General features: G+C 43.8%; 1 protein-coding gene, 1 long non-coding RNA gene and 3 gene segments (V, D, J or C); all 5 read right to left on the bottom strand.

Moving 5' to 3' along the window:
* Positions 1-2,945: 2,945 nt before the first annotated feature.
* On the bottom strand, positions 2,946-4,308 carry LOC132882204 (immunoglobulin kappa variable 3-15-like). The segment is given in 2 exon segments: positions 2,946-4,019; positions 4,147-4,308. Coding segments are annotated over 2 exon segments (429 nt in total).
* Positions 4,309-8,168: 3,860 nt separating this feature from the next.
* LOC132882219 (immunoglobulin kappa variable 3-15-like) lies at positions 8,169-8,952 on the bottom strand. The segment is given in 2 exon segments: positions 8,169-8,666; positions 8,773-8,952. Coding segments are annotated over 2 exon segments (408 nt in total).
* Positions 8,953-16,943: 7,991 nt separating this feature from the next.
* On the bottom strand, positions 16,944-25,382 carry LOC132875263 (uncharacterized). The gene is made up of 6 exons (XM_060911991.1): positions 25,129-25,382; positions 24,576-24,820; positions 20,234-20,424; positions 19,957-20,050; positions 19,176-19,375; positions 16,944-17,587 (listed from the first exon to the last, which is right to left on the bottom strand). The coding sequence occupies exons 1-6, from the start codon at positions 25,282-25,284 to the stop codon at positions 17,394-17,396; spliced, it is 1,080 nt and encodes a 359-aa protein (XP_060767974.1). The 5' UTR covers positions 25,285-25,382; the 3' UTR covers positions 16,944-17,393.
* Positions 25,383-25,616: 234 nt separating this feature from the next.
* LOC132875259 (uncharacterized) lies at positions 25,617-35,204 on the bottom strand. Its single transcript, XR_009651778.1, has 4 exons — positions 34,160-35,204; positions 33,361-33,494; positions 27,646-27,778; positions 25,617-26,787 (listed from the first exon to the last, which is right to left on the bottom strand). It is a non-coding gene; the product is annotated as an uncharacterized LOC132875259 (long non-coding RNA).
* Positions 35,205-39,444: 4,240 nt separating this feature from the next.
* LOC132882200 (Ig kappa chain V-III region CBPC 101-like) lies at positions 39,445-40,858 on the bottom strand. The segment is given in 2 exon segments: positions 39,445-40,580; positions 40,708-40,858. Coding segments are annotated over 2 exon segments (429 nt in total).
* Between the last annotated feature and the right edge of the window lie 19,683 nt (positions 40,859-60,541).

The following is a 60,541-nucleotide window of genomic DNA, read 5'->3' as shown; positions in this document are numbered from 1 at the left end:
TGTGGCCAAAAAGTTCCATTTTGATTTCATCAGTTCACAGGACTTGTTTCCAAAAATCATCAGGCTTATTTAGATGTTCATTTGCAAACTTCAGACACTGAATTTTGTGGCTAGGATGCAGGAACTGTTTTCTTCTGATGACTCTCCCATGAAGGTCATATTTGTTCAGATGTCGCTGCATAGTAGAACAGTGCACCACCACTCCAGGGTCTGCTAAATCTTTCTGAAGGTCTTTTGCAGTCATACAGGGGTTTGACTAACCAGGACTAACCAGGAGTTGGAGAAGGCACTTCGGTGCATGGCGTCACGCAACCCTAGGGCCTGGTGCGAGCACCTGCTGTGGGTGGAATACTCTCACAACTCCCTCACCAGCTCAGCCACCGGGCTGTCCCCATTCCACTGCGTGTATGGCTACCAACCACCCCTGTTCCCCAGCCAGGAGGGAGAGGTCATCTGCCTGGCTGCCGTCACCTATGCACGCCGATGCCGCCACACCTGGTCTCAAGCCCACGCTGCACTCCTCAAGTCAGTCACCAGCTACTCTACTGGCGCCAACCGGCGGAGGACGCCTGCACCCACCTACCGGGTGGGCCAGAAGGTGTGGCTATCTGCCAAGGACCTGCCCCTCCAGGTGGAGTCTCATAAGCTAGCACCTCGGTTCATCGGACCATTCCCTATCCAGAGGATCATCAGCCAGTCTGCTGTCTGGCTCCGACTGCCCAAATCTATGAGAGTGCATCCCACCTTCCATGTCTCTAAGATCAAGCCAGTGCATGAGAGCCCGCTGGTCCCAGCTGCACCTTCTCCTCCTCCTCCTCCTTGTCTCATCGATGGTGGCCCGGTCTACTCCGTCCAGCGACTGCTGAAGTCACAACGCAGGGGCAGGGGCCTCCAATACCTGGTGGATTGGGAGGGCTATGGTCCTGAGGAGAGGATGTGGGTCCCTGCTAGGAGAATCTTAGACCATACCCTCATCAGCACCTTTCATCGCCTGCATCCGGACCAGCCAGCCAACCGGAGGGGTCGACAAAAGGGGCCTTGTCGGACTGACGATGCGCCCACTGCTACTGTCCCTGAGTCCGATCCTGAACCAGATCCTGAGGCCTTGGACTCTGACCGGTCAGAGGAGTTCTAACCCTCCACCGGTATTCCCCCTCCTCCCGCCCGTCTTGGTGGATTTGTGGCTAGGGACTTCTGGAGCCGGCCCTTGAGGGGGGGGGTTGTCATGGTCCTACCTGTGGGCTTCTCTCTTCAGGTAGCATCTCCACTCAGCATTACTGGCCATGCCCGCACTCACTTCCTCTTATTATCTTTCAGTGACTGTCATTGGCTGTTGCCGATCACCTGCTTTCCCCCGTGTGTATTTAAGCTGCAGTCCTCCCAAGCTTCTGTGTCAGATCATCTGCAACTCTCAGCCTGATAACCTGCTCTGTGTTCCTACTGCTCTGACTCCTGAAAATATCCTGTTCCGTCTGACTCTGTCTGCTCTCCAGCCCCGGTAACCTGATCTGCCTTCCGTTCTGTCGACTCTGCCTCTTGCCTGCCTCTCCTGTACCTTCGCCTGATCTCCAGCTTGCTCAGCCCTGCTGCTCGCCTGCCTCTCCATCTGCCTGGTGTGAGCAGCCGTGCCTGGAGCCCTACTCTTCAGCCCTAGTAACCTGACCCTGCATTTCTGTCCCCTATCTTGCTACCTGATTTGTGACTCTGTGTTCCAGCCTGCTCTCTAACTCCTGCCTGCTGAGGGTCTGCTTGCTGGGAGACTGCCTGAAACCCAAGTACTATCAGCCTACAGCCACACCTCTCTGACAATGCCTGATCCTGTCAGATCTCAGCTGCTAAGCAGGATCAGGCCCAGTCAGTACTTGGATGGGAGACCTCAGCCATCCCTGCCTCTCAGTTCTCCTGCCACTATACTTCATCCACACACATTCTCCCAACTCCCTTTTCACCTGTTATTAATAAACTGTGGTTTGAGCACATTTGATTTCCTCTCCAGTTTGGTCCCTGACAAAAACATCAATTTTGCCCATACTCTTGCCTCTGATCTGGCTGATTGTTGGCAGCGTCACAAACTGTGAAATAACAGGTTCTTTTGGCCCATTAGCCTACTGTCCAATATACATGATGGTGGTGTTGGGGGGGGGTATATTTTAACATTTTATATTTTAAAATTGTGGCATGTTGTTTAAAAATTGATCATTATTGAAAGCAGCTCTTTGTCAGGAACCTCAGCAGTAGAGCTGGGTGCCACACATTTCATTCAGTGACACTTTCCCTATATTTTACTTATTTTGACTGAGAAATGTTTTATTGACAATTTTGATAACCCTTCACTTTTAATCCAGGTCTGTAGTGTGAAATGTTCTCGGCTGTGTTTTTGTTTAAAAATGTTTTCCAAATTGTAGCTGTGTTTAATTCATATCCAGAAAAATATATATTCTAATATAATATACTCAGCATAAACATTTTAAATAGATTCTATATTTTTGGTCCATCCATGACATATTACTAAAGTAGCCTATTTACTGTTGTTGATGTGGGTCACTCGCTGTTAGCCAATTCACTTTCTCGTACCAGGAGAGCTGAAAGGAATGAGTATTATTCCCTACCTTTTTCACCAAGTCAATTTGAGGCGTTGGTCTACCCTGCTCTTTAATTTTAATTTTTTCCTTGAAAGGAAGACTGGCAAATGGCTTCACCAAAATTAAATCAGCAATGCTTGGCATCCGTGCGCAGCTTTCTTGCTAGCTGACTAGCCCCCTCAAGTTCAAGTTCAGTCACTCAAATAAACGAAATTTCTGGAACTAAGATAGCAAACTTGACAACACTATATTTACACTTTATTTACAATGAAAATATATACAAACTAAAAAAGCTGGTAGAAACCGTATGCAGTTAATGAAATCGAAATGTAAGCTGATCTCTTACAATACACCACAGCACTTGCGAATCTGCATGGGACTGAACTGAGATTCACCGCTGCCTGTCTCTATTAGAAACGAGCTGTCAATCAAAGAAAATATCTGGCCGCTTTCACCAATCACCAGTCTCCTCGCGGAAACTGCCATGTCCCTCCCACTGTGAGGCTGGGAGTCCATGGGCGGGCATTTTCACAGTATTTGTCCAATAACCATATTGCATTTTGAGATTGAAAAGCGCATAGCTCCCAAATGCCATTGAAGTGCACTGAGGCTGGGCTGCATCGTGCTGTCAAGGGGGAAAAACTCACGCACACATTAGGCGAACTGGGGAAAGTTATAACGGAATGATTTCGCACTGTAGTTGGGTTGAGCACATATATTTCTATGATTCTGGATCTGAAATAGCAATGTTATAAGGTCGGCCATAACATAAGCCTAGAGCAATTCATCCTACACGATGTTCATCATTTTTAGAGGAGGCTGAGACTCCCTCGTTGTCTTAGAGCAATCGCCCGTGATTAAATGTCTCAGTCAGTATTTCGGCCTCATCACAGGACTGAGACAGCTCTGTTCTACACACACTGCTTTCTTCCCTGTACATGTGACCACTGGGGAAAATGATTCATGAACATGCTGTTAGCTTCCACTGCTACACTGTGTGTGTGTGTGTGTGTGTGTGCTGGATCACATCGTCCCCCTCAGCACCTGCAGTAGGTCCCAGCTGCAGCACTCACACACACACAGGTTTTTGTACGACGCTCTAACACTGTGTGAACACCGCGCTACTACTGATCTCATGGTAACTCTGACAGTAATAATCTCCAGCATCTTCAGTCTGGACTCCACTGATGGTCAGAGTGAAATCAGATCCAGATCCACTGCCACTGAAACGAGCTGGAATACCTGATTCTCTTTCATCAGCAGCATAGATCAGGAGTTTAGGAGCTTCTCCAGCTTTCTGCTGATACCAGGACAAATAATAATAAGCACCATCATTGTAAACAGCAGGACTGGTTTTACAGCTGATGGTGAGTGTGTCTCCTGGAGAAACAGATTTCACTGCAGGACTCTGAGTCACAGTCACCTGACCTCTGGATCCTGAAAAAAATAAGAAGAATAAATCCATTCCCTTCATTAATAATGATGTTGAGGTTGAAGTTCATCTCGTCGGCCGACTTCCCATGGATTTGTCAGCTGAACAGTAGAAGATAAAGCATTGTGTTACCTCGAGCGCAGAGGGCCAGTGTGCAGATGAAGACGCTGATCAAACTCATGGTTGCTGTGGGTGAAGTCGCTGAGCAGCAGCTCTCAGTCATGAAGTGTTAAAGTCACAGGACTATAAACACTCGCAGAGCGCTGAAGCATGAGCTGATAATGCAAAGTGGATCCTCTCTCGATGGAAACATCTGGTGAAAATTCTGCTCTATTCTGGGAGAAAGAGAACCACTCAGCCATCTTCATGTACAGCGGTGCTTGAAAGTTTGTGAACCCTTTAGAATTTTCTATATTTCTGCATAAATATGACCTAAAACATCATCAGATTTTCACACAAGTCCTAAAAGTAGATAAAAAGAATCCAGTGAAACAAATGAGACAAAAATATTATACTTGGTCATTTATTTATTGTGGAAAATGATCCAATATGACATCTTTGTGAGTGGCAAAAGTATGTGAACCTCTAGGATTAGCAGTTAATTTGAAGGTGAAATTAGAGTCAGGGTTTGGATTTGGACTCCACCAATCCACAGTCAGACAGATTGTGTACAAATGGAGAAAATTCAAGCCCATTGTTACCCTCCCCAGGAGTCGTCGACCAACAAAGATCACTCCAAGAGCAAGGTGTGTAATCATTGGCGAGGTCACAAAGGACCCCAGGGTAACTTCTAAGCAACTGAAGGCCTCTCTCACATTGGCTAATGTTAATGTTCATGAGTCCACCATCAGGAGAACACTGAACAACAATGGTGTGCATGGCAGGGTTGCAAGGAGAAAGTCACTGCTCTCCAAACAGAACATTGCTGCATGTTTGCAGTTTGCTAAAGATCACATGGACAAGCCAGAAGGCTATTGGAAAATGTTTTGTGGATGGATGAGACCAAAATAGAATTTTTGGTTTAAATGAGAAGCGTTATGTTTGGAGAAAGGAAAACACTGCATTCCAGCATAAGAACCTTATCCCATCTGTGAAACATGGTGGTGGTAGTATCATGGTTTGGGCCTGTTTTGCTGCATCTGGGCCAGGACGGCTTGCCGTCATTGATGGAACAATGAATTCTGAATTATACCAGCGTATTCTAAAGGAAAATGTCAGGACATCTGTCCATGAACCGCGTCTCAAGATAAGCCGGGTCATGCAGCAAGACAACGATCCTAAGCACACAGGTCGTTCTACCAAAGAATGGTTAAAAAAGAATAAAGTTAATGTTTTGGAATGGCCAAGTCAAAGTCCTGACCTTAATCCAATGGAAATGTTGTGGAAGGACCTGAAGCGAGCAGTTCATGTGAGAAAACCCACCAACATCCCAGAGTTGAAGCTGTTCTGTATGGAGGAATGGGCTAAAATTCCTCCAAGCCGGTGTGCAGGACTGATCAACAGTTACTGGAAACGTTTAGTTGCAGTTATTGCTGCACAAGGGGGTCACACCAGATACTGAAAGCAAAGGTTCACATACTTTTGCCACTCACAGATATGTAATATTGGATCATTTTCCTCAATAAATAAATGACCAAGTATAATATTTTTGTCTCATTTGTTTAACTGGGTTCTCTTTATCTACTTTTAGGACTTGTGTGAAAATCTGATGACATTTTAGGTCATATTAATGCAGAAATATAGAAAATTCTAAAGGGTTCACAAACTTTCAAGCACCACTGTAAATCTCTCTCTCACTTCAATGATGTCTCTCTCTCTCTGCTTTAGTGTGCTTTTATTCAGGATGGTCTGTTGAGGGACATTTTACTGCTCGACATAGAAACCTGTTCAACAAAGATATTTTCGCTCTGATCAGAACATCCCTGTTTCCTGCTCTGTAGAAGCAAAGCCTGCTGTGCCCAAAGCTCCAAGACTGAAGGGACAAAATCAGTCCATTATTCGCTGTAACAGATTCCGTCTCTGCTTTGAACTGAACTCCACTGAATTCTGAGCTGAGTGGGTCAGTGGAATGAAAGTACTTCACCAAGTTCATGAATTGTTTTGATTTGATCATGGGGTCATCCTGGTTCTCCACTCTTCACCTTCACAGCAGATACTGGCAGGTATCTATTGGCCTGTTCACATATAACATGGCCGACTGTACATGTGCAATCTTCTCAGAGCCACTTGCTTCAGGAAGGAAGCTGAGCGAGCAGACTCTTCTCTTCTGAGTCCTGAAAATAAAGTCCAGATCTCATTATCTCTAGCCGCTTTATCCTGTTCTCCAGGGTATAAAGTCCAGAGTTCAGTCAGAAAATCAGAACAACACAATGTTTAAGAAACTGACATTCACAATAACAGCACCAGATTCCTTCCCTCCTCACTGAGGTCATCATATAATTGCCATAGATTACTGCACTTTTATATACGTCGTATACCTCGTACAACATCCAAACACTTCTCAAATCAGTCACTTTCCTACAATCTGATCCTCCTGAACCTACAGACTGAGATCTCCAGCCTTCAGGTTCGAACTAAATTCTTTCACAGGTGCTAAAGATTATGGAGCACATCGCCGACGTTGCAGACTCTGCAGTATACAGTCGGATTTACGGATTTGCAATGACGTACGCTTGTTTTAAAGGTATGAAATGTTTCTGTTGTTTCTACAAATGAGTAAATTAGTGCTGATTTCACTTGATGAAGCTCAGCATGTTTTATTTTCTTCCTCAGTGTATTTATCTTTTATCACCCCGGTGCTCTGACAGGAGCTGATCGTCTGATCTTTTAGCTCAGAATATAATCAGAGTAAAGGAAGCAAGAGCTTCACAGGCACAGATGTTTTAAATTCCTCATGTTTAATATTACACACCTCACCATATTTATCTCCAGGGATGGAGTCCGTATCTGCTGGGGTGGAGTGGGTTAGCCACCAGTCTGCCTCTGCTTTGTGAAATGTGCAGAGAGAATGTACTGGCGAATATTATAATGACTGTGACACCATAAATACAGTCATTACACCATCACGTTGACCTGCATCAAACTGGCTCCACATTTAGCTTCAGTCTGATGAAGATTTGTGTTCAACTGTGGTGATTTTTTCCTTCACCAGGATCTCAGGTCATGAATGTTTAAGGGATTCAATTCCATTCTGTTTTATTTATCTGGGGGAGAAAAGGAGTCTGTTTGGTGGTGAAACTTTACAGATGATGAGAAAATGAATATTGAAATGTAGAATAATATAGAAATGAATGTTGACTCTTATTGAAAGATCCTGCAGTACAGTGTGTGTTACAGTAGTGTGTAGGAGACACTGCTCCTCTTAGCACAAGGAGGAAATCATCAGATACCATCAGACACATCAGCTGCTTTTTCATCACAGGAGGAACAGCTGATTAAGAGCGTTCTGATTTTCAGGAATGATTATTTTTTAAACATGTAGACTTTATGGAAGGCATTGATGGATGTTCTAAGAATTTTCTTGGCTTCTACAGAGGACCAAACTCCACTGAGCGCACTTTAACATTCACATCATTCTACGATTAAACAGAATTCGAGTTAATGTGATTCAATGTGATGAAATTCTCAATTTATTTTAATGTTTCTATGAATTCCTACATGATGCAGCAAATCTGAAATTATTTTTCTGCACAAATTGACTCTGTCCATAATAATCTCAAATAATTTTTTCACAAAACAACATTTTGAAAACATTTGTTGTCTGTGAGTGGATTAGTATTCTCATGAACTCGAGCTGATGAAATGTAAATGTTTGTAATTTTTATGAAAACTTCATCTCCATGTTCATTGTGAATTTTATAAAATGAAACTGCTTCCTGGATTTTTATATTTTGAAAATCATTAGTGAATCTACAGACATAATAAATAATAAATAAAGGCTAGATGTTCGCTTTAGGTGGCATTTTCTGGAGGAGACTAAATAATAATAATAATAATAATAATAATAATAATAATAATAATAAATGAGCAGCAAGTCAATCTTTTTCCATAATAATTAATGCCATTAACCGAGATGATAATAACGGGAATGATGTCTTAATTCATGAATATAACATTTACCTTCTGATGAAGAAACTATCAGATCATGTTTAATAAATTAACTATTGATTGTAAATTATTAAAGCGCTAATAATGATGAAAGTGCTCAGTGCTGTAGTGGGTTTGAGTTGATGATGTTCAGTGGAGTGCAGCTTTAGCAGCTCTGCAGCTGTTCTCAGATCAGTGTGTGTTTCTGAGTCAGAGCACTTCCTCTACAGCTGAGGGAGGTTTTTGTACGGCGCTATAACACTGTGTGTACGGATAGGCCTCATACTGCTGACAGTAATAATCTCCTGCATCTTCAGACTGAACTCCAGAGATTTTTAGATTAAATTCTCGATTATATCCACTGCCACTGAAACGATCTGGAATCCCAGACTGACGCTTAGTTGCATCATAGATCAGGAGTTTCGGAGCTTCTCCAGGTTTCTGCAGGTACCAGGCGAGGTCATCATCAATATCCTGACTGGCTGTACAGGTGAGAGTAACAGATTGTCCTGGAGAAACAGACTGAGATCCTGGAGACTGAGTCAGGACGATTTCCCCAAAGGACTCTAAAGAAAAGGATGCAGAGTTAAAAGAATGGAAACAAATGTAGTAGTGAGTGTGAGAGTGATGTGATGATTTGTCTGAATAATAAAAGTAAAGAGAGTGTCTCACGGTGAGCGAGGAGTCCCAGTGTCCCCAGCAGTAGAATCAGTACCATCATCATTGTGCTGCGTGTCAGTGGCTCTGAAAGGACTGAACACACTCTGATCAGCACTACAGCTCTTAAAGTGTGTGCAGCAGTGACACAGCACACACATGCAAACACCACAACTCTGTGTCTCTGTGTGTGTGTGTGTGTGTGTGGTCACTGGAGTGTAACAGAGGTTTTTGTACGACGGCTTCATTAGAATGTATCACTGTGGTTGACTTTCGGTGGAGGAACCAAACTCATCATCAGTAAGTTTCTCTTCTTTATTTAAAATTCTGTAATAATTTTAATTTTCATTATTCATCAGAATATTGAATAAAGTTTAGACAAATAGAAATTCACTGATTTTTTTGTGATGCTGAACTCATTTATTGAGACAGTAAATAACTTAGGAATCATTATTTCTTTATTTGTTTGTTTGTATTTCTACTTTAGAGATAATGAATGTCGTGTATTTTCTGATACTGAGACCCAGTTGCAGTGAAATAAAAAGAATCTAAAAGAAAGCAGAAGTCAGGAGTTGAGTGTGAGCTGAATAAGTGCGCAGTGTGTTCCTCAGTAAACAGAGCACTTTTACATTCACAGCTTCTTCAGTTCATATTGTGTGCTGTGAAGGACATGGGATAAAACTTCGTCCTGTGCCTGTTAGCCTTCCATCATTGTACTGATGTCCTGATTCTGAATCTCCACCCAAAGATAAACAGTGTGTAGAAAGGTGGATGTGGTGTGATGGGGTTATTTCCATCACTGAACTGATTTCTCAGCCTTTTTGCCAGATGTGTGATTTGTAATCGAGTAAATCTTGTTCTCAGGAAACTCAAAGGGAAGGTGTGATGTTGCATTTTCCAGCCCTGATTCTGTGGAATATCAGTGGCTTTACATCAGCAGTGTATTTATTTTTCTGTAGGACTCCATGTAAAAGTAACACAACAGCTTAGGGGGACTGGAACCCACTCCCAGAATAAAGCTGATCAAAGCCCGAGTCGCTCCACAATATAAGGAGTAACGAGTAAATGTTCTCCTGCTGAGTCGTTCTACTGAACTGCAGTAATGTGAAGAAGCAGTAATGAGTAAATGTTGTGTAAGCGTGTGTAAATGTGTGTGTTTATTGTGTGTTTGTGGTCTCCAGCCGGTCCCACGGTGAAGCCCTCCGTGTCTCTGCTCCCTCCCTCCTCTCTGCAGCTGTCTGAGGGATCGGCCTCGCTGCTCTGCCTGCTGTCTGCCTACTCTCCACAGGGGGCGCTGGTGAGCTGGACAGTGGACGGTTCAGAGGTGAAGAACGGGGTTCTGACCAGCGCAGAAGAACACAAGAAGGACGGTTACACACGCAGCAGCACCCTGACCCTCAGCAAAGCACTCTGGGAAAAGGGGGAGGAGTTTGTCTGTACGGTCTCCCATGACGGCGTCAATCATCCGGTCACGTTCAGAAAGAGCCAGTGTGAAGGCTAACAGCTCCAAGATAGAATTTAACACTCAGCTGCTTACACATCCATCTACAATAGAGTTTCAATTCTACACAATGCTGACATTTCTGTCTTTACTCTCTTCACTGTCCTGTTGCTCTTCCTGTAGTTTTGCTCTGCTGAAATAAAGCTTCATTTTGGACATTGTGTGTTCTTTTATTGGAGTTAATAGTCATTATCAGTGTGAGGAGAGAGTGTGTTTAGCTGGAGATTCAGTGCTGTGTGTTGTGCTTCAGTGAGTTTGGCTGAAGGAAGTTGAACATCTGGTGAAAGTGCTGCTCTATTCTGGGAGAAAGAGGATCACTCAGCCGTCTCCATGTAAATATCTCTCTCTCTCTCTCTCTCTCTCTCTCTCTCAGTTTTTCTGGTTCAGACTGCTTTTATAAAGCTGGGTGGGTTTGTAGTAGGAGGTTAAAATCATACTTTCCTGCGATGAGCGATATTCTTGGCAGGATCTTGGAATGATTCCTGATCATCTATCAGCTGAACCACAGATTTAATATATAACTAAAGTCTCCTCCTTTATCTCTGTAATATTGCTAGGATTAAGATGCCACTTGTGTTGCTACTCGGTGCGGAATATCTGAAACATTCTTTTATCACAGAAAGTGGTGAAGATTAGTTTAGATTTCTCTTCCTTCCCTGATAAACCTCTAAATAAACAGAACAGTACAGTGCAGCACATCACTCAGATAAGGTCTGTGTCCTGGACCCTTTTTGGAGCAAGATGCCTCAGGTGTTTGAGGTTCTGGGAATTCAGGGTCATGATCAGAACACTTCTCAATTTCCTACTTCATGTTATAAATTAAAAAAATAATGAACTGCTGGATTTGGTGGTCGTGAATGTCTTCTTCATGGGTACAGTTTTCTGACCAAAGCCAGCTTCTTCCAGTCAGTGTTCGAGGTGCTGCTGAGGGAACTGGGATGAGGGTCAGTGTTTTAAAAGTGGTCAAGTACACGAGATCAGGCAGAGGAGACAGTCGTGGGATTGAGCTCTGATTTACTGTGTGGACACATCAGACAGCACAAATCTGGCAGTGGTGTCTGCAGAGGAGTGGAGGAGCCAGCAGGATTGACCCTGACCTTAAACAATAAAAAGAATATGGTTGAAATGATGGACTATGTACAGTGGGGCAAAAAAGTATTTTGTCAGTCACCAATTGTGCAAGTTCTCCCACTTAAAAAGATGAGAGAGGCCTGTAATTTTCATCATAGGTATACCTCAACTATGAGAGACAAAATGAGAAAAAAAAAATCCAGAAAATCACATTGTCTGATTTTTAAAGAATTTATTTGCAAATTATGGTGGAAAATAAGTATTTGGTCAATAACAAAAGTTCATCTCAATACTTTGTTATATATCCTTTGTTGGCAATGACAGAGGTCAAACATTTTCTGTAAGTCTTCACAAGGTTTTCACACACTGTTGCTGGTATTTTGGCCCATTCCTCCATGCAGATCTCCTCTAGAGCAGTGATGTTTTGGGGCTGTCGCTGGGCAACATGGACTTTCAACTCCCTCCAAAGATTTTCTATGGGGTTGAGATCTGGAGACTGGCTAGGCCACTCCAGGACCTTGAAATGCTTCTTACGAAGCCACTCCTTCATTGCCCGGGCGGTGTGTTTGGGATCATTGTCATGCTGAAAGACCCAGCCATGTTTCATCTTCAATGCCCTTGCTGATGGAAGGAGGTTTTCACTCAAAATCTCACGATACATGGCCCCATTCATTCTTTCCTTTACACGGATCAGTCGTCCTGGTCCCTTTGCAGAAAAACAGCCCCAAAGCATGATGTTTCCGCCCCCATGCTTCACAGTAGGTATGGTGTTCTTTAGATGCAACTCAGCATTCTTTCTCCTCCAAACACGACAAGTTGAGTTTTTACCAAAAAGTTCTATTTTGGTTTCATCTGACCATATGACATTCTCCCAATCCTCTTCTGGATCATCCAAATGCTCTCTAGCAAACTTCAGACGGGCCTGGACATGTACTGGCTTAAGCAGGGGGACACATCTGGCACTGCAGGATTTGAGTCCCCGGCGGCGTAGTGTGTTACTGATGGTAGCCTTTGTTACTTTGGTCCCAGCTCTCTGCAGGTCATTCACTAGGTCCCCCTGTGTGGTTCTGGGATTTTTGCTCACCGTTCTTGTAATCATTTTGACCCCACGGGGTGAGATCTTGCGTGGAGCCCCAGATCGAGGGAGATTATCAGTGGTCTTGCATGTCTTCCATTTTCTAATAATTGCTCCCACAGTTGATTTCTTCACACCAAGCTGCTTACCTATTGCAGATTCAGTCTTCCCAGCCTGGTGCAGGTCTACAATTTTGTTTCTGGTGTCCTTTGACAGCTCTTTGGTCTTGGCCATAGTGGAGTTTGGATTGTGACTGTTTGAGGTTGTGGACAGGTGTCTTTAATACTGATAATGAGTTCAAACAGGTGCCATTAATACAGGTAATGAGTGGAGGACAGAGGAGCCTCTTAAAGAAGAAGTTACAGGTCTGTGAGAGCCAGAAATCTTGCTTGTTTGTAGGTGACCAAATACTTATTTTACTGAGGAATTTACCAATTAATTCATTAAAAATCCTACAATGTGATTTCCTGGATTCTCCCCCCCCCCCCCCCCCCCCCCCCCAGTCTGTCTCTCATAGTTGAAGTGTACCTATGATGAAAATTACAGGCCTCTCTCATCTTTTTAAGTGGGAGAACTTGCACAGTTGGTGGCTGACTAAATACTTTTTTGCCCCACTGTATCTTCTGCAGGTGGTGCACCATCAGCAACAGGTGAGGAGAAGCAACAGACATGGCTTTCAGATCATGCATGAGAATTTACAGGGTTTTTTTTAACAGTTTCTCCTGATTGCCAAATAAAAAAAGTATTTTTCATTTCTCAAAACTCTAAATACAAATGCACACCTGCACACTCTCATCTCATCTCATCTCATTATCTCTAGCCGCTTTATCCTGTTCTACAGGGTCGCAGGCAAGCTGGAGCCTATCCCAGCTGACTACAGGCGAAAGGCGGGGTTCACCCTGGACAAGTCGCCAGGTCACCACCGTGCCGCCCTCAGTAAAACTTATAAATCAAAATGTCCACTTTTCATTTCAATTTTATAGCTTAAGTTCACTCAAACATTCTTCTTTAGTTCCAGTTTAGTTCCTTTTTTAAAATAAAATAAAAGTATTTGTTTTTGAATTTTCTATTTTAGACAGCCAATTTAATCTTTAAGCTTAAACTACTAAAGTAATTGGTTCTCTAATAAAGTAATATTATTAGTTCAAACACTTCAGATTAGGGTCCGTGTACTTTTTCGTTCATTCGTTATTCTATTTTGGAAGTCACATGAGAAATGAAAAAGGACTTGTTTATAAATTTTTCCACTTGTGTATGACTTGTGAAATGGAATCCAGAGCCATGTTTTGATGTATTTTTAGTTATTGAAAATGAGTCATTGAACAGCAGAAAAAGGGAAAAAACAATTTTGAAAAATGCCATTCTGAATTGCATTTTAGTTTATTTAGAACTTAGGTTTTGGGTGACCTGGAAGCCTAAGCTTGTGGGCGGGTGGGGAGCATTATGGTTTGTTTATTCTCATCCGCATGACATGGCATTTTTGGAGGCATATTCCGACTTAATTTGCGAAATGTTGTGAAGGCATGCTACGCATGCAGATATTTCACAGCACCTCAAAGACATTGGCGCAGGACATGGCTGTTCTGTTATGAGTGTACGGAGGTTTTGTGATGCTCACAACCTTACGAGAGTGGTATCTGATGCACAATTGGAAGTCGCCATTTCGTCAGCTGTTGATGAGGTAGGATTTCTTTCGTGTTTTGACATTGCCCCTGTTATAAATTTACTATTACCAGAATGACAATAAGTCAGTCGTGATGCATCACTAAATCTCTGTGTAAGTCCTAGGCTAGTGCACTAGTGAAACGGTGTGCATTATTCTAAATCAAACTGGGGTGCTGTTCTCTTTGAACCTATATGAACTTTAGGCTATTTCAACCTTTCCTAATCTGCTTCCACTTTTGTAGACTGGCCCAACCTTTGGCCGAAAGTTTATGACTGGTTACTTGGCGACCAAAGGGATTATTGCTGCAGAAAATCGCGTTGGTAGAATCCTGCGCGGGGTGGCGAGACCCTACCATGAAATGAGATGCAAGGTACAGTAGACCTATTGCCTGAAATTAGCTAAGATAGGAAATACAAAGCCCCCCCATGCACTTTTTGAAAGCCCACCTGGGACACTCCCATTGTCATTGTGACACAGCACTCCACAGCACACAGTGCACACTGCACACAACAAAATTGCATTTATGCCTCACCGGTGCAAGGGGGCAGCCTCAAATGGCGCCCCAAGGGTACCATGCTCAGGGTATCTCAGTCATGGAGGATGATGGGGGAGAGCACTGGTTACTCCCCCCACCAACCTGGCGCGCCGGGAATCGAACTGGCAACCCTTGGGCTACAAGCCTGACACCCTAACCCATAACTGCTCATGGCACTTTCTGCACTGTGAACTTCACCTTGCCCCTACAACCCTTTATGCAAATTAGGCTGAGACACTGACACACTGACATAATTGTATGGCATTCTTCACAGCCAGCAATCATTTCTGCATGTGACATAAACTTCCTTGTATCTGTATAATAACAAAAAAAAAAAGTACTATAGCTAAAATGATTGCAGCAGATATATGTGAGCACACCAAGACAAATTAACATTAACTGGAATTGAAACAGTTATAATAACTGATATAGACTGTATTCTAGGTGAATCCATTCCACAGTAATAGAGCTCAGGCCTTGCTGTATTTGAACAGAGATTATATATCAGACATAAACTGACCAAAATCACTTGTCATGTATTACAGGGCCTGCGGAACTTCAACCCAGTCCCATACAATGCTGCCTATATGGGGCATAAGCTCCACTTAGATCAAAATGAAAAACTTGCAATGTTTGGAGTGACACATGTGATTGCCATAGATGGCTATTCTCGCAAGGTAGTGGCACATGCAACAATGCCAGTCAAGAACAATCTCGTCATTTATGAATATGTTTACAGGTATGTCATGTAATTTAATAATTGGTGTAATCAATCAACCTTAACATGGCTACATACCTATCTATACCTTATACGCAAGGATCTTTTGTTGTAAATTCATCACAAAAGCCAAAGCCCTATTCTATAGTATTTACGATGGGATGTTATGACAATGATTGGTGCTGGTTGTTTATTGTGACAGCGCAACTCTGATCTCTTTCATGTCTTTACAATTCAAGGTCTGCTGTGGTAAACTAAGGGATGTGGGATCAGGTCCATGTTGACCACGGCAAGGAGTTCTACTTGATGTTATTCATTCAAGAAATTCTTGCATCCCACAGACACTGTCAGGACAAACCCCCTTACCATCAAACCACATCAACAAACGTAAAAAAAAAAACAGAAAGGAGTATGCTGATATTTTGAAAACATTCACCCATGTAGTTTTGTGTGCGCCTTGATGGCATTTAGTAATTTAAAGGTGATCTCTCTCACTTCTCTCCACCCCTCCGCAAATCTTTGTCCCATGTGTGACAAGGCATTTAGTGTGGCTGTCCCCCAATTCTGGAACACCTTCCCTCTTTCACTACGTCAATGCGCTTCCCTCTCCACCTTCAAAGCCAGGCTCTAAACTCACCATTCCACTTTTGTTTTCCAATCCCAGTGCTGTCTGATAGAGGTTTTATTAGTATTGACATTTCATTTTTGTCTTGTCTCTTGCTGTTGATTTTTGTGTCTGTCGCTGCTGTGCCTTTTAACAAAGTGTCCCTGTCTCTTGTCTTAAGCTACATCTTACTTACTCCAAAACATCTCTAAAATAGTTGCACCATTCTTACTAAACTTATGCTCATATTTGATTAGTTGTCCTCTAGATTCATATAGTTGAGCGGATCTGGCCTGAGGTGAACAGCAGGGTCAATTATCCACTCAAAGAGGCCCTTATCCAGCTTACTGACCAAGAACTCCTGGACATGGACTGCAACCTCAGCAGATACTGTGTGTCTAACCTGACAAGACAGCTGTCTGAACTTGGCATGAGAAAAGTGATTGACAATTGGAATGCACACAGAATTCCTGGTACCTGTACCCTTTATATTGCATTGAATTGTCTTTTATTGTCTTCTCTTTGTCTATGCATGGGACAGTGAAAAACATAATTTTGAGTCCTTTTCCTGTAATTTAATTACAGGAAAAGGAATACCCAATCAACTGGCCAAAGATGGCTGTCTGAAAAAGGTACCTGAGGGACTTCTACCTCATGTGGCAGAAGCAGCTGACCTGTACCAGAAGGAAGTGGGAAACTCTCTAACAAGAGTCTCCTGCTTTGGAACAGACCCACTCCAACTTGATGAGAAGATTAGTGTTGAGCGCCTGTTTGCTGAAACCTATCCTGATTTGACATATCTGTACAACAGTGTTGTTAACAGAGACTTCAAACCCTTTCAGGATGCATTGGGCCACCTTATAAACCTTACCAATTCTCACATTTAATAGATTGAGTGACTAAAATTCTACGCATGCTGTACATGGCAGTTACTAATCAATGACAAAAATCAACTTGACATAATCAATAAAGACAATCAACTTCACAATGTGCTTTTTTATTTTTACAATGTACCTTACATTTTTTTGTTATGTTCAAGGTTTCACCAACTGTTTCTCACAGATGCCTCCAACATGGCAGTGTTTGCTCAGCTGAATAACAAAGTTTTGCAAAAAGTTGTTCGACAAAAAACTAAAAAAATAAACTCTTATAAACATGTTAACAAAAATGTGTCTTTTTAAAGTATTTCTTTTACTTTCTCTTTCATTATCAATAAAGAAAATCAACTAAACAATGTGTTTTTTTTAAGGTTTAACCATCAACTGTTTCTCACGGATGCCTCCAACATGGCAGTGTTTTGCAAAAAGCTGCTAGACAAAAAAGTAAAAAATAAACTCGTATAAACATGTAAACATAAAATAAGTCTTTTTAAAGCATTTCTCTTTTACTTTCTCTTTTTTACTTTACTTAGGATAAAAATATCCTTTGGCTTACAAATGAACATTGGCAGATAACGTATAAGGTGTTTAGTCCACCTTAATAATTACTTCTAAGGCATTCAGGGCCTCAGAAAGCCCAGACACCTCCACCAAATTCAAGGCCAGGTTGTCTGCCCTACATCTTACGCATTCGTTGCTTGTGTGCAGTGACCGTGTGATGCAGGTTTTGCATCCAAGGATTGCCCTGCAGCAAGTTGCCAGCATTGGGTCCATCACTGGCCCTGCAAGACAGAGACAAAAAATAATTAGACACCAGGGATGCAACAGTACAATGTGCCTACGGTTCGGTACGGTTCAGGGTTTTAGGGCCACGGATATGGTTCTACTTCAGCACAATATATAGACAGGAGCACAATATATACAGAGGAGTATAAGTTTAAACATACAGTATTGAGGTATTTCACCTGACGTCACAGGGTCATGTGACGCCCCAGTGTCCACCATTTTGAACGTCAAGCTAGCTAATGTCAACAACAGTAGCTGGTATGTTACTGTAGCAATGTTTACGTTCAGTCATTTGGATGACTGTTAAAACCTTTCAGTCTCAAGTTTTTCCTTTACTGGATTTACTAGTTTACTGAGCTAGCATGCCGGCCGCCGGCAGGCTAGCGCGCGCTAGCTCCCAGCTTGCCTGAGTGTGCTAGCTCAGTAAACTAGTAAATCCAGTAAAGGAAAAACTTGAGACTGAAAGGTTTTAACAGTCATCCAAATGACTGAATGTAAACATTGCTACAGTAACATACCAGCTATGATGTTGTTGACATTAGCTAGTGCTAACAGCTAGTTGCTAATACACTGCTACAACTACACCGACCCTAATAATACAGTTCTTGGTCATTGCCTGGTAACAGCAATTTTATAACGGGCCATGTCTCAACAGACTAAGAAGTTATTTCAATGACATTTAATAACATTTTGTTTATCCTGAGGACCGAAAGTAAATGAAAATGTGAACAAACCTTAGCTGTAATAAGATGGCGACCACCGGCTCCAGGGACGACCCGCTGATGTAGGCATGTTACCCAGCCTGACGCAAAATATTTGTAGGCATCCAAACTCTTATATGCTTTCAGATCAATACCTGTGTATGGCGATGGGTTTTTAATGACATAGGTATACAGATCATGTGGGCCGAAGTCAGGTAAAGACGAGGGCTTCGTGTACTTCCGTACGTCAGTGAACAATCCTGGTGGAAGCAGGTAAACGTCGTTCTCTAAGCCTGCTAACCTCAATTTTTGCAAATACCTCTCCCTCTGCTCGCCCTGTAAATGCCCTACGTCGCTGGATAGTGAAGGTGTTTTCTGCATCTCGCTGCTTTTTCTTTTATGTTTTTCGTTTGTCGCCTTCCTCGCATTCAAACTGATTCGAGCCGTGCCGTCCAAAATGGCAGCATCACATGACTTGGTCACGTGGGTGAAATACCTCAATATCAGAAGTGAACCCCATATACTGTATGTATATGTACCAAATTTGATAGCTTTGTATGCATATTTAATATTTAAATTAACTTCTTTTATAGAGGTCTCAGGAAGATATTTCTCCTTTAAAGGCACACACATAAAGTTAGGTGATCTGGTCAGTTGACCTTTCATACTGGTCACATGATTTTGACACAGGTTAATCTAGAAAGTCTATTGTTCAATTTTAAAGAAAAAGTTGCCATTTAAACCTAATAGAAACCACTCTGGAGCTTCCAAAAGACAGGAAAAAAAATTGGTCACTAATGTGATCACTGGGATTAAATGGGTTAAGGAACACGCCAACATTTAGGGGAACTAGCCTGTTTGAAAATGTGACAACATACTGTACCTTTACACACACAGCAGCTGAATGCAGCTCTGATATGTTCAGCTTGTTCCTCAGTCAAGATATGTGTACTTCTGGATTCGATGGCCAGCTTGGAGAGTTTTTTGATGGCATCGGTCACATCTGTGAGGGACTGGGCCGCCATAACCACCTCTTCAATTTTTTCATATGCCTCTTGGAGGCCCATTGCATCATCATTTCGGCTAAAAACAAGAACAATATTTGAAGAAGAAACATTACAAAACTCTAAATATATAGTTTTTAAATTATATTGTCCTCAAGTAATCTCAATCAAAAAGCCACTTAAATGTTATAATCAAGCACAGCATGTCAAGCCCAAACAAAATAAGATGAACTGATTTGAAGTTAACTACATTTATAGAAACTATTTTTTGTAAACTTATCACAAATGCACTTAGAGGGTTTTGCATGTGAACCCTTCGTTTCACTAGTTTGCCCTTTAGTGCTTGGTGTACAGTAAAAGCACGTTTGGCATGGTAGCTGGCTTTGGTCCCGGGATGCTTAAAGTGATATCTGCTCGCACCCCCGTGTGTATAGAGGGATGGTAGAGTGGGACCACTAGTGAAATGGAAGAGTAAGGGGAGGAGGTGGGAAAATTCAAGAAGCCTTCACACATGACAGGTGAATGAGCAGGAGGGATTAAATCTCTGAGAAGGCGGGAGAAGGTAAGACAGCTGTCAATCACTCCACGGGCTTCCTCCCAAACTATGTTTTAAAAACAACATTTACATTTTTTGACAGTTCTTTGATTAAGAGTACTTACCTTGATTTCCTTCGTTTCTCTGATTTTAGTTCAGCGAAGTGCATCTCCGGAAGGGCAAGAATTTTTCTCGCATTTTGCTTCCAGTATATGGAGCCTATAGAGAGGAAACAGGAATAGTATTTAAGATACATCTATGGATGTATAAGCAATCAGATAAAAAAAAGATCTATTTTTTTCCACTGAAATGACCCAGTACTTTTTTTAGTCATCACCAAAATGTTTAAGGACCCCTGATCTACACTAAAAAGGCAAAAGTTTTTTTTTTTTTGTACAGTACCTCTGGTTCCCTCTGAGTCCAGTATTTCATTTCCCTGCCCATCAGTCAGGATCAGGGGGTCATAGGCCCCTAGGGCATCTTGCACTTTGGCAAGAATGCCCTGAACTGTGGCATCCCCCTCCTGGAATCTGATCACCAGCATTCTGTTGGGTTGCAACCTGCCGTTGACAAGCTCAGCCATGAACACAGATCTAGAATATATTCAAAGGGGTGACATATTAGTAGATACTCATTTACTTCCAAGGCTGTGAAACTGCAACAATGCAGAAGACAACATGAGAAAAATTCACTGCCAATTAGGTTAACTGGTAAAACTGTGTGTATAATTTATGACAAATTAACATTCAATAAATCAAAATTTATTTAAGGAGGAGACAGTTCATAAGGAACTTCTTCCAATATCAATATGACGTAAGGTTCTAAGCTGCCATGTCTATGAGCTGCTGTGCCCCTTTAGGAGCCTAGCGGGGGTTCAGAATGAATGGAGTTTAATGGGGAAATTTTAAAAAGTGAAGCCCATTTAGGAGACCGGAATTCCACTTTGTTGCATTGGTGACGAGTAGAATGTTTTATCTTGGTTACCATATTGGACCCCTCCTAGAACTGCCACCTTATTGTGGTGGAGGGGTTTGTGTGCTTGAATGATCCTAGGAGCTATGTTGTTGGGGGCATTATGCCCCTGTTAGGGTTTCCCAAGGCAGACAGGTCCTAGGTGACAGGCCAGACCAAGAGCAGTTCACCAAAAAACCCCTATGGAGAAAAAATCCAGGACCGTGACGTCGCCCGGTAGGACGCAGCCGGGGCCCCACCCTGGAGCCAGGCCCGGGGTTGGGGCTCGTATGCGAGCGCTTGGTGGCCGGGCCTTTGCCCATGGGGCCCGGCCGGGCTCAGCCCGAAGAGGTGACGTGGGCCCGACCTCCTGTGGGTTCACCACCCACAGAGGTAGCAGTAGGGGTTTGGTGCAGTGTGGATTGGGTGGCAGTCGAAGGCAGGGGCCTCGACGACCTGATCCCCGGACACAGCGGCTGGCTGTTGGGACATGGAATGTCACTTCGCTGGGGGGGAAGGAGCCTGAGCTTGTGCGGGAGGTTGAGAGGTACCGGCTAGAGATAGTCGGGCTCACCTCCACGCACAGCTTGGGCTCTGGAACCCAGCTCCTCGAGAGGGGCTGGACTTTCCACTTCTCTGGAGTCGCCCGTGGTGAGCGGCGGCGGGCTGGTGTGGGCTTCCTTATAGCTCCCCAGCTCAGCCGCCATGTGTTGGAGTTTACCCCAGTGAACGAGAGGGTCGCCTCTCTGCGCCTTTGGATTGGGGAGAGGGCTCTTGCTGTTGTTTGTGCCTACGGGCCAAATAGCAGTATAGAGTATCCGGCCTTCTTGGAGTCCCTGGGAGAGGTACTGAGGGGTGCTCAGACTGGGGACTCCATTGTGCTACTGGGGGACTTCAATGCTCATGTGGGCGATGACAGTGACACCTGGAGGGGCGTGGGTGGGAGGAACGGCCTCCCCGATCTGAACCCGAGTGGTGTTTTGTTATTGGACTTCTGTGCTAGTCACAGTTTGTCCATAACGAACACCATGTTCGAGCATAGGGGTGTCCATAAGTGCACGTGGCACCAGGACACCTTAGGTCGGAGGTCGATGATCGACTTTGTAGTCGTGTCATCTGATCTCCGACCCTATGTCTTGGACACTCGGGTGAAGAGAGGGGCTGAGTTGTCAACTGATCACCACCTGGTGGTGAGTTGGATCCACTGGCGGAGGAGGAAGCTGGACAGACCTGGCAGGCCCAAACGTATGGTGAGGGTCTGCTGGGAACGTCTGGCCGAGCACTCTGTTGGGGAGGTCTTTAACTCCCACCTCCGGGAGAGCTTTTCCCAGCTTCCGAGGGAGGCGGGGGACATTGAGTCTGAGTGGACCATGTTCTCTACCTCCATTGTGGACGCAGCTGTTCGGAGCTGTGGCCGCAAGGTCTCCGGTGCCTGTCGTGGCGGCAATCCCCGAACCCGGTGGTGGACACCGGAAGTAAGGGATGCCGTCAAGCTGAAGAAGGAGTCCTATCGGGCCATGTTGACCTCCGGGACTCCTGAGGCAGCCGACGGGTATCGGCAGGCCAGGCGTGCTGCAGCTCGGGCAGTTGCGGAGGCAAAAACTCGGAACTGGGAGGAGTTCGGGGAGGCCATGGAGAAGGACTATCGGTCGGCCTCGAAGAAATTCTGGCAAACCGTCCGGCGCCTCAGGAGGGGGAAGCAGTACTCTGCCAACACTGTTTACAGTGCGGGTGGGGAGCTGTTGACCTCGACTGGGGACATTGTCGGGCGGTGGAAGGAATACTTTGAGGATCTCCTCAATCCCACCGTCATGTCTTCCACTGAGGAGACTGAGGCTGATGACTCAGAGGTGGACTTGTCCATTACCCAAGCCGAAGTCACTGAGGTGGTTTGCAAGCTCCTCGGTGGCAAGGCACCGGGGGTGGATGAGATCCGCCCTGAGTATCTCAAGTCTCTGGATGTTGTGGGGCTGTCTTGGTTGACACGCCTCTGCAACATCGCGTGGCGGTCGGGGACAGTGCCTCTGGAGTGGCAGACTGGGGTGGTGGTCCCTCTTTTTAAGAAAGGGGACCGGAGAGTGTGCTCCAATTATAGGGGAATCACACTTCTCAGCCTCCCAGGGAAAGTTTACTCCAGGGTACTGGAGAGGAGAATTCGACCGATAGTCGAACCTCGGATCCAGGAGGAACAATGCGGTTTTTGTCCTGGTCGCGGAACACTGGACCAGCTCTATACCCTTCATAGGGTGCTCGAGGGTTCATGGGAGTTTGCCCAACCAGTCCACATGTGCTTTGTGGATCTGGAGAAGGCATTCGACCGTGTCCCCCGTGGTATTCTGTGGGGGGTGCTTCGGGAGTATGGGGTTCGGGGCTCTTTGCTAAGGGCTGTCCGGTCCCTGTACGAACGGAGCAGGAGTCTGGTTCGCATTGCCGGCAGTAAGTCAGACCTGTTCCCAGTGCATGTTGGACTCCGTCAGGGCTGCCCTTTGTCACCGGTTCTGTTCATAATTTTTATGGACAGAATTTCTAGGCGCAGCCAGGGGCCGGAAGGAATCCTGTTTGGGAACCACAGGATTTCATCTCTGCTTTTTGCGGATGATGTTGTCCTGTTGGCTTCTTCAAACCAGGACCTTCAGCATGCACTGGGGCGGTTTGCAGTCGAGTGTGAAGCGGCTGGGATGAGAATCAGCACCTCCAAGTCCGAGGCCATGGTTCTCGACCGGAAAAGGGTGGCTTGCCCTCTCCAGGTTGGTGGAGAAGTCCTGCCTCAAGTGGAGGAGTTTAAGTATCTCGGGATCTTGTTCACGAGTGAGGGAAGGATGGAGCGTGAGATCGACAGGCGTATCGGTGCAGCCTCCGCAGTGATGCGGTCGCTTTACCGGTCCGTCGTGGTGAAGAAGGAGCTGAGCCAAAAGGCGAAGCTCTCAATTTACTGGTCGATCTACGTTCCGACTCTCACCTATGGTCATGAGCTTTGGGTAATGACAGAAAGAACAAGATCACGGATACAAGCGGCTGAAATGAGTTTCCTTCGCAGGGTGGCTGGGCGCTCCCTTAGAGATAGGGTGAGAAGCACAGTCACTCGGGAGGAGCTCGGAGTAGAGCCGCTGCTCGTCCACATCGAGAGGAACCAGCTGAGGTGGCTCGGGCATCTTTTTCGGATGCCTCCTGGACGCCTCCCTGGGGAGGTGTTCCAGGCATGTCCCCCCGGGAGGAGGCCCCGGGGAAGACCCAGGACACGCTGGAGGGACTATGTCTCTCGGCTGGCCTGGGAACGCCTCGGTGTTCTTCCCGAGGAGCTGGCCAAGGTGTCTGGGGAAAGGGAAGTTTGGGCTTCCATGCTTAGACTGCTGCCTCCGCGACCCGGTCCTGGATAAGCGGAAGAAGACGAGACGAGACCATATTGGAATCTTTGGTATAGGGGTGCATAGCAATGCACAATTTAGAGAAGGCTTCATCAGTCATGTAAAACAGCCCGTTATGATCCAACATTCTTTCACATTTGCTGAATAAACGGCAGAAAAATGATGAAGAAGGCACTTAACTGTAGTACAGTCAACATCCTGTTTTGAGTAGGGGTGGCTCTTTTACCACACAGGCCTGATTGTCTTAGTTACCGTAATTAGGTATAGCAGGTCTTTTCCGGTTAAACATTACTCAAGATTACCCAGACATTGAAATTGAACTGTAACATTGAAAACTACTGACATCCCTAAAAACAATGAAATTACTTAAAAATAAAACTTTAAACTAAAACTTTAAACTAAAGTTTTATCTGACCACTGCAACTTACCTCTGATATGATTTTGACTGTGTGGCCCTTGGGGGTAGGCCTACTGATGCACTTGAAGTGGAGGATGCACTGGCACCTTGACGAGCAAAGGCAAAGCGTGGTTGGGGCGGAGGCTGGGGTTCGAAGGCTGCTCCGTGTACCTCGTACTGGGCTCGGGGTGTCAAATCCACCGAGCTGAAGTACCCGTTCGATGGAAACACAGCCATGTTAGAAGCATCAGTGAGAAACACAGATGATGGTGAAACCTTCAACATAGAAAAACAAACACACACAATGTCACCAGAGTGTACGTAGCACAGTACCTACACATACACCTCAATAAAACGTCATGATTTCATTTGTGATATGCAACAGTACCGTCTAGTAGGCGCATACCATAAGCTTGAAAACAATTAAATACCTACATGTAACCAGTTTTAATGCATCCCGTTTCTGTAACATAGCGGCTAGCCTACGACCATAGAGGGAAACGCGCTTGTAGCTATGCAAACTGCACAGTCCTGTTATTAGCAAATGCAGCATAAGAAAGCTGTGTTTTTATTATTAACCTTACCTCAAAAATAGTTGCAATTTTGTGTGTTGACATGTCTTCTTCACGTAGATTCACCCGTTGAGGGCCTTTGAAGAGCATGTACTGCATAGCATCCATGATCCATGAACTCGCTGGAGGTCGATCTATCGTCGTCATCGTGTGTTGTAAGTGAGACATGCGTGAGCGCGAGCCAGGCGGTGTAATTTACTTCCGGGTGAAATATAGAATCAGTCAAATGACATTCAATAAAGGAATAAATGAATATTACAAAATAAGAAAACGATCAGAAATGTTGTCCACTTTTCTAATACTACTATTTGATGATGGCAATACATTTCGAAAACAAAATAGAGCCATTTCTGCTTGTATTGTTTTAAATAAAACACCAAGCTGCACACTTTTTTAAATTTCATCTTTCATTCTAAAATAGTATAATGAATGAATGTTTTGTTTTGGAATTTTTTATTTACAATTTAATTTTTTTCAAGATTTTATTACTTCCTCCTTAATATGATTGTACTTCACCCAACTGACAAATAACAAAATTTGAATAAATAGATGTTATTTTGATACAGAAATCTTGTTTGTTTGTACATTTTAATCATTTGTACCGTTATGTGTATCATTTAGCATCTTGCTGTAGCTTTGTGTGTGTCATTCAAGGTTTAAAAAATTCTCCCTATTTTCTGGGGTGAGTGTAGGGAGATCTCCCTCTCTTTCACTGAGCTTGGTTGGAGCCTCTGCAAAGACCTGATACAGTCTGAGAAACCATCCTCGCACATATTCCAAGCGCTGGTCTTTGACTCTATCAGAGTTCATTTTGAAAAGAAGACGATAGGCCTGTTTCATCCTCAGCCTGTTCCATCAAAGAACGCGGTCTGTCATTGAGACGCTGACTGCATCACCACCTTGGTATATTCCCTGATGATCTATTGCCGCTTTTCCACTACCAATGCGGCTGAGCCGTGCCGTGCTGAGTTGGGCTGAGTCGAGCCGAGTGGGGCTGTTGGAGTTGCATTTCGACTACAACCGCGCTGAACCGTGCTGGCTGGAAGTGGGTGGACACATTTGGTGGAGTTAGCGAAAGTGGGTGGACGTCAGGTGATGTCGTTAGGCGGCGCAAACAGTGACATCAGTGACCTTTTAAGCGGTAGTCTCGCAACCCAGATAGTAAACAATAAACATGGAGGACATGGAGTCGTTAGTGTTGCTGGTCTTGGTGCTGTGGCTTGTTGTCACTGACAACGCCAACAGATACTGGCAAGAGCGTATAGATGAGGCGAGGCGCATTCGGCTTCATAATTCTCGTAATTCTTCTTCTTCCGGGTTTACGGTGTTTACAGATCCCAGCGTGCTCGTGGGGCGTGTGTGGGCGTGTGAGGACACTCCTCCTCACCAATCAGCGTGCAGGGGAGTGTCTCCTCACGCCCCTAGCCTCACTCAGCTCGGTTTGGCTCGCTTCAGCCCCACTCCAAAACCGTGCGAGTTTTGGGGGCTAAGCAGGGCTGAAGCGAGCCAAGTCATGCTGTTTTTGGATAGTCGAAATGCGAGCCGTGTCGGGCTGAAGCGAGCTGAAAAAGGGTAGTAGAAAAGGGCCATATGATCATGTTGATGAGTTCCATCTCTTGTGCTTCTGAAAATATCCATCTTCAGCCTCCATTAGGTGATCGTCTCTCAGTTCTGCAAAAACAGAAGTATAATAATACAATGCATTTCAGACAGCATACAGTACAATAGAGCAAACAGCTCCAGTACATATCTGTGCTGTAACAGTCCAGAGTTACAGGAGAGAGCAGTGTGTAAATTCCCTCCTGGTTTTCCTCTCTGAAGGTCCGGATTATAGAGGCTACCGTGAATCAGCTCAGATGTGGCTGCACTCTTTGCCACACTGTAAAAAAAAATCCGTTGTTTTTACGGAAAAAAAACTGGCAGCTGTGGTTGCCAGAATAATCCTGTTAAAAATACAGTGAAATGTAAACAACATTACAGAATAACTTGTACATTTCACTGGGATTCCATGTACAATTAATGATAACTAAATGTAAATTTTACAGGTATTCAATGTACAATAATCAATACATAACTGTTAATTTTACGGATATTCATTGTACAATAAACAATGATTGCATGAACATTTCACCAGGATTCAATGTAAAATTAGCAGTTTCAGCATGTAAAATTTACAAGCTGTTCTGTAATGTTTACGTATGTACTGTATTTTTAACGGGATTATTCTGGCAACCACAGCTGCCAGTTTTTTTTCGTAAAAACAACGGGACGTACACGTATTTCAGTTTTACTTTTTATCTGCAGTGCTTCAAATTACTTCAAAATTACTTCTAAATGAAAAGTTAGGCTGTAACAAACCACTCATTAGTCAATGTATGATTCAAAAGAATGCAAATTTATTGTTGAAAAAAGAATGAGGAAGAGAGGAATGAGGTGTAGAAGTGAGCGAGTGAGTGAACCTTGATAGCCTGTATCGTTAATATCGGCCCAGAAACAAAGGAGGTATAACAGTAGCACTAGCACACGCACCTTTTTAAACAGCTCGCCAATCACGGTCGGAGAGGTCCTGACTCAAGGTAAGGAAACTTGGATTAACGTGCAACCGCATTGCTTTTGTGCATCCCCTTCCCCGGATTAATAGAAACAAACTCGAGAAGAACATCTAGGGAAACATATGAGTGTTCACTGCTGTGGTCACTTCAAGGAACACCAAGGGAATAGAGAAGAGAAAGACACACACACAATAATCTCAATCAGTAGCAGTGGGAACAATACAGTGGTGCTTGAAAGTTTGTGAACCTTTTAGAATTTTCTATATTTCTGCATAAACATGACCTAAAACATCATCAGATTTTCACACAAGTCCTAAAAGTAGATAAAGAGAACCCAGTAAAACAAATGAGACAAAAATATTATACTTGGTCATTTTTTTTATTGCTCCTGTGGGTTCACCACCCACAGAGGTAGCAGTAGGGGTTTGGTGCAGTGTGGATTGGGTGGCAGTCGAAGGCAGGGGCCTCGACGACCTGATCCCCGGACACAGCGGCTGGCTGTTGGGACATGGAATGTCACTTCGCTGGGGGGGGAAAGAGCCTGAGCTTGTGCGGGAGGTTGAGAGGTACTGGCTAGAGATAGTCGGGCTCACCTCCACGCACAGTTTAGGCTCTGGAACCCAGCTCCTCGAGAGGGGCTGGACTTTCCACTTCTCTGGAGTCACCCGTGGTGAGTGGCGGCGGGCTGGTGTGGGCTTGCTTATACCTCCCCAGCTCAGCCGCCATGTGTTGGAGTTTACTCCAGTGAATGAGAGGGTCGCCTATCTGCACCTTCAGATTGGGGAGAGGGCTCTTGCTGTTGTTTGTGCCTACGGGCCAAATAGCAGTATAGAGTATCCGGCCTTCTTGGAGTCCCTGGGTGAGGTACTGAGGGGTGCTCAGACTGGGGACCCCATTGTGCTACTGGGGGACTTCAATGCTCACGTGGGCGACGACAGTGACACCTGGAGGGGCGTGGTTGGGAGGAACGGCCTCCCCGATCTGAACCTGAGTGGTGTTTTGTTATTGGACTTCTGTGCTAGTCATGGTTTGTCCATAATGAACACCATGTTCGAGCATAGGGGTGTCCATAAGTGCACGTGGCACCAGGACACCTTAGGTCGGAGGTCGATGATCGACTTTGTAGTCGTTTCATCTGATCTCCGGCCCTATGTCTTGGACACTCGGGTGAAGAGAGGGGCTGAGCTGTCAACTGATCACCACCTGGTGGTGAGTTGGATCCACTGGCGGAGGAGGAAGCTGGACAGACCTGGCAGGCCCAAACGTATGGTGAGGGTCTGCTGGGAACGTCTGGCCGAGCACTCTGTTGGGGAGGTCTTTAACTCCCACCTCCGGGAGAGCTTTTCCCAGCTTCCAAGGGAGGCAGGGGACATTGAGTCTGAGTGGACCATGTTCTCTACCTCCATTGTGGACACAGCTGTTCGGAGCTGTGGCCGCAAGGTCTCCGGTGCCTGTCGTGGCGGCAGTCCCCAAACCCGGTGGTGGACACCGGAAGTAAGGGATGCCGTCAAGCTGAAGGAGTCCTATCGGGCCATGTTGACCTCCGGGACTCCTGAGGCAGCTGATGGGTATCGGCAGGCCAGGCGTGCTGCAGCTCGGGCAGTTGCGGAGGCAAAAACTCGGAACTGGGAGGAGTTTGGGGAGGCCATGGAGAAGGACTATCAGTTGGCCTCGAAGAAATTCTGGCAAACCGTCCGGCGCCTCAGGAGGGGGAAGCAGTACTCTGCCAACACTGTTTACAGTGTGGGTGGGGAGCTGTTGACCTCGACTGGGGACATTGTCGGGCGGTGGAAGGAATACTTTGAGGATCTCCTCAATCCCACGTCATGTCTTCCACTGAGGAGACTGAGACTGATGACTCAGAGGTGGACTCGTCCCTTACCCAAGCCGAAGTCACTGAGGTGGTTTGCAAGCTCCTCGGTGGCAAGGCACCGGGGGTGGATGAGATCCGCCCTGAGTATCTCAAGTCTCTGGATGTTGTGGGGCTGTCTTGGTTGACACACCTCTGCAACATTGCGTGGCGGTCGGGGACAGTGCCTCTGGAGTGGCAGACTGGAGTGGTGGTCCCTCTTTTTAAGAAAGGGGACCGGAGAGTGTGCTCCAATTATAGGGGAATCACACTTCTCAGCCTCCCAGGGAAAGTTTACTCCAGGGTACTGGAGAGAAGAATTCGACCAATAGTCGAACCTCGGATCCAGGAAGAACAATGTGGTTTTCGTCCTGGTCGCGGAACACTGGACCAGCTCTATACCCTTCATAGGGAGCTCGAGGGTTCATGGGAGTTTGCCCAACCAGTCCACATGTGCTTTGTGGATCTGGAGAAGGCATTCGACCGTGTCCCCCATGGTATTCTGTGGGGGGTGCTTCGGGAGTATGGGGTTTGGGGCTCTTTGCTAAGGGCTGTCCGGTCCCTGTATGAACGGAGCAGGAGTCTGGTTCGCATTGCCGGCAGTAAGTCAGACCTGTTCCCAGTGCATGTTGGACTCTGGCAGGGCTGCCCTTTATCACCGGTTCTGTTCATAATTTTTATGGACAGAATTTCTAGGCGCAGCCAGGGGTCGGAAGGAATCCTGTTTGGGAACCACAGGATTTCATCTCTGCTTTTTGCGGATGATGTTGTCCTGTTGGCTTCTTCAAACCAGGACCTTCAGCATGCACTGGGGCGGTTTGCAGTCGAGTGTGAAGCGGCTGGGATCAGAATCAGCACCTCCAAGTCCAAGGCCATGGTTCTCGACCGGAAAAGGGTGGCTTGCCCTCTCCAGGTTGGTGGAGAAGTCCTGCCTCAAGTGGAGGAGTTTAAGTATCTCGGGATCTTGTTCACGAGTGAGGGAAGGATGGAGCGTGAGATCGACAGGCGTATCGGTGCAGCCTCCGCAGTGATGCGGTCGCTTTACCAGTCCGTCGTGGTGAAGAAGGAGCTGAGCCAAAAGGCGAAGCTCTCAATTTACCGGTCGATCTACGTTCCGACTCTCACCTATGGTCATGAGCTTTGGGTAATGACAGAAAGAACAAGATCGTGGATACAAGCGGCCGAAATGAGTTTCCTTCGCAGGGTGGCTGGGCGCTCCCTTAGAGATAGGGTGAGAAGCACAGTCACTCGGGAGGAGCTTGGAGTAGTGCCGCTGCTCCTCCACATTGAGAGGAATCAGCTGAGGTGGCTCGGGCATCTTTTTCGGATGCCTCCTGGACGCCTCCCTGGGAAAGTGTTCCAGGCATGTCCCCCTTGGAGGAGGCCCCAGGGAAGACCCAGGACACGCTGGAGGGACTATGTCTCTCGGCTGGCCTGGGAATGCCTCGGTGTTCTTCCTGAGGAGCTGGCCGAGGTGTCTGGGGAAAGGGAAGTTTGGGCTTCCATGCTTAGACTGCTGCCTCCGCAACCCGGTCCCGGATAAGCGGAAGAAGACGAGACGAGACGAGATTTTTTTTATTGAGGAAAATGATCCAATATTACATATCTGTGAGTGGCAAAAGTATGTGAACCTCTAGGATTAGCAGTTAATTTGAAGGTGAAATTAGAGTCAGCTGTTTTCAAATCAATGGGATGATAATCAGGTGTGAGTGGGCACCCTGTTTTATTTAAAGAACAGGGATCTATCAAAGTCTGATCTTCACAACACATGTTTGTGGAAGTGTATCATGGCAGGAACCAAGGAGATTTCTGAGGACCTCAGAAAAAGCATTGTTGATGCTCATCAGGTTGGAAAAAGGTTACAAAACCATCTCTAAAGAGTTTGGACTCCACCAATCCACAGTCAGACAGATTGTGTACAAATGGAGGAAATTCAAGACCATTGTTACCCTCCCCAGGAGTGGTCAATCAACAAAGATCACTCCAAGAGCAAGGCGTGTAATAGTTGGCAAGGTCACAAAGGACCCCAGGGTAACTTCTAAGCAACTGAAGGCCTCTCTCACATTGGCTAATGTTAATGTTCATGAGTCCACCATCAGGAGAACACCGAACAACAATGGTGTGCATGCCAGGGTTGCAAGAAGAAAGCCACTGCTCTCCAAAATGAACAATGCTGCTTGTCTACAGTTTGCTAAAGATCACATGGACAAGCCAGAAGGCTATTTGAAAAATGTTTTGTGGACAGATGAGACCAAAATAGAACATTTTGGTTTAAATGAGAAGCGTTATGTTTGGAGAAAGGAAAGCACTGCATTCCAGCATAAGAACCTTATCCTATCTGTGAAACATGATGGTGGTAGTATCATGGTTTGGGCCTGTTTTGCTGCAGCTGGGCCAGGACGGCTTGCCATCATTATGCTTGCTGAATTATACCAGTTAATTCTAAAGGAAAATGTCAGGACATCTGTCCATGAACTGAATCTCAAGAGAAGGTGGGTCATGCAGCAAGACAACGACCCTAAGCACACATGTCGTTCAACCAAAGAATGGTTAAAGAAGAATAAATTTAATGTTTTGGAATGGCCAAGTCAAATTCCTGACCTTAATCCAATGGAAATGTTGTGGAAGGACCTGAAGCGAGCAGTTCATGTGAAGAAACCCACCAACATCCCAGAGTTGAAGCTGTTCTGTACGGAGGAATGGGCTAAAATTCCTCCAAGCCAGTGTGCAGGACTGATCAACAGTTACCAGAAACATTAGTTGCAGTTATTGCTGCACAAGGGGGTCACACCAGATACTGAAAGCAAAGGTTCACATACTTTTGCCACGCACAAATATGTAATATTGGATCATTTTCCTCAATAAATAAATGACCAAGTATAATATTTTTGTCTCATTTGTTTACCTGGGTTCTCTTTATCTACTTTTAGGACTTGTGTGAAAATCTGATGATGTTTTAGGTCATTTTTATGCAGAAATACAGAAAATTATGAAGGGTTCACAAACTTTCAAGCACCACTGTAACTGTTCTGTACTGTTGCTGCTGTCCCGTGGACTGTCCCGGGACAGTGCCTACTGTCCTGAGACAGTCGGGCACTGCCCTGGGACACTAGGCACTGTCCCGAGACAGCCAGGCACTGTGCCTAACTGTCCCGGGACAGTGCCTGGCCGACCCTCGACAGTGCCTGGCCGACCCTGGACAGTGCCTGGCCGACCCTGGACAGTGCCTGGCTGACAATAACTGTTCTTTACTGTTGCTGCAGTCCCATGGACTGTCCCGGGACAGTGCCCACTGTCCCGAGACAGCCGGGCACTTGCCTAACTATCTCAGGACAGTGCCCTGCTGTCCCGGGGACAGTGCCCCGCTGTCCCGGGGACAGTGCCTGACTATCTCGGGACAGTGCCTTGCTGTCTCTGGACAGTTGGCACTGTCTCGAGACAGTCCACGGGACAGTAGCAACAGAACAGTTATCGTTCCCACTGCCTCTCCCATTAATTAACCCCACCGACAGTAGTCAGAGGGGTTATTATTTTCACCTGCGTCAGTCTGTGTGTGTGTGTATCTGTCTGTCTGTCTGTCTGTGTGTCTGCAAGATATCTCAAGAACCAATGGATCGATTTGGACCAAATTTTGTACATGTGTTGCCAATCACCCAGGAAGGAAACCATTAAATTTTGGACGTCAAAGGTCAAAGGTCAAGGTCATGGCAGAACTTCGAAATTTTCGCCCAATGTATTTTAATAGGGAAAAGGCGGGGTTTGCACTCGTTAGAGTGTCCCTGTCTAGTTTCATTTGTAAAGCCAGTCAATGATCAAAGACAACAGTAGCACTAGCACAAGTACCTTTTTAAATGGCTCGCCATTCATGGTTGGAGAGGTCCTGAATCAAGGTAAGAACTCTTGGATTAACATGCAACCACATAGCATTTGTTCGCTCCACTTTCATCCCCCTCTCTGGATTAATAGAGAAGAAACATCTAGGAATACAGAGAGAGGAAACACATATTACTTATACATGATACAACCGTCTCCACAAGTCAACAAAGAAAAGGATAAAAAAGGTGAGAATATGGGTTACAGCTTTCCTTTAATTAAAGCTTTATTGGTAGGCGGGGAGCTAAGGGGCCTTACCATGCACCCTCCACATTATCCAATGACACCTAGTTTTTTCTTTTTGAAAGGTCTTACCATGCTTAACATGAATTAGAATGTTAACATTTTGCACTACATGTTTGAGGTAGTTAATGTAGTTCCATACATTGCAAATGCAGTGGAAATCCATTACAGGAACGGACATCCATTACAGGACTCTTCATGAGCTATAGGTCTTCGCACATCTAGAGGACAGAAGCTTTCAGAAAATGTATGGTTTGAGTGGTATAATTGACTTTCCCTATATAAGTTTAAAATATAAAGCCTTTCTACCGAATCACAAGGAAAATCAAGTAGAAAGGCTTGACATTTTGGTCTCTAATATTTAGGGAAAGTCAATAATACCACTCAAACCATACATTAATGGGTTGGGTAACCCCATGTTGCCCTGGGGGAGACTGGCCGTGTAGGTATTTGTATGCATGTTGCTTTGGATAAAAGCCTCAGCGAAATGATTAAATAAACAATTGTCCAAAAAAAAAAACCTTACCTCTGAAGAAATTCCAGGGTTGATGCAAGCGCAGTTGGATAATGGATGTTAAAGCAGTAATAACTGCCAAACATCATGCACAAGGACGAGATAAAGGAAGAGATGTTCTCGTTCACGATGACTTGATCCAGACTCAGCATCATCCTTCTGGAGGAATAGCAGGATTGTCCTTAAAAAAAAAGTAAAAATAAAAATATTCCAGAAATTAAGTTTACATTTTAACATGTCAGTCACTAACTCGTGTCAAGCGTGAAAACAAGATTGTATGAAAAACCCGTATGAAAATAATCTAGAAGAAGCAGCACCATCTCTGTGACCTGTGTGTAGCCTGAGTGTTCTCCCCTCATCATTTGTAGCTTTGTTGCAGCTTGATAGAATCTTTTGGATTTGTTGACAGCAACTGTCTTCAGGAAGTGCAAGAGCCTTTCCCCCTTCTGTTCCACATTTTTCAGGAAGGTTTCCTTTAGGTCAACTCCAGTGAGCTCGTTAAAGTGAACAATCATGCCAATTTCATGAAACCAATATGGCCAGTTTTCCAGGAGGTACTTCATGTCTTTCCCTTGGTTCACATCTTGTCGCTGGCTGTAGAATGTGGACTTCATAAGCATTTTCAAAGGACCTGGGCTTTCTTCATTCTGGCTAAACAGATTTTTAAGCTCCTCTTTCTTCTGCTGCTGGCTTTCGGCCATTTCTCCAAGGGGCAGAAACTTGACATGCCAACGGATGCACCCATAGGTGTCTTGAATCGCTGCCCGTTTTTCAGGGGGGATTTTGTCAGTGTCCGAGTCATGTGAAGTTCTTTTCTTGATTTTTGGTGTTGTAGGTCTTTTCACATTTTCGATCCGATTTTGAATTTGTTTCACGAGGGAGCCATACCCTGTGCCAATTATGTCGCCTTCAATGACATCTTGTAGTGACTTGGGGTATTTTGCCACTAATTTCCTAGCCACATCAGTAGCATTCTTTTTACTTAATGACGTGGTTACTTTCATCATTTCGCGAACCACAATTCTGAACATCTGTTTCCTCATACTTGGATTTGGACGTCTTCCTCTCTCCAAAGCCTGCGTCAAAGCCTCTGGGAACTGTCCCCGTGGTATCATGAATGAGTCTGGAAAACTGCCACTTGGGCTCTGACAGCTGCTGGATGACGACGACGTTGAAATTGGCGACAGAGACACCATGGATGTGGAAGGTCCTGGTGAGGCACTAAGGCTTGAAGAACCACTTTCTTGGGCCGGACCTTTGAAAGTACACATACACAAAACATGGATGTTTTTACATTTTAACTGAACTTTATAGCAATGTTGATAACTGATCACATCATAAAACATAATGTTAGACTTACATTTCACACTCCACACAGCAACCAGCTTACGGGCTTGTATGGGCCTCAAGGCTGACAACAAATCTTCTTCCTTAACAAACTGAAAGTCATCATGTGTCTCTACCCCTAGAGATTGAAGAGTTTCTTCCAAGATATCCTTTGAAACGTCTGGAAGGTCAGGCAAGGCCTCCGTGATAGCGGAGCGTAGAAATGATTTGGACATCTCTACAATTTGCATTAAAGACATAATGAAATATTATTTACAAAATGTAGCTGATTTACTACATTTATTTCAGAACATTGCATTCATATTAGGCACAACTCTAACTTCAAAATGAATTAGGCCCAAAGTCTGTGAAAATGAAAAACAGAACTACTTTAAACTCATCATTCTAGCAACAATTTCTGGCCAAATATGCTCAAAACTCAACATTTCAATATTAGTCATTGTGTTTCATTTTAAACGATCTGCAAACTACACTTAATATCTAAAAAAACGAACATGTGCTTTACCAATTCAAACATAGCAAAGATCACTTTGACAAAACGCTGTGTTTCAGTGGAATGACTCTGTGTCCATCAATGATGTATGATGTCAATGGGTAAAAATCTAGCAAGTCATTAATGTTAACACAGTGCATTCCTGTACTTTGTTGTGTAATAGCGTACAGGTGGTATTTGGGAAGACAGTCTGATTTGTGCAAGTCCATAAGAAAATACACCGTGGCATTATCCTTCATTAAAATGATGACAATCTTCCCAAATTCCATAGACTCATTCAAGACCAAAAAATCACCCTTCCTGTATACTGTACCTCTGTACTGAATTTCTGTGGAGACAACTGTATCTTTTTCTGAAAATCCGAATTCACTAGCAGCATGATTGACTGTGTCACTGTAAAGGTTGGGAATAAAAGCGCAACCATTTTTAATTTGCAGAAGCTCACTACATCCTGGTCCTGCCGAGACATATGCTTGAAACATCTGATGCCTTTCAGAAAGAGTTAGGCAAATGTTCTTAAAGTTTTTCAAATGCCTGGCACATCGCTTGAAATAGCTGTGTTTGCTTTCAAAACGTATTGTCCACAATCGAATAAGGGGGCCAAATTTCAGGATTACTGTGGGATAATGTCTCATGTAATGGTGTTTTGGTTTTAGAGTACTCTGAGGAAACAAACACGTCCTTGAATCCAGATACTCCTGGATTATGATTTCAAGATAAGCTATCTGTGACACTGAAATATTTTGTGCACAAACTAGATCAAGAATATCTTTGAGCAGGAGAGTCAACTGCCACACGTCATCATCAGCATTTTGCACCTTGTCGCCAATTAAAACAGGTAGCAACCTCAAAAAATTCCAATTCTGGACCGCGTTACCAGAGAGTTTGAGTGCACCAGATTGGACAGTGCATGGCTTGGAGAGAGCATCTGAACCTTTGAACTTGAATTGTTTGATTCGCCTGTTCAAAAGGGTATATGTGAACCATTTCATTGTCTTGATGAAATAATTCAAGTACAGACCAAGGTCATAGGACAACACGCCCTCAAAAATGTCATGGCCTAAAGATGGTGGGAGACCAGGTTGGCATACATGAAAGTTTGGCACATCATTGAAAACTGATCTCAGTTTTATTCCTTTGACTTCTCTGCTCTCCTGAGACAGAGAGGCGACAGCAGCGTCATAGGTATCAGCAGTTCGTTGTCGGCCGCAAAGATTGGGTTCTTTCTTAAATCCGTCTCTGGTGACCTCACAGTACCTGCAAAAATAACAAGATGTGAAGTTTTCGTTAAACCCTCCAATGCCATGTGACCCTAAATTATCCCCAGCTATACAGTACAAAGCCCCACGGACTGTTTCCCGTCCTACAGTGACTCCATTTTCTGCAAAATCTTTCAAATCTGAGATCATATCAGCAAATACTTTAGCACATCCAAACTTTTTTAGTTCATTCTCTCCACACAACAAGACTAGGGACATGTGATCTGTGTTGGATCGCACATGAACTGGCAAATTTGCAACAGAAAGATAAACAGCGAGAACTTTGTGTGCATTTTTTGCTGAGCTGAGAGGTTTGACTACTTCAAATGCATCTTGGTACAAAATAAGCTGCAGGCCTCCTGGGTTTGCAATGAAGAACGGATTGGACTTGAAGGCCTGTCCATCACAAATGTCAATGTTCAAAAATGTAAAAATTTTCAGTTTAAAGTTTAGAAAATGGGACCCAAGAAGAAGCGAGCAAAAGTGAAGTAACCCAGTCTGAAACAGCAGAGGGGGAGGGGAAGGAAGAGTTTGATGATGATGATGATGATGATGGTAGCAGCACCGGTAAGCCCTGCACGGACAAGGAGAAGTTTGCCTTCAAGCCGACAGAAGGCACAGCACCCCGCCAGAGGGATTTCCACAGGTAAATACACATGCTTTAAACATTTATTTCAGTATCTACTGTATATGCTTATGTAATTAATATTATAGATGCTGATTTTCATGTATGTTTCAGCTAATGATGCCCAGAAGTGTAATAAAATACGTTATTCCCTTAAACTCATGTTATAATATTTGACATTTGCATGGTAAATTAAACATATACTCAAATAACAACAGCAAATGAGGTGGTCTTCTTCCTTTCTACAATGCTACACGCTACACGATCGGTTCCTTGGTTCCTCCCCAATATATATACCCAGAGTCTTGCCCCTCGTGTCGTGTGCAAGTCGCGTGCGCTGCGTGCAGGTCGCCACACATAGGGGTAGAAAGTGAGATGTACTTCTGTCTTGCGCACCGCACAAATAGCAAGTGTGGAATACTTGTGTAGTATTTCTGAGGCACGTCACTCATACAATGACCACGCGTCACTCATGCGTCTTACTGTCATCGCAAAAAAAATCCCTACTAGCCGCACTGCTGACTTGGTTCAGGCGTACAAAAGGAATACGGGTCCCGTACATAGTGTATGCGTTCTTGATTTGTCGCAAGACCCGTAGAATTTGCATGTGCAGGCCCAAAAGTCTCCACGGGCAGTTTGCGACCTTCTACGGCCCTGAACACACGCAAGTGTCGCGCAAGTCTCAAGCACGGTTTTGCCATTTTATTTTTACTGTAGACCGCCCGTAGCAGCACGTACAGCGGGTTGTGAGTGAGGCTTTAGGTTTCGCTTCCTCTTTCTCTCCCGCTACATCCTGTAGAGGGAGCTCTAACATTCAATTTACTCATTCCTCACCTTTTAAAGCTCGACTGAATTTCTTCTGTCACTCGTGAAGTGAATAATCTTTTGCATATTTTCTGTTTTTTTTCTTTTAGTGCATGACTTGTTCTCAATAAAATAATCAAAAACTAAACAATGTTTTGAAGTTTATTATTATTATTATTATTATTATTATTATTATTATTCGTGTTGTTTTAAGGGTACCATGCATTCCTCTATAAACCTTGGTTACATCTCCTTGTCCTTCCTCTTCCTCTTCCACCTGCTCTCCTTGTCCTCTTCCTCTACCCTCGACAAGTGAACTGACCCCTGGCCTTTTGATCTGTCGGATTGGTGTGTGAACAGTTTTGACTCTTGGTGTTTCCACCTGGGGAACTGTGTGATAATTGAGTTGGAGCTGTGATCACTTGTGTTAATGATACTGAATGCCAGTGCTTTGTAAATGAGCACATGGTGCAGCCAGTGAGATACGAAGGGATTTGTGTGAAGAGTTTTTCAGAAAAAGTTCAGCAAATCTGAATCATGTGTGAAAACAGGGGAATCGAGTTTATCGCTTTGGGAAATAGCACTATCTTTTGGTAGCTGGGCTCATGGATTTGGATGTTTAGTTAATAGGCCCAGTTCCAGTGTGTCAGCGATCCAGAAAAACTGTAAACACACGTGACCTCATGTGAATAATATGTGATAAATCACACATAATCTGGTCATTTATATCTGGATTTCTGTTCATCTCCATGATTTATAATGATCCTCTCAGTGTTCTGGAAATCTAAATCTAGAGTTAACTCATTTGAAGTCATTTTTATGAACATAAACACAAAATCATTTGCACTAATTGGTATTTCCAGCCCCCAGCAGGGCAGTGACCCCCAGCGGTGATGCAGGGACCCAGTATAGGATGCAAACCAATGAAAACCTGATAGTTAATGATCATGCAGCTGGAATAAAAGGACATTTTGATGAGAGTTAAAGAGCGTTATTGTGTAATATTAGCTGCTGTGAGATCAAATCAGTGCAGAACTTTCACTTTTCTAAGCTTTGTGTTGCAACATGAAGATCAGTGAGATTTGGAGCTGATAGAGTTTTGCTCATATTCATGTGAAACGCTTGATAATCACCACCTCATTTTATTTACAATGAGATTGATTCACCCTCTGATCTCACAGAACTCCATAAAGTGACTGAATGTTTGGAGTTAACGTTCCACTCCGTGCTCGATCATGGAGCTCCATTTACAACTAAACTCTTTGTAGTTCAGCAGATAAACTCGGAATCACATCCATGAAATGTCTCAGTCAGTATTTCGGCCTCATCACAGGACTGAGACAGCTCTGTTCTACACACACTGCTTTCTTCCCTGTACATGCGACCTCTGGGGAAAATGATTCATGAACATGCTGTTAGCGTCCACTGCTACACTGTGTGTGTGTGTGTGTGTGTGTGTGTGTGTGTGTGTGTGTGTGTGTGTGTGTTGGATCACATCGTCCCCCTCAGCACCTGCAGTAGGTCCCAGCTGCAGCACTCACACACACCCAGGTTTTTGTACGACGCTCTAACACTGTGTGAACACGTCGCTACTACTGATCTCATGGACACTCTGACAGTAATAATCTCCAGCATCTTCAGTCTGTACTCCACTGATGGTCAGAGTGAAATCAGATCCAGATCCACTGCCACTGAAACGAGCTGGAATACCTGATTCTCTTCTGTTAGCAGCATAGATCAGGAGTTTCGGAGCTTCTCCAGCATTCTGCTGATACCAGGACAAAGCATAATAAGCACCAGTAAAGTAAACAGCAGGACTGGTTTTACAGCTGATGGTGAGTGTGTCTCCTGGAGAAACAGATTTCACTGCAGGACTCTGAGTCACAGTCACCTGACCTCTGGATCCTGAAAAAAATAAGAAGAATAAATCCGTTCCCTTCATTAATAATGATGTTGAGGTTGAAGTTCATCTAGTCGGCCGACTTCCCATGGATTTGTCAGCTGAACAGTAGAAGATAAAACATTGTGTTACCTCGAGCGCAGAGGGCCAGTGTGCAGATGAAGACGCTGATCAAACTCATGGTTGCTGTGGGTGAAGTCGCTGAGCAGCAGCTCTCAGTCATGAAGTGTTAAAGTCACAGGACTATAAACACTCGCAGAGCGCTGAAGCATGAGCTGATAATGCAAAGTGGAACCTCTCTCGATGGAAACGTGTGTGTGTGTGTGTGTGTGTGTGTGGGGTCACTGGAGTGTAACAGAGGTTTTTGTACGACGGCTTCATTAGAATGTATCACTGTGGTACACTTTCGGTGGAGGAACCAAACTCATCATCAGTAAGTTTCTCTTCTTTATTTCAAATTCTACACATTAGTGAATTTATTTTGTTATTAATTTTATTTTTGAATGAACTTGAGAAGATTTGAAAAAAAATCAGTTTTGGTTATGAAGTGCAGTTTGTAAAAAATCAGCATCTGAAATATCACAAGACATTTGTTTGTTTGTTTGTTGATGTTAATGATTATATTTTACTGTTAAAAGTGAGAGAATAAATCCAGATGTTTGTGCTGTTTAAAGTCCCCCTGAGTTCAGCGTCTAGTGATTCATTTTCATTGAGTATCAACACCAGAATAAAGCTGATCAAAGTTCTCGTCGGTCCACGATGTAAAGAGTAACTAGTAAATGTTCTCCTGCTGCTGGAACTCATTTGTGCTGCTGCAGAGTTTCCAGTTTTGTCTCGACTGGAGTTCAGAGCATTTACAGAATCCACTCACTGAGTGTTTCAGTGCTGGAATACAGTGTGACTATTGGATGCAGTTACTGAATAGAACTGAGTGAACACTCAATCAGAAAGAAGATGGATTATGGTGTGGAGTTAAAGCTGATGGCTTCCACATGTTCTCTTTGTTTGTTAGTCGACTTGAAACCAAACGGACTGATGTTTCTCCTCCCAACCTGAAGCCCCCCATGTGTCTCTGTTCATTTAGAGTTAGGAACTGTTTTTATGTCTATGGGTAGAGTTTATAGATGCTGCTGAAGGTCATAGAAGTTTCCAGAAGTTTCTCCTGAACTGCAGTAATGTGAGAACAGTGTGGATCACTGCACTGATTACTGAACACACATGAATGTCTCCAGTCTGGACTCTTAATCAGCAGTAATGAGTAAATGTTGTGTAAGCGTGTGTAAATGTGTGTGTTTATTGTGTGTTTGTGGTCTCCAGCCGGTCCCACGGTGAAGCCCTCCGTGTCTCTGCTCCCTCCCTCCTCTCTGCAGCTGTCTGAGGGATCGGCCTCGCTGCTCTGCCTGCTGTCTGCCTACTCTCCACAGGGGGCGCTGGTGAGCTGGACAGTGGACGGCTCAGAGGTGAAGAACGGGGTTCTGACCAGCGCAGAAGAACACAAGAAGGACGGTTACACACGCAGCAGCACCCTGACCCTCAGCAAAGCACTCTGGGAAAAGGGGGAGGAGTTTGTCTGTACCGTCTCCCATGACGGCATCAATCATCCGGTCACGTTCAGAAAGAGCCAGTGTGAAGGCTAACAGCTCCAAGATAGAATTTAACACTCAGCTGCTTACACATCCATCTACAATAGAGTTTCAATTCTACACAATGCTGACATTTCTGTCTTTACTCTCTTCACTGTCCTGTTGCTCTTCCTGTAGTTTTGCTCTGCTGAAATAAAGCTTCATTTTGGACATTGTGTGTTCTTTTATTGGAGTTAATAGTCATTATCAGTGTGAGGAGAGAGTGTGTTTAGCTGGAGATTCAGTGCTGTGTGTTGTGCTTCAGTGAGTTTGGCTGAAGGAAGTTGAACATCTGGTGAAAGTGCTGCTCTATTCTGGGAGAAAGAGGATCACTCAGCCGTCTCCATGTAAATCTCTCTCTCACTTCACTCATCTTTCAGTTTTACTGGTTAAAACTGACTCCTTCTGTTTCGCTTTATTGAACTCAATTTGCTATCAGAACTGGACCCAGAACTCAACCTGCTCTGGTTCTCGGTACAACTCTTATTTTGTTTGATTAAGTACCGATTTTCACAAGTGTTTTAAATCTATGGGGCATTCAGGTACAGATTTAAAGTCCCCTAAATCGTATCCATGTGACAGTCTCCATCTTGTCTCTCGAGGTCCATTCAGATCACACACTGTCCCAGTTAAACAGGGCGTCCACACGCATCCATTACTGACCCACTTCATTTCAGCAGATGATACACAAATTAATATTTCCACTAAACCACATGTGAATCTGTTCTCTGATTGCAAGAGTTTATCAAATCAGGGTCAAATCCTGCATGAAGGAAAACATGCGAATTAAATGCATAAGATGGGTCTAAATAGACCCGGCAGAGTTTAAATTTTCTATATCTTTATCATAATACATTTTTTTTGCTCAGCACTCCAGAAATTCCTCAATTGGCTTGTTTACGTCCCTTAGAAAGCTTCATTTCATTTTTGGCATCATTGCATTTAACGTAAAAATACCTTTTTTTGTTAATACCCCTTTAATGCATAACATGGGTCTAAAAAGACCCGTATTCATTTTCTAGGCAATATTCACCAAAGGCTTAGTTTTTCTTAGCTATATTGTAAAATGATCTTGATTCCTCATGCAATAATGCATCTTTTTATGATTTATGGAGTATTTATTCCCAGCACCAATACTTAATTTTCATACTTTATGGTTACTCTTTGAAGTAGAAGACATTTTACATAATTATGTATTATTTAGACACATGGGTCTAAAAAGACCCGCTTTCATTTTCTATGTAATACTGTTCAAGGATCAGTTCTTTGCAGTATTTTCTTTGGCAAAAATGTATTTAATCATTCAAAATTACAATTATTTCATATCTGACTTATGATATTTAAAGTATTTAATAGTATAAAACAATACATTGACTCGGAGCATTGCATGAAAAGAGTTCATTCAAAGACTTACTGTAACAAGAACTTATTTTCTGAATGACATATTCAGAAATAATTCTGAATGAATATAATTCTGATTCTATAATTCTGAATGAATTCTGAATGTTTTACATAAAACATGTAAAACAGTAAAATGACTGTGACTGAGATTGTTACAGCTTTCTCAGTTCTTGCACATTTCACAAATCACCTGAGTGAATTTGTGTTCTTTGCACACAGGCCGTGCACATCGGGAGCATGAGTGAGACACTTTTTTATCTCGCGCAGAGGGACACCGGCTGCACCTCTTTCTCTTACTCTGCAAGATACGGTTTGGCTTCTGTGGCTGGATGAACTGCCTCTGTAAGCCACACATCTCCATTGCCTGAATGACATGCTTCTGCAGATGGAGACTGGTCTCCAGTCGCCTCCTCATGTGAGGCATGATTAGCTCTTGAGCCAATTCCTTGATGAAGAGGCGCCGGGCATTTGGCACACCACCCATATAATCAGGGTGATGTGCTGTAAAAACAGTGAATGCATTCAGAGCAGCAACATCGACCACATTTTGCCAGAGCACCATAGGCCACCTCCTTGTTCGCCGCTTTGATGTGTATGTTTGGACCATTTGGTCCATGAGATCCACGCCTCCTTTGGTGAATGTGAATGGCCTCGAGAGTCGTTAGGGTGATCAATGGATTGCCCGTTAAGGTGATCAATGGAATACCAACGTTGGTATGAGCGAGGAGTTAAAGAAGCCATTTTTGTCAACCTGGAATGGCCATCACTGAACAGAGGTGGGGGTCTAAGGCTACGTTTACATTAGACCGTATCAGCGGATCATCAGATTAACGTTTTTAAAATGATTAGTGTGCACACAGCAATGCCAATACACGATTTGCGTGCACACAGCAACACTAATACACGAATACGCTCGGCTCTGCAGGCATCCTGCGCTCCAAATCACTCTGCCCTGAACAGCGAGTGCCCTCTGGAGGGTGCGCACTCCGGCCCTGCGCAGCTCACACAGCGCGCGAGTGAAGTGCACGAGCCACGATTCGGGACTGAGCCGCTGTGTGTGTGATCCCAGCGCATATCACTTACCACTTGCAAGTGGAAGGATGGCAAGCCTAAAGACAATCATAACTACACAATGGGCAGTATTTGCATCAGTATTTGCAGTATTTTCATACTTTTATACTCTTTAATGAAAGGTGATAGAAGGCGGAAGTCCGCGCCGTTTTTCAGCAGTCGCGTCACATGACCAGCGCCAGCGAATCAGGAAGGTGGATGTCACAGTGACGTTGTCCAATGACGACGCCAGCTAGAGCTCAGCACAAGCGTATCCGCGTATTCTCAATGTTTACACAGCACCGGACCACATACGATCTAGATTGAATACGTGGACGCTGGCGGATTCCCGTTTCCCTGTATTTCCAGGTGGTTTAATGTAAACGGACAGTGCGTCCGCGAAGAAAACGAGACAGATACGGTCTAATGTAAACGTAGCCTAAGACATAATTTATCAGCCACCTACAATGCAGTCCTTGGCACACTTCCCAGACAACTGAATGCACACCAAAACCCAGCTGTTTTCAGTGGCTCACAGGAGGACAGAGAGAATCAGCATTCCATTGATCAACTTAACGGGCAATCCATTGATCACCCTAACGACTCTCGAGGCCATTCACATCCAGCCCCCAGTGACCCACACCAACAGGATGACTCAACGACACCTTAGATGAGCTTTTCATCCATGAGAGGATAAATACCTGATGCTCCCTACCAGTCAGACAGAACTGAAGAAGCCTTTCGGATGAGAGGTGAAACGTCTTCAAGAATCTTCAAGCAAGTCCAGTTGCTGTCTTTTACCACCCACAGTAATACAGCATATTCACCTGTTTGTCTGATGACACTACACAGCTGTTGGATAACTTTCTCACCAAGGTTCTTCTGTGTCTTCTCTCCTGGCTGTTTCCCAGTGTAGACAGTGCCGTTTATTGCATAAGGCACCCGCGCATCACACATCCAGAATATTTTAATGCCATACTTTGCAGGCTTGTTGGGCATGTACTGCAGGAACCTGCATCTTCCCCGGAAGGGCACCAGCTGTTGTACATGGAAAACTACCTAATTTATGACATTTTAATCCATCTCCTATTTAAAATATAATAATTGTGGAAGTTGTAACTGGAAAAAAAACAACAACTTACATTTCCATTATAAACGAATGCGGGTCTTTTTAGACCCATGTCTAGAAATAAGTGTAGTAATTCCAAATTGAAAATGTAGAGAAATAAAAAAAATCACTTTCCTTACATTAAGGAGTACCTAAATAATTACTTTTATAAGTATAATGGGATTAATTGTATTGGTTTTAGAAGTTGTGAGAGTGAATATAACATTTAATGCTGAATTACATTGGAAATGAATGCGGGTCTACTTAGACCCATGTTATGCATTAGTGGGGGTTCGATAACTTATGCATCAAAGAGTTAAACTCTTATTTTGGAGAATATTTAAACTCCACAGAGATTCCTGTGTGTATGTTTTTGTTTAGTTTGTTAGAAAATCCACATAATTTCCCCCAAAAACAGCTCACTCACACACAATGCACTCCAATGGGACGGGCACTGCTGAGCCCCTGGGCGATGCCCACATGGCTGTAGATTTTATTGCAGTTACAAAAACACAACTCAAACTTGATTCACAGACAGTGCACAACTCTGACAATCACACACTCAGATAACAACAAGGAATATTCAGGAAACTAGTCTTATCTAGGAGAAAAGAACACAATGCGCCCAAGATGGTAGCTGTGTAGATCAGACATGTTTGGTCTAACTCCATCAGGAACGCTGGAGCTCATGTGGTAATACAAGCAGCAATCTTATTTTATTATTTGGGGAAGGAAAAAACAAACAAACAAACAAACAAACAAACAAACAAACAAACAAACAAACAAACAAACAAACAAACAAACAAAAACCTGATGATGAAGAAGAAATTGGAAGCTGCCTTCTTTCTGTTCTGTCTATGGGCTGAAAGAAGGGAAAAAACAAGCTGTTGCCTCATCTATACTTACAGTGGTATGCAAAAGTTTGGGCACCCCTGGTCAAAATTGATGTTACTGTGAACAGTTAAGCAAGTTGAAGATGAAATGATCTCCAAAAGGCATAAAGTTAAAGATGACTCATTCCCTTTATAGTTTAAGCAAAAACATTTTTTTTTTATTTTCATCTTTTGCTTCAGAGTTGGAGAGGTGTTCTTTTCCTGGAATTTGGCACCCTTTTTTCTCCAAACATGCCTTTGCACCTTGTGGCCAAAAAGTTCCATTTTGATTTCATCAGTTCACAGGACTTGTTTCCAAAATGCATCAGGCTTATTTAGATGTTCATTTGCAAACTTCAGACGCTGAATTTTGTGGCTAGGACGCAGGAACGGTTTTCTTCTGATGACTCTCCCATGAAGGTCATATTTGTTCAGGTGTCGCTGCATAGTAGAACAGTTCACCACCATTCCAGGGTCTGCTAAATCTTTCTGAAGGTCTTTTGCAGTCAAACAGGGGTTTTAATTTGCCTTCCTCGCAATCCAACGAGCAGTTCTTTCAGAAACTTTTCTTCATCTTCCAGACCTCACCTTGATCTCCACTGTTTCTGTTAACTGCCATTTCTTAAGAACATTACAATCTGAGGAAACAGCTACCTGAAAGCACTTTGCTATGTTCTTGTAGCCTTCTCCTACTTTGTGAGCATCAATTATTTTATTATTCAGAATGCGAGGGAGTTGCTTAGAGGAGCCCATGGCTGTTGAATTTAGCAGGGATGAGAATGGGATATTTAAAAAAAAAACTCTGAAATGTCTGCCAACTTTCCCACACACACACTAATATATATGAATGTTTTCAAATTCAATGATGGTTTAAAACGTTTATAAACTTTAAGATAACAAATCCCTACAGATATATATATATATATATATCGTGAGCGATAATGGAGGTAACCGTAACGATATATTAGATTCCTCCTGACTCTATCTTTGACAATTTAAGTAAAACATACCTTTGTGCTTTTTTGTGTTGATGTGCTCCTGGATGTTTCTAGCTCCTCTGTTTCCATAATTGATCATATCTGAGCACAGAATACACAGAACCTTTCCCGGCACGTCCACTTTTCGGATATGTTCCATCAGGCACGTTGTCACAGTTTGTGTCCCTATCTGCACAGTAACGCTTATATCGAGCCATGCCCATCAGAAACAGTTCTTTATCCCGTTCGATTTATCGATTTCCCTGGCACGATCCTCATTTTTGCGGTACAAAACTTTTGCCATATTGGCGAAGTAACTTTGAAAACTAACCAAAATAACTAGAACTTAAGAAGTGATCAAAACCGTGTACGTATAGCTTGTTTCTCTGTGAATTGTACAAGTGAGATGAAACTAGCACCAAAACGTTGCCGGAAATCGTCGTGAGTTGTCGTTAGCATAAATATTGAAGAAAGCAATGACGATTTCCATTATCACAGCTGCAACTAATTTTGCGATGAGCGTTTGCGAAAGATGCTGGCGGGCGGGCGGGCGGGCGGTCGGTCCTGCCTACTTGTGCCACCACAAGCCTCCAGGGTATCTGCACATTTTTCAAGTACAAATTTAAAGACTTTTAAGACCTTTTCAAGACCTCTAAATGGAAAAATTAAGACTGTACCATGGCAAAGAAAATGATAAATACAACAACTTAAAACTGTTTTCTGCAATAGTTTTTTTTTTACTAACTTTAAGAAGAATGCACACAATTGGTGAACAACAGGGTGCATCAATGGCAACTGTTAGACATGCAAACAGCTGAAGCAAAGCCGTGTGTTTTGGGCCTGCAGAACTACTGTAGCAGCAAGGAGAAGACTGGGGTTTACTGGAGAAAACACCATGAATCATTTCAAAAACATTAAACGGCAAGTAGAACCAGCTGAACAACCTTAGCCGGCATTATTTCAATCCCCAAAGATTATCTTTGATGATGTGTGATTTTGTGTCCGACAGCAAAATCAGTGTGAGTGTGGTACAGTACACAGCTGGCTGAGGAAGTTCTCGAGTATCTTCTGCATTATAGCAGGTAACAGCGTAAACCTGTTTATGCAGTCATACAATCATCAGAGCGTTACATTAAACACAGAGAAACAACTGTCACCTTTCATAACCATTATCAATATTAATCAATGTGTTGTAATAACTAAACTAATTATCAGTGCAATTGTTATATCAATGTTCATTATTCAAATATAATCATTAATTATTATCTATAATCCATGAATAATTGTTTGTATTACTACTACTACTAATAATAATAATAATAATAATAATAATAATAATAATAATAATAATAATCAACTACTTTTTAATAATAATAAAAAATTAACTCAATTTTTTTAACATTTTAATAATCACTACTTATTAGCTATATTAATTTATAATTAATAGAGTAGCAATTATAATTCAGTATTATTAAGTACTACTTAATTAATAAGCAGTGATTATCAAAATGTAATTTAATAATTAGTAATTATTATCAACTACTAAATTATACTAATAAATAAGTAGTGATTATTAAAATGCTATAAATTTGAGTTATAAGATTCGTTAAAATTATTATTAAAAAGTAATTATTATTATTAGTAGTAGTGATAAACAATTATTCATGGATTATAGATAATAATTTGTTTTTAATAGTGATCACTGATATAACAATTGAACTGAATAATAACATTAAAAGTATTACTAGTAGTATTATTGTTTATTATTAGTAGTAATACAGTTATTTTATATCAATGTTCACTATTTAAAAAATTATCTATAATCCATGACTGTGTTTGTATTCTACCAATTACTACTTTTTAATAATTATTTGTAATAATTTTTAATAACTTAATTTTATAACATTTAATAATCCCTAGTACTTATTAATCACTAAATCATAAGTAGTAATGATTAATAATCAATAATAATTACTATTACTACTAATTATTATTAGTGGTTGTTAATATTATTCTTATTATATTAAAAACACTGTTGTAGACGATAAGTAATAAAACTAAAAAAAACTTTTTGTACAAATTATTTATATTGTACTATATTTAGAATTATTGTATTTTCTGGAGTTCTTTTTAATTGAGTTTTGAAATAAAGGTTGTTTATAGATTTATATTAAACTTGGTCTCGTCTCGTCTCGTCTCGTCTTCTTCCGCTTATCCGGGACCGGGTCACGGAGGCAGCAGTCTAAGCATGGAAGCCCAAACTTCCCTTTCCCCAGACACCTCGGCCAGCTCCTCGGGAAGAACACCGAGGCGTTCCCAGGCCAGCCGAGAGACATAGTCCCTCCAGCGTGTCCTGGGTCTTCCCCGGGGCCTCCTCCCGGGGGGACATGCCTGGAACACCTCCCCAGGGAGGCGTCCAGGAGGCATCCGAAAAAGATGCCCGAGCCACCTCAGCTGGTTCCTCTCGATGTGGAGGAGCAGCGGCTCTACTCCGAGCTCCTCCCGAGTGACTGTGCTTCTCACCCTATCTCTAAGGGAGCGCCCAGCCACCCTGCGAAGGAAACTCATTTCAGCCGCTTGTATCCGCGAACTTGTTCTTTCTGTCATTACCCAAAGCTCATGACCATAGGTCATTAAACTTGGTACAATAAACAATGTTAATTATGTAAAAAAAATGATGCTAATCATTATTATTATTATTTCCTATAAGCCCCATTTTCCACCTGACTCGTGCGCATGCGCGAACCCCCCTGCGTTTCACTTCGGAGTGCTTGACCTCTAACACACGCGCGCCTCGTGTCCGTGAAAAGCCAGTTTCCCAGTCCGCCGTGTCCCCAGCGCTGCGGTACTGTCTTTAAACACATTTGTGCGATCCAGCGCTTTTTATCACAAACGATTCTTCTCCTTATTTTGGGGGTATTTGTCATCCCCCAACCACTTGTCGTTAAACAGACATCTTCCCATAATTATCAACGCTTTCTAGCGCCCACGTAAGCTACCTGCGCATCTCTCACTCTTCACAACCACCACACCGCACCTCACTTCCTCCACCACACCGCACCGCACTTCCTCCACCACACCGCACCTCCTCCACCACACCGCACCGCACCTCCTCCACCACACCACACCGCACTTCCTCCACCACACCGCACCGCACTTCCTCCACCACACCGCACCTCCTCCACCACACCGCACCGCACCTCCTCCACCACACCGCACCGCACTTCCTCCACCACACCGCACCACACTTCCTCCACCACACCACACTTCCTCCGCCACACTGCACCGCACTTCCTCCACCACACCGCACCGCACCTCCTCCACCACACCGCACCGCACCTCCTCCACCACACCGCACCGCACCTCCTCCACCACACCGCACCGCACTTCCTCCACCACACCGCACCACACTTCCTCCACCACACCACACTTCCTCCACCACACTGCACCGCACTTCCTCCACCACACCGCACCGCACCTCCTCCACCACACCGCACCGCACCTCCTCCACCACACCGCACCGCACCTCCTCCACCACACCGCACCGCACCTCCTCCACCACACCGCACCGCACTTCCTCCACCACACCGCACCACACTTCCTCCACCACACCACACTTCCTCCGCCACACTGCACCGCACTTCCTCTGCCACACTGCACCGCACTTCCTCCGCCACACCGCACCGCACTTCCTCCGCCACACCGCACCGCACTTCCTCCGCCACACCGCACCGCACTTCCTCCACCACACCGCACCGCACTTCCTCCACCACACCGCACCGCACCTCCTCCACCACACCGCACCGCACTTCCTCCACCACACCGCACCGCACTTCCTCCACCACACCGCACCGCACTTCCTCCACCACACCGCACCTCCTCCGCCACACCGCACCGCACCTCCTCTGCCACACCGCACCGCACCTCCTCCACCGCACCGCACTTCCTCCGCCACACCGCACCGCACTTCCTCCGCCACACCACACCGCACCTCCTCCGCCACACCGCACCTCCTCCGCCACACCGCACTTCCTCCGCCACACCGCACCACACTTCCTCCGCCACACCGCACCACACTTCCTCCGCCACACCGCACTGCACTTCCTCCGCCACACCGCACCGCACTTCCTCCGCCACACCGCACCGCACTTCCTCCGCCACACCGCACTTCCTCCGCCACACCGCACCGCACTTCCTCCGCCACACCGCACCGCACTTCCTCCACCACACCGCACCACACTTCCTCCAGTAGCCTCCGAACGTTAGTTCTTGATCTACAGAATGCACAGAACCAATGCTGCCCCCAAAAGGTACGCTGGTCACTTTTAAAATCATGGTTAAAAAAATACCCCAAACCGGATGGAGATATTTCACTTGTTCGGTCCAATATTAATTTAATACCTCCCTTTCGAAAATTCCAGTCATTCCAAACAATTTAAGACATTTTTAGGCCTTGAAAACCGAAAGTTGTATTTAAGACTTTTTAAGGACCCGCGGGAACCCTGGCCTCGCTCACGCCGACCCGGAAAATTCTCATCCCAGTTTTAGGGACAAGTTTGAGGAGTCAGAGAATTTATACAGCTTTGAAATCTGCATCATCTGACCTTTCCTAATGAAGAATTTGAACAAGCCACAGCTCAATAAGCTAATTAAGGTCTGGAACCTTGGGAAAAGTTACCTAAGAACTGAAATGTATTGGGGTGCCCAAACTTTTGCATGGCGTTCCTTTTCTTTTTTCACTCTCCAGTTGTACAAAACAAAAATAATACACAAATCATTCAGAAAACACTGAAAAGAAATGTGTCGTCTTTACCGTTATGGCTTTCGGTGATCAGTTCATCTCCTGCTCACTTAACTATTCACAGTAACAGACATTTTCAGTAAGGGTGCCCAAACTTTTGCATGCCACTGTATTTTTCGAGGCAACATACATTATATGAGTATGAAGAACTTCAAATTTATTAAATTTATAACCAGGTTTTTGTGTTACACCTAGACAATCATTATAAATAACCGTGACGCCTCCTCCTCTGCCAGTTATGGCCCTTTTCCACTACCCTTTTTCAGCTCACTTCAGCTCGCTTCAGCTCACTTCAGCCCGACACGGCTCGCGTTTCGACTACCAAAAACCAGCACGACTCAGCTCGTTTCAGCCCTGCTTAGCCCCTAAAACTCGCACCGTTTTGGAGTAGGGCTGAAGCGAGCCAAACCGAGCTGAGTGAGGCTGGGGGCGTGAGCAGACACTCCCCTGTGCACTGATTGGTGAGGAGGAGTGTCCTCACATGCCCACACACGCCCCGCGAGCGCGCTGGGATCTGTAAACACCGCAAACCCAGAAGGAGAAGAATTACAAATTACGAGAATTTCTAAAGCCTTATGCGCCTCGCCTCATCTATACGCTCTTGCCAGTATCTGTCCGCGTTGTCGGTGACAACAAGCCACAGCACCAAGACCAGCAACACTAACGACTCCATGTCCTCCATGTTTATTGTTTACTATTCGGGTCGTGAGACTACCGCTTAAAAGATCACTGATGTCACTGTTTGCGCTGCTTAACGACATCACCTGACATCCACCCACTTTCGCTAACTCCACCCAATGTGTCCACCCACTTCCAGCCAGCACGGTTCAGCATGGTTGTAGTCGAAATGCAACTCCAACAGCCCCGCTCAGCCCGACTCAGCACGGCACGGCTCAGCCCGACTCAGCCGCGTTTGTAGTGGAAAAGCGGCATTAGACGAGGCTGGTGTATATAACTGTATCCAGGAGGACTCGCTTCATTTAATGCTATATATTCATTTGGCTTAATCCATGTTTCAGTTAAACAAAGTAAATTAAACTCCTGATCGTTAATGAGTTCATTAACCATTAGCGCTTTAGATGTAAGAGATCTAATATTTAATAGCGCCACCTTTAGATCAAAGGTGCTGGCAGCAGCTGTACAGTCAGTATGATCTAATTTTATATTGATTAGGTTACTGGAACAAACTCTCTAAATATTTCTACCTTTTTGTTGAGCTCGGGGAACAGACACAGTCTCGATGTAGTGGACCCTGAGTGACGACTCTGTGCAGCTAGCAGACAGTCGGTTTAGCCTGTTCGTCTGCTCCCTGGCCTTGGCTCTGGATTGTCAGAAATTAACTAGGCCTGTTCTGAGACTATGACCTATGCTGCAGGAAATGAGAGCAGCACCTTCCCGAGTGGGATGGATACCGTCCCGCCCTAACAGGCCAGCAGTGCCCTCAAAAAGTCCAGTGTTAGTCATTCATCTCTACCTGCCAGTTCACTGAGAATCTCTGGATGAAGACCTTGGCGAAATACAGCTTTCAGTGCTGGATCATTCCATCCGCTGGCTGCCACTAGCATTCTGAAGTCCAGGGCATATTCAGCAACTCCTCTGGATTCCTGAGATATGGTGAGCAAACTTTCTCTGACTTCAATTCCCTCAGTTTTGTGGTCAAACACTCTTGAACAATGTGAGGAAACGTTCATATGAAGTCGTATACTCACTGCCATTTTTCCAAATGGTGCACGCTCATTGTAACACCTTGCCAGTAAGAAATGACAGAAATTTAGCAATCTTGTGTTTGTCAGAGAGATTAGGCATAGCAGAGAAGTACATGGAGCACTGAAGTAAGAATCCCTTACAGGCGATTGCATTCCCGGCATATTTTTCCAGAATGGGGAGTTGCAGTGCAGGACTGGGAGAAGACTCAGGCCACGTTAGGAAGGCCTGCAACCTCACAGTTGCGAGTTGCACCATTCAAGTGTTGAGGTCTGCAAGCATCTGTTGATGTTCTCCTCGAAGTCGTCCTTGAGCATCCAATGCAGTTTGCTTCTCCTCTTCTGCTACATCCATGATAGGTAAAGTATCCTGTCAGAGTGCAGGCACTTACGGATGTATGTGCAGGGGAGAGTGGGACGCAAACTGATAAAGCCAAATCGTGAGACAGGAAGCACAGTCAGATAGCAGGCAAGGGTCAGTCGATCAGTAAAGAGGGCAATAGAGGTGAGACAGGTTGAGCTTGAGCTTCTTTTAGGGATGCTCCCACTCGAACTGATTTAGCATCCTATAAGGATTGGAACTACTAGTTCTCATATTTTGACCAAGCACACACACTAAACATGACTTTCTTTTTTTCCCCAAAAAATTAAATTGTTATTTCTTTTTCAATAATAAACTAATGTCATCATATAGTAGTAGTAGATAACTTTATTGTCCCTGAGCGGCAGTTGGGATTGCAGCACAATCACAAGGCACTTCATGACAGAACGTCAAACATATAACACAACACATAGTACAGACATCAAACACCAACAAAAATAACATAACATTCATCACGCCTACAATGCACTATGCACCATTGGGTATGGCCAAACCAGCTGGACGTCTACAGTAGCTACTTCAACTGATTTCAGGCTTTTATGGCTTGTGGTAGTTTGTAGTCTGGCTAGTGCTGTCATTCTCAATGGCAATATCTCATCTCATTATCTCTAGCCGCTTTATCCTGTTCTACAGGGTCGCAGGCAAGCTGGAGCCTATCCCAGCTGATGACGGGCGAAAGGCAGGGTACACCCTGGACAAGTCGCCAGGTCATCACAGGGCTGACACATAGACACAGACAACCATTCACACTCACATTCACACCAGACGAACAGGCTAAACTGACTGTCTACTAGCTGCACAGAGTCGTCACTCAGGGTCCACTACATCGAGAGACTGTGTCTGTTCCCCGAGCTCAACAAAAAAGTAGAAATATTCAGAATGTTTGTTCCAGTAACCTAATCAATATGAAATTAGATCATACTGACTGTACAGCTGCTGCCAGCACCTTTGATCTAAAGGTGGGGCTATTAAATATTAGATCTCTTACATCTAAAGTGCTAATGGTTAATGAACTCATTACTGATCAGGAGTTTAGTGTACTGTGTTTAACTGAAACTTGGATTAAGCCCATAGACTGCGGAACGCAGTTGAACAAGGGGGGGGGCACAATCGCCAGAGGGTGACACCGAAATGTTAGGTCGGACATGATGCATATAGGCTACATTATACACGGACATGCACGTAATGCTATCAGTCATGACAGCCAGCACAGAACCGCACAGATTAAAATGCACAAGAAAAGCACCTCGGTGGTCGGTGATAACTCAACTTAAACTGCTCGCTTGTGCCAGCACTAAAGCACTATAGAGAGAAACACTGAACACAGAGAAGTGCACCCGGCGGTGCTCGGTCAGAGGAAAGTATGGGAATATGCCTGCAGTTTTGTCAGAGCTGCGTGTGTCCGCGCGCGCGAGTGCGCGTCTGTGTGTATGCGTGCACATGCACATGTGAGTGTGTGTGTTTCCACAATATGCCAGCACATAACTGCGCAGAATAAAATGCCAAAACAGGCAACAGCACAGAAGGCTATACATAGATTAATCCATCGGTCATGACTTTAGCCCACAGCATGCCAGCACATAACTGCGCAGAATAAAATGCCAAAACAGTCAACAGTACACAACAAAAGCTCCTCGGTAGTAGGCTAACTCAACTTAAACAACTTGCTTGTATCAGTACCAATGCAGTATAGAAACACTGAAAACAGAGGAAGCAGTGCACTCGGCGGTGCTAATAGAAGTAACCAATGACTTACCCTTAAAACTTCCCAAAGGCCTGCCTGCGTCTGTCATTGGCCTGCACCAACTCCTTTGCGATGGCTGTCATGTCAGTTTGCTCCAGAATGTCACGGTGAATATGGCAGTTCATCAAGTCATTCAGTCTCTTTTGTGTCATTGTGGATCGGAGGTATGATTTCAGTCGACGAAGTGTGGAAAACAAACGCTCTGCTGATGCCGAGGGCACGAAGGCCAAAAGCCAGGGCACCGAGGCCATAAAATAAAACAATGATTTTAAGTTCATGTCTATAATGAATTTAATTTAAGGACTAATGACTCTTCTGAGGAAGATTGGAGTCCCGGTCAAAACTATCAAGCAGGTAAAGAAACATCTACAATATTATGTCTGAAGATAAGAAAATATTGAACACATCTAAACTTATCAATCCATCACTCACTTCAAAAATTGTAAAACTTATTAAACCTATATCCTCCCATAATTTTTGTTCAATTGACACCGAATGTGCAAGAGCATCTTCAGACTGTACTACTACGCAGATTTTTGATTCATCAAAATTGAGCCTGGAGTTCATCAGAATGTTTGACTGTAAATGGAACATATACTAGCATGCAGGCTACTGATTAACCCATAAGAGCCCAGACCCATTTCTCAATCAAGGAAAATTATTGAGGAAATAAAATGAACTAAATAGACGACAAAGAAAACATTTCTGACCTTTTATTTTTTAAAATGGCACTTTCATGTCTCAAGATCTGAAATATTAAATTGCAAATTTGCAGAACACTGCAACACTATTACACTGTTAACCCCAAAGTTCATTCTGTGCAAACAGTTTGAGTAAATTCCACTTTTAAAGATTAGTTTTATTGCATTACTTAAACAGTGTGAGTATATGAAGAGTATATGAGACAGTCATTGGGTTACTCATTTCTGTAATTTAAACAAACTAAAACTATCCTGTTTTACCTCAGGCCACAGTGCTGCCCTGCTGTGATTGGCTCAAAACTCAAGACAAGTTGAGTTGGCGGCTACAGAGGAAGTTGCGCCATTTTCTAATTTACACAGAGCAATTTAAGGTCTTTGCACTTTTGACAGCAAGCTAATTAGCATGTTAGCAGCTACAGTCGGTACTTGGCACGTTAAAAGTGGGTCAACGTTGTAACGACATAACGCTACTGTACAAGCAATGCTTATTTAACGGTAACAAACTTAAGCCCTATATGCTGAAATTCCTCTCTTATTCGCTCGTTAATTTATCACACAGTCTTACCTTAGTCAACTTCTTCCCTCCTTCTGTGAAAATTCAACGTCTCAGACGCGGACACAAGTGGGTGGGGGATGCGTTTGATTAAATCTCCTGATTGGCTGGTGATAGATTGGTGGGCGGGGGATGCGTTTGATTAAGTCTCCTGATTGGCTGGTGATAGATTGGTGTCATTATAGCCATAGATATACATCGAAGACTAGATACCTCGTCCCCGTTGCCCGTCAACGAAGTCGAGCGTCCGCACATGGCGGCCATCTTACCTCAGACAGCTGGCTTACCCATTACATTGTGTTGGTAGCGATATGTACTTTTCAGATGACCGTAACTTCCTCAAATTTCAATCGATATTCAAACAGTTTGATTTGTTATATTAAAAAAAACAAAACAAACGGAAGTATGTATTTATGATATTAATGATGAATAATCATTTTCTTTTTTTTTTTAAATACATGCTGAAATTCCTATGCTGTGAGAAGCCTAACACTGCATACTTATGGATAACTGCGGCCTTAGGACAAATAACCATACAATTTATTTCCAATTTTTAGTGAAAATATTTTTACATGTGATAGGGCTGTAGGGGAAGCTAAAGTTAAATAAACAGCTTACTCACTTCTGAAACTTCAGAAATACTTCATCCACCTCAAAAGCCTCATGCACTCACAGCATAGCATAATAACAAATGCAAACTCACATCATAGCATAATAACAAATGTAAACTCACGTCATAGCATAATAACAAATGCAAACTCACATCATAGCATAATAACAAATGCAAACTCACATCATAGCATAATAACAAATGCAAACTCACATCATAGCATAATAACAAATGTAAACTCACATCATAGCATAATAACAAATGTAAACTCACATCATAGCATAATAACAAATGCACTGCCTGAGTAAGTAATAGTATAAAACAGTGACAGCGACTCACGGTAGTTTGTGACAAAAAAAGCCCGGCTGCTCATATCAGGAACTGTATTGGACATTATTTCACTAAGTAAATAACGCTACCGATTATCCTTAAAAAAATGATGTATTATCTTACTGGTGAAAGGTGATCCCGCCTGCCCTACTTTCCAGACATCGCCGGTTCGAGCAACCAAAAGCCGCGCAGAAGTCTGGCATCTCGTCACAGTCAGTAATTTAATTTCCTCTAGAAATCATAATGTAAGTTGTTTTAAATTAACCAACCCGAAAATGAAAACCATGTGCAAGTGCAACTTCAATTATTGAACATATTATCTCATGACCTTCCATGTAAAATTACTTGGTGCTACGAGCTAGCCTAGCATGAAACACAACTTTGACAAAGCTTCAGTAAGTCGTTTTTGAAGAGAAAAGGTACGATTTTAGCATGTTCAAGCACCCAGAATTACAACCATATTAATAATGTTTTAAGAAATCAAACCATTTGTATATACATCAAAATTTCAGCGAGATAAGAGTATAAACATTTAAGCACCTCAATGGTCTTACCTCAGTGTACCGCAAATTCTGTGGAAAAGCTTGCCTGTGGTAAGATGGCCGCCCCGTGTGGACGTTCTGGAATACGCGGTGAGGCATCTAGTCTTCTATGTATGATTATAGCGTGTCGGAGCGGTTCATGCCAGGCTCGAGTCCGCTCACCGTCAAAAAATATTGGTTTAGCCTATTTTTTTAATAATTTTCAAAAAGTTACCCGGGCCACGGCCCCCCTGGCCCGGGCAGTACCGCGGTCTATGATTAAGCCAAATGAATATATAGTATTAAATGAAGCGAGTCCTCCTGGATACAGTTATATACACCAGCCTCGTCTAACTGGCAGAGGAGGAGGCGTCACGGTTATTTATAATGATTATCTAGGTGTAAGACAAAAACCTGGTTATAAATTTAATACATTTGAAGTTCTTCATACTCATATAATGTATGTAGCCTCGAAAAATAAGTCTAGCCTGTTAATTCCATTACTTATTATTTACAGGCCCCCAGGGCCATATTCTGAGTTTCTTTCTGAATTTGCAGATTTTATCTCAGATCTGGTTATTTCCTTAGACAAAGCTTTAGTTGTTGGAGATTTTAATATTCACTTTGATAACCCAGAAGACCCTTTGAAAACAGCGTTTGTGTCCATTTTAGATTCAGTAGGGGTTAATCAGAATGTCATAGGACCGACCCATAATGGTGGTCACACCCTCGATCTAATACTAACATTTGGGTTAAACGTAGCCAATATAGTCACACTTCCACAGTCTGAAGTTATCTCAGATCATTATCTCATCTCATTCAAAATATGTCTGAGTAATAATATATGCACCTCACCATGCTACTGTATTAAACCTACATTCACGTCAACTACTGCACAGAGCTTTATAAATGATCTCCCAGAGTTATCAACTTTGATTGGGTCACTGTCAGCCCCTGCAGAACTTGATCAGGCAACTGAATGCTTAGAGCAGACCTGGGCATTTTACGGCCCGCGGGCCGCATCCGGCCCTTTGGTTCATTCTGACCGGCCCGCGTAAGGTTAATTAGAAATTACAAAATAAACGTATTTTCTAATTTTACCTCATGCATGGACTGAATGTGCATTGCTTTTTATTTTGAAGTTGTGTTCAACAAAAACGCAATGCGCGCGACATGAACATGACATGAAATCCCACGAAACCTAATCCCGCGATAACTACTTCCGTAATTTGTCCAGACCAACCACAAACTTGTACGTCATCCTTCAAACGGTCCAGCCAATCACATAGTGTGACGTCACCAGCAGGCGCCGGAGCCGATCTGATACCTACACCGAATCGACACGGTATCATTATTATAATATGATGTATCTTGCTTGATATTTGGAGTAGAAAGACAATATTGTGATGTCTTTATTGTGTTTTGGGGTGAATGTGACTGGAAAAAAAATGGTACAAACGTTCACATTTTGTTAACCATTGTTTTGGGGAATTTGATTGAATAAATGACATTTTTTGTAAGGCAACCTCGTTTTTTCCATACTCTTACCAGTCTCAGCAGCTTGTAAGAACAATGTTATTTACTGCTTTAT

Source organism: Neoarius graeffei, chromosome 2, assembly GCF_027579695.1.
Source record: "Neoarius graeffei isolate fNeoGra1 chromosome 2, fNeoGra1.pri, whole genome shotgun sequence".
NCBI lineage: Eukaryota > Metazoa > Chordata > Actinopteri > Siluriformes > Ariidae > Neoarius > Neoarius graeffei.
Note: the sequence above shows the minus strand (reverse complement) of the source record. Positions and strands in the feature narration are given on the sequence as shown.

What these genes read in the sequence shown, in the direction of transcription:
- LOC132875263 (XM_060911991.1), bottom strand. Translation starts at nt 25,284, where the DNA reads ATGTCTCACTTACAACACACGATGACGACGATAGATCGACCTCCAGCG. An exon ending in GAGAAACGAAGGAAATCAAG is followed by an intron (nt 19,376 to 19,956) that starts GTAAGTACTCTT and finishes TCTTGTTTTTAG; the next exon opens with CCGAAATGATGATGCAATGG. An exon ending in CAGCTGCTGTGTGTGTAAAG is followed by an intron (nt 17,588 to 19,175) that starts GTACAGTATGTT and finishes TCTGTCTTGCAG; the next exon opens with GGCCAGTGATGGACCCAATG.